Source organism: Podarcis liolepis (assembly GCF_965112155.1).
Source record: "Podarcis liolepis genome assembly, chromosome: 17".
Lineage (NCBI taxonomy): Eukaryota > Metazoa > Chordata > Lepidosauria > Squamata > Lacertidae > Podarcis > Podarcis liolepis.
Genome location: NC_139571.1, coordinates 43,773,416 through 43,844,212, shown reverse-complemented (window position 1 = coordinate 43,844,212; position 70,797 = coordinate 43,773,416). Strand labels below are relative to the sequence as shown.

General features: G+C 45.1%; 2 protein-coding genes across 8 annotated transcripts; both read left to right on the top strand.

Annotated features, from left to right (window-relative positions):
* Positions 1-22,845: 22,845 nt before the first annotated feature.
* SLC22A15 (solute carrier family 22 member 15) lies at positions 22,846-49,574 on the top strand. Its single transcript, XM_083481830.1, has 12 exons — positions 22,846-23,067; positions 26,380-26,592; positions 28,641-28,773; positions 30,249-30,413; positions 31,137-31,266; positions 34,620-34,835; positions 36,326-36,466; positions 37,749-37,834; positions 38,411-38,531; positions 40,401-40,473; positions 42,903-43,091; positions 44,143-49,574. Exons 1-12 carry the CDS (start codon positions 22,981-22,983, stop codon positions 44,224-44,226), a joined length of 1,638 nt encoding a protein of 545 aa, XP_083337956.1. The 5' UTR covers positions 22,846-22,980; the 3' UTR covers positions 44,227-49,574.
* Positions 49,575-54,125: 4,551 nt separating this feature from the next.
* Positions 54,126-70,278, top strand: MAB21L3 (mab-21 like 3). 7 transcript variants are annotated; one of them, XM_083481923.1, is made up of 8 exons: positions 54,126-54,591; positions 54,833-55,734; positions 57,974-58,114; positions 61,273-61,344; positions 62,580-62,871; positions 64,258-64,439; positions 66,408-66,602; positions 69,044-70,278. In XM_083481923.1, exons 2-8 carry the CDS (start codon positions 55,687-55,689, stop codon positions 69,275-69,277), a joined length of 1,164 nt encoding a protein of 387 aa, XP_083338049.1. In that variant the 5' UTR covers positions 54,126-54,591; positions 54,833-55,686; the 3' UTR covers positions 69,278-70,278. The 7 variants fall into 7 exon arrangements, with proteins under 7 accessions (XP_083338049.1, XP_083338044.1, XP_083338048.1 ...); XM_083481918.1 differs by lacking the exon at positions 61,273-61,344 and having other exon boundaries at positions 54,129-54,591; XM_083481922.1 differs by lacking the exons at positions 54,126-54,591; positions 61,273-61,344 and having other exon boundaries at positions 54,615-55,036; positions 55,553-55,734.
* Positions 70,279-70,797: the final 519 nt, after the last annotated feature.

Below are 70,797 nucleotides of genomic sequence, written 5' to 3'. Positions count from 1 at the left end.
ACTGAGCTCGCTTTTCACCTAACCAGCCCCATTTCTGAAGCCCCCTCTCTTCTATTCTTAGGCCACATTGCACCCGTTTTCACCCCCACCCTGTGTTCATGCCCCCCTCCTCCTTTTGTGCAATTCCCCCTTGCACACAAACACCCCCCATGGCAACTTGCTTCCTGCTCCCACGCAGTGCAAGTGCTCAGCGCTAGGGCTGGGCAAGACAGTATCTGGTTTTCAACATCGCAATAACTTCCCGATGTCTGAAACAAGGTTGGAGCTCTGTGGCGTCATGGTTTTTCCTGAATTGTGATTTTTGCATAGCACACACACATCATGATTCGCAATATATTGCCAGGTGACAAATTATGAAACCTATATCACAAAATGGACTTCAAAGTGATTTCGGACAATATATCAATATATTGCCCAGCCCCAGGGCCAGATTTATTTATTTTTTTTTATAAAATTTTTATTTGGTTTTCTGCTTTTATAAGGACAAAACATACACAAAGAAAAGACAAAAGACAAAAACATGTATAAAATCAGCAAATCCCCGTTTCATAACCTTGTTCCCTGACTTCCCCCCACCTCCCCTCGTGCATCCCAGTTTCAAGATTATATCAGCAAGTTGGTATTTCTCCTCTTAACAACCTTATTCATCTCATTACCTTGTTTTATAATAAAAATTGATTTTCATAAGTTGGACTTAAGTTCTCTTCCATCGATTTTCATTTTATCTTAATTAAGAGTCATCTTAACCAAACCTAGAAGTCTTAAGAGTTTTTAAGAATCTCTTCTTCCCTCCCTCCCATCCCCGGTTTTTGTCCCTTCCCAATAAAAGTCCAAATTCGAGATTCTCAGCCTGGGTTCCTCACGTCCGAGGCTTTCAAATCTCTTTCAGTCCCTCTCCGCCTGTCCTGTTGGTAGTCCTTCATGTCAGTCGTCGGGTCTGGGAAAAGTTCTTTCACCATCAAAGTGTATCCTCTTCCCACAAGAAGATTCAAAAGTAACTGCTGAGGAATTTCCAGAAAGTCTATCTCTTCAAAGTCTAAGTCCAAACGGAGGCCCCAATCATATTTCTTTATTTTAAATTCCTGTATTCCATTTTGTCTTGGGACCTCCTCCTTCTTCTTCTGTGTCTTTCGCAGACTTGTGGTGGATATGTTCCCAGCGGCTCCTTGCTTGTATTCCACAGATGTCAACTTTTGGTTGTTGCTTCCCAGGATTACTTCTTCTTTTACTTGTTGTTTAGTCTCTTCCAGCTCTGTAGGTATTGTTTCCCAATCAGCTGTGGATTCTTTCTCATTGAGGTCCTCAATACAAAGAGCAGAGTTGCCTGTTCCCAAGGTCATAGTCTCAAGTTGTTTATTCATGGCCAAGCTCTGCTCTTGTAAGATTCCCACCAATTGAAACATCCTTTCGATTTCCACTAGTAACTTTCCTTCCACAGCCATTGTATCCATTGTAGTTTCACAGAATTCCCCCTAGGGGGAATCTGGTTACTTATTTGCCTTTTCACCAACAATCCTTTAACTGATTATTATTACTTTGTTTCCAACAGTTTCAGCTCAATTATAACTCGTCCTAGTCCATAGGAATCTTAAATGACAGTTTCTCACTTTAAACCACCCGTTTGGCAGCTTTGACAGCTGTCAAACTCCGCAGCTCTAACACAGGCACAAAGGCAGGACGTTCCCGAGCTCGGGAGGGGGGGTTGTTTAAAACAAAAGGAGGATTTCCAAAACTCCACTCTCCAGCCCAAAATTTCCTTTAGTTAAATCTTGGAAGTTAATGTCCTTTTTAACTCACCCCGCCAAGGGTAGGCTCTCCAGCTTAGCTCTTGTGTCGTTGCTTAGATCGTCTGCAAGGGGGGGTGCGGACTTCCTTTTAGCACACCCCCCGGTTGTCTCCAATTTAAGGTAAAATTTTTAAAGTCCCAATCCGTCTTACTCACGGGTGATTCTTTCAGTCCAAATTTTCAAGGAAGGAAGTCAGCGCTCTCTGGTCATGGCTCGCGGCTTCGCTCTACCAAGGTAGCGATCGACTCTCAGTGCCACGCCACCCCCGTATCCCCTCCGCAGCCTTTAAAAAGGCTCTTTGCGAATCAGGGGGGGCGCTTAAGGCACCCGCCGAGTCTTCAGTCCGCAGGCTTCCGCGCCTGCGGTTTTTAAGGGTCCCCGCGTCGCCGGCGCGGCAAAGACCCATCCTCGGTAGAGCCGATTCCCTCCGGAGCTCGGAGGGAATCCGCCATTTCCAGATCGCGTCAACCCGGAAGTCCTCCCCAGGGCCAGATTTAGGGTGGATGAGGCCTTAAGCTACTGAAGGTAATGGGGCCCTTTTTATGTCCAGCTGTCCTTTGTCAACAACAAATTGTCACTGTTTTTTGTGTTGAATATATGCTAGAAGGTAATTTATGGACCTAATAGGTATCGAAAGCCCTTTGCCCATGTTGCCCTGCAACCAGTCCATGCAGAATGTAGGCACCCTATATATAGAAATTAGCAAACCAGTGATATTTTAGGGAGCAGGCTAGCAGGCTGGCCCATGACTTACATCATAGGAACCAACACAACACAAAACACTGTTGCTGTATGTAGGTTTTATTCTATTTGCTTTTTATCTTATATTTAGGAAATGTACATCGCAAGGTGGTTAGATTGGGCTCAGCTAGGGCCAGGGCCTTTTCAGTACTGGCCCTGACTTGGTGGAATGTTCTGTCCCAAGAGACCAGGGCCCTGCGGGACTTGACATCTTTCCGCAGGGCCTGCAAGACAGAGCTGTTCCGCCTGGCCTTTGGTTTGGACTCAGTCTGACCCTTATGTTTCCCTCCCCTTATGGTTTTGATCTATGGTGCTGCATTTTAAATTATATTTTAACCTGTATTTTAAATTGGGTTTTTTAAAAAAATTGTAATTTTACTGGTGTTAGCCACCCTGAGCCCGGCTCTGGCCAGGGAGGGAGGGGTATAAATAAAAAATTATTATTATTATTATTATTATTATTATTATTATTCCTTTAAATTTTGGGGGCCCCCACGAGATTGGGGCCCTAAGCTAGAGCTTGTTTAGCTTATACATAAATCCAGCATTTCCCAGCCCTCGTCAGCACCCTTTTCACCTTTTGCCCAACTATTCTTCAGATCCTTTCAGGCCCCTGCTTTCATCTTCACCCTCATTCCCATGCCTCCTACTCTCTCCATCTTTGCAGCCTCATTTGCACCCCCATTTTCATCTCGCTCCTTTCCCCCAGCTTCCTTACTTTTCTCCACCCTCCCTTGTACACAGACAGTATTGGGGGACTGCCAAGGAGGGGACGGGTGCAGCCTCCAGGGAGAATGCTGCAGCTGTCAATGGTACCACTACAGCAGGGCGATGAGGCTTCCCTTGGAAGCCAGATCTGCTGCCCCTGCGGATCCTGCCACCTGAGACACTTGCCTCAGCTTGCCTCATGGGTGAGCCGGCCCTGCTTCTGGACCACCTTTTTTCCCCAACTATGTTTTTTCTCCCTGTGCTTTTGATATGGGATTCTGAGCAATATATATTTTTATTTAAATTGAAATCTTAAGGCTATGTCAGATCTTGGAAGCCTAGATCCTTCTCGATAATCCATACCTCCTGACATGTCTTACCTTTCTATTTTGGGTCCTGTTGTTTATTCTGACTTAGGAAAGGCAGCCTATGAACCTGTTAAACAAACAAATAATAAATGAGAGGAATCATGAGAAGAATTACTTTTGCCCAAAGAAAATGACCCAAATGATCACAAGTCTCATGGCAGCAATCCGGCTTGTTTTGGAAATGCTACTGATTGGACCCTCTTGAACAAAGTTCTGAATTGCTGTAACTGAAAATCCACTTGAAATGGAGTAAAATAATTACATTAAGAATTAAAAACGTGCTGGAAGGAAAAGGAACAGCTGTTTTATGCCATAATGACATCTGCATTCCAGATGTTCTTCCCAAGCACCGGTGTTTGCAAGTATCCATCGTATCCCTGCTTAGCCCACTCCTCTCTTGCTCTTGCCACCATTCTCCTGTTGCCTGCTGCCCACCGTACTTTTCCAGGTGCCTCTCTTGGCTTTATAAACTTGGGACTGGCAGCCAAGAGAGCCACCAGCCACTCTTCTTTCCAGCTGGGAAACAATGCACAGTTGTAGCTCTGCATGCATCCTCTTCCTCTTGCCCGTGGGAAATACTCGCTGTGTTTATCAGCGGATGAATACCAATGTATATAATCTGAGCAGTGGGACTCCTGTGCAAGTGCACACACCTCATTTGGCCAGTTGCACAACATTCTCTTCAGGTTGGTTTGGGCTCTGGGGAAATTGGTTCCAGCATCGACGTGATGTCAGGAAGCTGCCTCTCTCTTCCCTCCCTGAGCAAGTTGTCCACTCAGGAAGTGTTATGACGACAACATGTGTCGCTTGCATGCAAGCCTGGCATTCTCACATGCAATTCCCAGACACTCTTCTGGGGAACTTTTGATGCCGAGAGCTGGGTGCACTCCAGAAGTCCCCCCCCCCCCCCCAGGATCAACATACCCAGAGATCCAGAAAATTTATTATATCGAAAAGGGAGCTAGCTTACGTATTAAATATCTTGAACAGAATCTGTAAAGGAGTTTAACAGAGCAAAGGGTTTAAAACCAATTATTCGAAACGTTCCTTGGAAGACAGGAAAACAAGTAGGTGATCAGGGAAAGGGTGTTTGTGAATGTGCTGTTGGCTGAATGAGGAGAAGGAGATGGAGCCAGAGATCTCCTTATGCTTACATTATCCGGTTTAGCATCATGTACATTTATGCTTCTATATGAGTAAAAAATAAAAGACATAGTACTCTATGGTATAATAATAATAATAATAATAATAATAATAATAATAATAATAATAATAATGGCTGCCAACTGAGTAAAGAAATCTTACTACTAATTGTATCAGTTTTCGTTAATAAATAGATGGCATCTGCATGCATGTTCTTTTGAATACAAAAGTTCTAAAGCGAGAAAAAACATTATTTCATCTGTTGTAAATATGATAGCAAGCACCACCTTAGAACAGGCATTCCCCACTAGGGGCAAGAGAAGGAGCGATGCCTCTTCCACGATTTCACCTGTTTCCTACAGGATTTGTAATTAGTTTAATAGAAAATCATTTGTCTGCTGTCTGATTAATTGGGGTACCTTTGAAAATGTTAAATCTAAATACTGTCGTTTTTAACCAAGTAACCAAAAATTAATGGAACATTGCTGCCATTAGTATTGTTATGCACCTAAACTGAACCCAGCAGGTGTTTTAGAAAGAAAATAATAAAACAGAAAAAGTATCCTGCATGCATTTAAAAAACTGTATAGAAATATTCTTTTTCCGAAATGATTTGTGCCTCAAAGGGAGGGGAGTTAACCTGAATTCTGCAAAACTGTCAAGTTTCATTAGGCATTTTGCTTGTAACCCCATGAAGCATGAGGATCTTGAGATGTGGGGTGGCGAGTTGTTTTCTTCCTCTGGACACAGCTGGACATGACACTACTCACACAATTAGTATTTGTGTTTTTAAAAAGTATTATTAGAGTACATAGCAGGCATGGAAACTCGGAGAGGAGTAGTGGAGAATTATTTGGCATCTACAGCCATCTTGATTCAGATCGCAGGAGGGTGGGGGTGGGGTCACATCTGTTATCTGCAATGGAAAGAAAGATGATGTCTACTTTGTGTTTTTTAAAAAAATAATTTTTATTTGTAAAATTATAACAATACAACCATACACATCCATATTTAAAGATTCCTCCGAATCTCTGGACTTCCCACCTTCCTTTCCATGGGTCCTATTATTAACCTTTTCAACTGCATATTATTCAATAGTCCATATTTCATGTCACTCCATTTTCTCCATAATATTTGGTACATTACAAGTGTTACTGCAATCCTGCTAATGTTTTCATCTGCTTACAGTGGTCTCCAAGATAAGTTATAAATCTTTCCCATTCTTTGTTAAAGTTTTGTTCTTCTTGGTTCCCGAGCTTTCCGTTCAGTTTTGCCATTTCAGCATAGTCCAACAGTTTAATTTGCCATTCTTCTCTGGTAGGGACTTTGTCTTCTTTCCATCTCTGGGCTAATAGCATCCGTGAGGCTGTCGTCACATACATCAAAAGTATTTTCTGCTCCCTTGGAATAGCCACACCTAGAATTCCTAACAGAAAAGCCTCGAGATGATGTCCACTTTGGCCCCCAAATGAAAGAAAGCTCACTAAGAGTGAAGGCACACATTCCAGATGTGGTGGAAGTGGTTCAAACACGTGCTCTCTACTGAAATCAGATGTATCAGAATGCAGTGAATGTGTCTCCAGAGCACTTCTGCCACGCTTCACGACATTTAAGCGCTCCTCTCATGATGGGATGGATAGGGCGCTGCTCACAGGCCCTCCTCTCTCTCCACCACATGCTCCGATGACTCTGTGACAGTGGGCTGCAGGGTTCTAAATGACTTGGGGTGATAGGTGTACTTTCAGATCTCCCTCCTATACCAGTCTCATGTGGATGGTGGTGACCAGGAGTGGCAGGGGACGGGCAACGGGGATGGGGAGGGAGCGAGGAGGACAGTTGCCATTCCCATAGCCGCCTGATTCCTAGGTTTTCTTTAAAAGCAAAGGGTGTTTGTTGTATTTGGAGATATGAGGTAATAATAATAATAATAATAATAATAATAATAATAATAATAATAATTTATTTATACCCCGCCCATCTGGCTGAGTTTAAATATTAAAAACTCCCCTAAAGAGGGCTGCCTTCAGATGCCTTCTAAAAGTAAGATAGTTGTTTATTTCCTTAATATCTGATGGGAGGGCCTTCCACAGGGTGGGCGCCACCACCGAGAAGGCCCTCTGCCTGGTTCCCTGTAACCTCACTTCTCGCAAGGAGGGAACCGCCAAAAGGCCCTTGGAGCTGGGCCTCAGTGTCCGGGAAGAATGATGGGTGTGGAGATGCTCCTTCAGGTCTACTGGACCGAGGCCGTTTAGGGCTATAAAGGTCAGCACCAACACTTTGAATTGTGCTCGGAAACATACTGGGAGCCAACTCAGATCTCTCAGGACCGGTGTTATGTGGTTGCGCCCTCTTCCCGCCACCCTTCAGCTGACATCACCCAGTGATGCCAGCTGATTGACAGGTGGGCGTGGTTGTGTGTGGATAAACCAGCTGTGCAGGCCAAACTGGGCACCCTGGCAGACCAAGGCTGGCCTGAGACCCAGATGCTCTTCTATCCTAATCTTCCTTTGTGCTTGTTTCTTCTCCCTCCCCTCCACCCTTCTCTTTGTTTGTTCTCTGCTCCTTCCTCCTTCTCCTCCTCTCCCCTTCTCCCTGCCACAGGCTCACGATCTTTGCTTCTCCCCATCTCCCCCTCCCTCCTCCGTCTCTGGAGATGGGCCTAGTGGCCTGGCTGCCATCTGCTGCCTGTTTTGTGTGTGCATGTGGCTTGTCTTGGTTTTTTTTACGAGGCCGAGATCAGATGGCATCTAATCGATCGTCATGGTCTCCATGGTTACCAGGGTGACAGAGTAGTTGGGAAGAGAGACACATGCTCAGGCCTGGGGCTGTCAGGCGGTTCCTGGGAGGAATGAAGAGAAATCAAACCTCTGCCATCACATTTTTACCCATTAATGTCTTCCTCAAAATCACAGGCGTGGAGCTGTGACAATGGCCAAAGGTTTGAAACGCAGGCTTCTACCGATGTTCCACATCCATTGCCATTGTCGTGGCTCCAGGAGATGTACGAAAATGGAGACACAAGGGACACAGAGCCCTCAGGACAAGAGAATAATCTACCGTATTTTCCTGACCTGGTGGAAGGTTTTTGCAGTAATCATTTTCATGCCTCCATATTAAGAGAGCAGAATCCTAGAATGATTAGACATTAGAGGGAAATTATCAACATTGGGAAGGGAGGGGGAAAACCTAGCACTTCCTATTGCCCTTCATTAACTACTAGCGAATTGTCCATGGGACAGATCAGAGGAAGGGGGCCATTTTTCAACACTGTCCCCACCCCACCCCCACCACCCAACCCCAGCTTCTCAGGTGGGAGCCTGAAGGCAAGAGAATGACTAGACCACACAATGAAAGGATTCCTCTGCTAATTTGTGCGCTCTGACATCTGTACAACAGCAGCTTGACAAGATTGCAACTGCAATTGCATCTCTTAGGAAAGCTCACTGCTTGACCCGACGTTTCAAAGATTTCGCTTCCTTGTGCTTTTCAGGAGAAGGAATTAAATCTCAAGATGAGAAGCTAGAAGCCAACGGGGGCAGTCTTGTTTTCCTCTCGGCCTTCTTGCTTATGCCAGTGCTCAAAATCACCCACCTTTCCCAGCAAAAGTTCTCATTGCATTAGGTATATTTTTGCTGGAGGAAAGAGGAGCAGACCTCGATAAAGAATAAAATATATTGAGAATGTTAAGGGGGAAAGAGCAATGTTCTTGCACTGGATGCAAGTGAGTAAGAGATATTTGGACTGGATCTAGACACAGCAAAGAAGCGTTTCAGTTTAAAGCGCTGTAAATTTTAACAGAGGAAAACGGGACTCCTTGTCGCCATCTGAATCATAGAATCATAGAATCATAGAGTTGGAAGAGACCACAAGGGCCATCGAGTCCAACCTCCTGCCAAGCAGGAAACACCATCAGAGCACTCCTGACATATGGTTGTCAAGCCTCTGCTTAAAGACCTCCAAAAAAGGAGACTCCACCACACTCCTTGGCAGCAAATTCCACTGTCAAACAGCTCTTACTGTCAGGAAGTTCTTCCTAATGTTTAGGTGGAATCTTCTTTCTTGTAGTTTGGATCCATTGCTCCGTGTCCGCTTCTCCGGAGCAGCAGAAAACAACCTTTCTCCCTCCTCTATGTGACATCCTTTTATATATTTGAACATGGCTATCATATCACCCCTTAACCTCCTCTTCTCCAGGCTAAACATGCCCAGCTCCCTTAGCCGTTCCTCATAAGGCATCGTTTCCAGGCCTCTGACCATTTTGATCTGGTGGCACAATGATATAGAACACATGCAATGCATATCAGGCATAGGCAAACTTGGCCTTCCAGGTGTTTTGGGACTACAACTCCCATCATCCCTAGCTAACAGGACCAGTATTCAGGGATGAGGGGAGTTGTAGTCCCAAAACACCTGAAGGGGCGAGTTTGCCTAGGCCTGATATAAATAACTTTTTCTTTATTATTCTAGCTGAGTCCTTGCTCTCTGACACCAAGCGCAGCCCTTTTCTTCAACAGGCACTTACTGAGCTCCCAATCTCTAAACCTTCCTTCCACTGTTTTCTAGGTGTGTAGATGGTGACAGCAGTCACAAAATTAAAAGACACCTGCTTCTTGGGAGAAAAATGATGACAAACCTAGACAGCATCTTCAAAAGCAGAGACATCACCTTGCCAACAAAGGTCCGTACAGTTAAAGCTATGGTTTTCCCAGCAGTGACGTATGGAAGTGAGAGCTGGACCATAAAGAAGGCTGATCGCCGAAGAATGGATGCTTTTGAATTCTGGTGCTGGAGGAGACTCTTGAGAGTCCCATGGACTGCAAGAAGATCCAACCTCTCCATTCTGAAGGAAATCAGCCCTGAGTGCTCCCTGGAAGGACAGATCCTGAAGCTGAGGCTCCAAGACTTTGGCCACCTCATGAGAAGAGAAGACTCCCTGGAAAAGACCCTGATGTTGGGAAAGATGGAGGGCACAAGGAGAAGGGGGCGACAGAGGATGAGATGGTGGGACAGTGTTCTGGAAGCTACCAGCATGAGGGAGGCAGTGGAAGACAGGAGTGCCTGGCATGCTCTGGTCCAGGGGGACACGAAGAGGCGGACACGACTGAACGACTAAACAACAAATATGTTCAAAAACAAATCATCTGTCTAACTTGGGAGCTAAGTACAAGGTGTTATCAAAAATGCCTGATGACGACCAGCCTGCGTTCTACCTGACGGCACCTCCATCCATCTCCCTGGTAAAAGAAACACATGACCCAAAGTCATGGCGTGCTCTGTTTATCTGCTCTCTCAAAGGAGTTGCCAAATAAATTGGAGCAGTTTCAGAGGAAACACCAAATGCAATGATATCATGTTATGCACTGCCTTTTATGTCGCTGGGGAAATGGAGACACAGGTCAGCAGGGCCGGCACACACATGAGGTAAGTTGAGGCAACCGCCTCGGGCGGCAGGGTCCACCCAGGGCAGCAGATCCCTATGTCAGTGTTTCTTCTCTCTCCACCACCTTATTCCTGATGTAAATATTCCCTGAGGCCTTCTTCCCTGACTTGTGACTAGTGAAAATGGGGGTGGGCCTGTATTTTGCACAAACTCCTGGCATCAGTGCCTGGGGGCAAAGGGCTGGTTTGCCCCCTCGACTCTGTCCCAGGTTGCAGCCCATTCACCTTCTCCAATACAATGGAAACCATCCGGAACAAACTCTGCCTCTTTCTGCAGAGCTTTCCCCCCTTCAACTACAAAGCCTCACCTTGGGTTCTATTTCCTTGGACATAAAAGAGTGTGGCAAAGTGAAGGAGCTGGGAGCTACCGTATTTATAAAAGCAATAAAAGGGACATTTTACTCCTTGCTGAGGTCTAGAGATGAACGAATGATTCTGCTGAAGCCAGTGAATTGTACAGAAAGAGTAGAAAAGGGATCAGAGGAGGAAAATTTTCTTCAGTGTCACTTTGTTCAGCAGATACTAGAACATTCTCTTTTTTAAAATTATATTCTGTTTGGAAATATGTTGTGTGGGGAAACCAGCCTCATATAAACAAAAGGCTTAAATCTAATTAATTAATGAAGAGGTTAATACCATAGATCAGGCACCCCCAAACTCAGCCCTCCAGTTGTTTTGGGACTGCAACTCCCATCATCCCTAGCTAGCAGGACCAGTGGTCAAGGATGATGGGAATTGTAGTCCCAAAACAGCTCGAGGCCCGAGTTTGGGGATGCCTGCCATAGAGTATGATGTTCTGCCAGGCTGAGCTTTGTCCACTTTACCTCACCTTTGGAGGAACGAGGTAATCTGTCCTATTGTTCTTTCCCAGACCACCTGAGCTCAAGGTGTGAAGAGGCTTGAGCTGATTGCTCCAGCTCAGACCGCAAGCCATCCTGTACCAAAGTTTTACTGTCTGTGCAACTTTTTGTGAATGCTGTATGGAAAAGTGCATGAATCTGACCTTTGAAGAGTTTGTAAGTAAACCATTTTTAGCTTACTAAATGTGTGGTCATTTTCTATGCAGGGGAAGAGGGAAACTTTGGAAGGAACTTGGAAGAGCATATTTCAAAGGTCTTTTTCCATGCTATACTTTGCTGCATATTTTGTGACTTTAAATCTCTACTGGGGTTCTCTCACCAAAGAGTACTTGCTCCACACTTGGACCTTGGCATCTAGGAATGCTCTTTTTTCCCCTTGAACCAACATATTGCTCATTGTATTCATTCACACTTTTTTGGGGGGTGAACATGTGGCATTACATGAAAATCAGGCTAATTTCCTCCTCAGTCTTCTTTCAGTCATGTAGCAGGTGTGTTAACCCAAGGTACATGAACCCAAAGCGATTTGTCCGTGTCACAGCCCTGGACCAACTGCAGCAGCTCATTGTGCTCATTGTGCCTCTTGCAAATTGAGTTTGTCAGTGCTCAGCCACAGAGACAGACAAAATGCTACATGATGCTTTTGCCTCTCCTGGGAGCAGCACACTAGCAAGCCACCTCATAATGGGATCAAGAAACAAAGGAGCGTGAATGAAGAGCTAATTGCATTCATAAAGACATTAACAAAGGAAAGGAAGGCGCTTCTGGCCTCCCTCTCGCTAGATTTATATGAATAAGCAAAACTATATTAAGAATCGTTGAAGGTTAAACATTGTCAGGGCAGCTTTGTGGCCATCCTTTGCATGGACCCTGAGAGACAAAAGGTTTCTCCTTCTGGGATTCTAGCTTCGTATTATTTACTCTTCAGAAGAATGAGGACAAAGGAGGTCAGGTTTATGGTTTAGATGTGTAGACTCACCAGGATTGTTAACCGGTAAAAGCTGCAGTTTGGTACGCAGAGTCCGAGGCACACAAACCTCTTTAGGTATGGCATATGAAGTCTGCTTCACAGTAGCAGCCAGTAAGCTAAGACACACATCTAGTAGAAAATGCAGGATTGTGGCTCTTCCACCTTTACATACCTCAACAGATGAGCAAAGGGATCATGGGCAATGCGTTGAGGAGATAGAAGCAGAGGAAGGGGGAAAGGGCCATTTTCTGCTGAGGAGAGGACTGAATTGCTGAAAAAATTAATCTATTAGTTGGTTGATTCAGTTACAGCAGAAGAGTTAATCTACTCAGTAAACTCAAATACATTTGATAATTCAGCTGCTCTCATTTCACCTTCCAAGCTTACATCCCTGCGTTTCAGCCGTCCTCCCTTCACCCCATCAGGAGAATGAGATAGGCAATTTATTTGAAGGAAGCAAACAGGCGCTGCTGTCAATGTCATCGTATTGAGCCTGAACGTGGCAAGTTTGGGAAGGCCCAGCTCGAGCGCGGATTCTCATTGAATAAAATGTGCGTCTTCCATGTCACGAGCTGACGGAGAGAAGCCCCAGCCAGTCAGGAGGGAAAGAGAGCAGGTGCTGCTAAACCCATTTCCATTTTCCAGTCTTGCAACCTTAGGAACCTCTTTAATTCCAGTCATGTGTCATTGGCAGCAAATAGCAGCTTTGTGGGGGGATCTTCCACAGGAAAATGGCCACACGTTCCCTTTTCTCTCCAGGCCTGTTATGAACTGACACCCTCCACATACACACACACACACACACTATCTATCTATCTCTCTCTCTCTGTGTGTGTGTGTGTGTGTGTGTGTGTGTGTGTGTGTGTGTGTGACAGGGATTCAAAGATGCATTTGAAGCAATGTCTAATTTGGCCTTCACTTGAAATCATTTCTACATATATTTAGGTTTCTGGGTTTTTTAATGTGCCGAAATATATTTAAGAGCTTTCATGCTCTCTGCGTTGGTAGTATGAAGTGAGCAGTTTGGGTACAGTGGTACCTCGGGTTACATACACTTCAGGTTACAGATGCTTCAGGTTACAGACTCTGCTAACCCAGAAATAGTACCTTGGGTTAAGAACTTTGCTTCAGAATGAGAACAGAAATCGCGTGGCGGAGGCAGCATCGGCAGTGGGAGACCCCATTAGCTAAAGTGGTACCTCAGGTTAAGAACAGTTTCAGGTTAAGAACGGACCTCCAGAACAAATTATGTTCTTAACCCGAGGTACCACTGTATACATGTTTTTGTGTTTACATGGAACTCTTGGAACTGCACCCCCACCTAAGATGAGACTGTATCATAATTCTCAATAAACTGCAGCATAGATATATATAGGATGTAACATCACTGAAGCAGTCAAATACAACATTCCCTGTTTGCTCAGAGTGGACACACAGGGGAATGTTGCTCCAGCCAGGAGGGCTTCCTGTCACACCTGGTCTGGAGCATTCTCCCCCTGCATGTGACCAGGTAGATGGGCGTGACCCTGCCAACCCTATAAAGGGGCTGGTCATGCTGCCATCTTCTTCTTACTCTTGATTTTCTTGATAGTCGCTTGATGCTCTTATGCTGCTCTCTTGATGCCTTCTCTACATTTTGCCTTTTGCTGTCTGCTGGCTCTCAGCCAGCAGCACATGGGATCATCCCTCACAGAGGATGAACCCACACTTATCTCTGTAACAATAACAACAAGATAAAGCCTGCCTTCAGGACCACACTGTGAACTGAATGTAAGTAAACTTTACCATTACTTTTAAAAGAAAACTGTTTTTAAGAGGGAACTAAAGGGGATTTACCAGGAACAATCCAATCTGGTCAAGCCAGACTGAATGGCTTAACTCAAATGATTCTCACGACTCCATCAACTAGCTTCTGCAATGTACAAGGAAATCTGCTCTGCTACGTGACTCCCTAGCGTGAGTGAGGAAGGATAATATTTAATCAATATATCCTCTCCTACTATCTTCAACCTTCCCACAATATGAACTGTGGCTAATGTCATGTGTAAACAGCTTCTAACACCAGCAGTAGGAAGCACACTGCTGTCAGAGTAACTCCTAATGTGTGTGCAGCCTAAGCCTTTGTTACCCACTGATCTGGCTTGTTTATTGTATAATTGTCTCTAGAAATGGGCAACAAGGCCTGCTGCCAGGTTCAGCCCAGTGTCCTGTAAGGTTGGTGCTCAAGTCTTCTCAGATCTGCGTCTTTTCTGTCCCACAGTTGGTAGCCTGCTATCAAGGTGAGTGTGCAATTTCCACGACCTCCATGGACCTTGAGTACTCCAAAGAGCTTCTCCGTCTGTCACCTGCCACCCTCTTCCCTTTCAAGGTCACCTTCCATTCAACAAGGAGATCCCTTCTGCTGGCATCCATTGTTCTCGGGAGACAAGGGAGGAGTGTGCCTTTGGGGGCGAAGCCAAACCATTGGAGAGTACCCTCCACAAACAGAAAGACTAATTTTGCTTTTGCAGCCACGTCTTCTGGCTGGGCTCCTCTCTTCTTGTTAAGAGCTCAGGTGGTTCTGGGCTCCAGCAGCATCTCCCTGCCAATCTCCATAACGAACACCTGCTTGGCACAGAGTGCTGTTCTTCACTTAGCCCACCAGCTGGCCTGTTCCAGGCCCAAGCCTTTATAGGAGGCCAAGAGCATCTTTGCACTCACTCCGCAGAGTCTGATGGGCACTAGGCTACTGGGAGAACCTTTCCGTGCTAACTTTCCATCTGTCCTCCCTTTCCATGTCCAAAATCCCAGGTCACAGCTTGCCTGGTGGATTTGGGATTTAGCTTCTCTCTTCTCAGCCCCATGCATCTGCTTTCACTGCACTATGCCAGGTTGTTAATATTTTGAGAAGATGGATCGGTTTGTAATTAAACTCCTTGCAAAGAAAACAAGAATACTCCTGCTGACACAAGACAGGCTCCCAGTCACCTACCCACATGCACACAAAACAAAATGCCACACAATTTTGCACAGAATTATTAATATCAGGGACTACAGAACTCAAGCCAAGAGTCTCGTGGTCCCAAGCTTGGCAAACTACCTGGGACCGCGCATGCTGAAGCCTTCAGCTGCATATGTGCATAGGTTGCACAACATCAGCTGCTGAGAGATGACCTGGTGGTATGAGACCAGGCCTGGTATGACTAATAGGAGCCTGGCCTTCTCAGTCAGCAGGCAGAAGAGCAGTCCCTCCTCTTGCAGAAGACAGGACCGGCAGGGAATATCTCAGTACTACATCCCTCTGATGATGGGAACTTGTTTTATTCATGCCTAATGAAACTCAAGATTACAAGTGTCATAAGAAATGGAGCAAGAATGTTGGCACTATTGTGAGCAAAAGGGAGGCAGGTCCATCCTTCTTTGAATGGGCTGTGCCCAGTGACATAGCATGGAGGGGTCCAAAGGGGCAGTTGTCCCGGGTGCAAAATTGTTAGGGGCACAAAATTTCAGCACCAGGTGCTGCTTCAATACAGTTGGGAGCTTCCATCACTGGACTCTGTAGAAAACAGCTTCTCCATATGAACCAGGAAGTGACCTCTCCGGACAACGGAACAACTCTTTTTTTCCTTATCTCTGTGGCTGCCATCTCCTGGGTGACATGGATGCCATTAGGAAGTTGAATGCGCATGCGTGCTCTGTCCGTTTCCCTCCCTCCCCCTCCACGTGGTCCCGGGCACTGGCAACCCACGTTACGCCACTGGCTGTGCCTGCCTTGATTCTGTTCAGAAACTCTCTCTTACCACTTGCTACTGAGAAGGTGCTGCCCATATCACTCTGCAGGCCCCCAAGACAAGTCACCTTCCCACTTGTGGATGGCAGTCCTCAGATATTTTAAGGGCTGTCACGTGCAGAAGATTGAGTTGACTTGTTCTGTGTTGGTCCCAGGGACAAGGCAAGAGCCAACAGCAGGAATGCCAGGGAAGCAGATTTCATCGAAGTATTAGGAGAAACTTCCTAACAGTAAGAGCTCTCTGATAGTGGAGCAGGATGTCTCAGGAAGTAGTGGGCTCTTAAAACAGAGACTGGGCAATCATTTCTGAGGGATGCTGCTGTTGCAGATATTGCACTGAGAAGAGATTGGAAGTAATCTTATTTGTCGACTCACAAGTCAGTCCCACGGAGGTCAATGGGGCTCACTCCCAGGTAAGCACGGGTAAGATTGCAGCCTTAATATTCATAATTGCACAACACTAAAACAATACTTTGTTTATTTGTATGTCACCTTTGCACATGCCTCAAGTCAAGGCAATGTACAGAATGCAATTAAAACAAAAAAGGATACTCCAGTTCGTTCTTTCCCAGAAAAGCAGTCTTTAATATATTGCTAAGGGCCATGAATTCAGTTCAAGATATAATATGTGCACTCTTTAATATATTTGTAGGAACATTCAGACATCATTTTAAATAACTGTTCTAAGTAATATGATGAAATTAAAGAATGAATGTTTAAAACTCTGGTTTTAATCCCCCCCAAATGTATTAAATATTTATTCATGCTGCAATGAACACCAGCAAAGCTACATTAATCATTTCGCAGATATCCTATATCAGAAAAATTTATTGGAAGTGATAGTGGGTGGGTATTTAAACAGGCAAGTGAGAAGAACAGAGCTGTGGGCCTGGTTACACCTTGGGCAAAGTTCCTTCACTTCCTCGTTCCTCTGTTGTATTTTCCCCTAGCAGTCCACATGTATAGCTGACTTTATGCAATGCAATATAAGAACGCCCCCATACCAAAAGTTATTTTGGAAAGGGTCTTTAAAGCTCAAATTATAATTATTCCAATTAAAGCAATTTCCTTTGACTAAACTAATATTCCTGTTTCTGCCTTACTGTCCCCAAAGAGTTCTGTAACTGTTGTTCGACTTTGTTTACAGATAATTGGAAAGCAAAACTCGCTTAATTTGGGACAGCAATTAGAACACCAAAGCAGTGAACAACCAAGGAGTGCTTATTTCTGCTATTCATGTCATGTGAGAAACATATACAAGTGGCCTAGTGACATTCTTGCCAAGTACTAGCAAAAAATGGAGCTGGAGAGATGTCCGTAATTCTTCTCTTCCAAAGACTTTCTGTTCTCATGTAATGAGAAAGATTCTCTTTTACTCCATATTAATTATGTTAAACTTCAGAAATTGAATTGGAGAGAGGGTGTCTTTTTCAGAATGTTGCTTTGTGTGACATGCCTGAAAATTGCATCCTGTCAGTGGCTCCCAGCTGGTTGCCCAGGAAATAATAAAGGCAAGGAAAAGTTTATTGCAGTCCTTTTTCATTTCAAACTTTACAGAGAGAGGCTCTAGAACCCAGCCTCTTGGATAATGGCGCCGTCCCGAGTGAATCTCCACCCCTCCTTTCTCCCTCTCCCTCCTCCCTGGAAGGGTCCGGTTGGGGAGGCGTCTCCCCCACTCCCCCTGTACCCAGCCCGGACCTCAGCCCCCTCTCCAGGGTCCTCCTCCTCTGGCCAGTCCCTGACATATCCAGGCGTGGAAGCAGAAGACTCCTTGGGCGCTGGACCAGTCGGGCTACCCTCCCCACCCCACCCAGTCTTATGTTTAGTTCTTCACATTTTCACATCAGCTTGCAATGTGGTTTTAAATTTTAAAAAAACTCATGAAAATTCACAAGCATTTTAGTACAAATTTGTCCTAATAAACACACATTTACGTATGCAATTTTGCTCAATGTACACTTTCTTTTGCAAAGTGATTCTTGCTGATATAATGTATTCTGTGTGTGATTTTTGCTGGTGCAGTTTTGTACGCATTACCCGGTTGGGGAATTGCACTGCAAAATTCAAAGAGTGAATCTGAAAGGGTGGCTGTGTTTTGGTTTGCATATTGTTTTGTAAAGTATGGATTAGGTAAGTTTGCCTTTAAGTGTGAATTGAACGTATCCCTCATCCATAGCTGGCCAGCTGGTGCAACCAGCAGCAGTACTGGGGTTGAAGGGAAGAGCTACCACACGATTACCCAGGGAAATGTGGTAACATAACCGTACCTCCTTTTATGTGGATAAAATATGTACTAGAACTTGTGCTAAGTGAAGGAAATTTACATGGTTTTAGCCGGCTCTCTTTTTTTCGTCTTACCTGCCCATACACTATCACTTCCAATAAATTCTTCCGATATAGCAGCTGCTTTGAAGACTTCTTTGACCCTACTGAATATAGTGGTACCTCTGGTTAAGAACTTAATTTGTTCTGGAGGTCCATTCTTAACCTGAAACTGTTCTTAACCTGAGGTACCACTTTAGCTAATGGGGCCTCCCGCTGCTGCCATGCGATTTCTGTTCTCATCCTGAAGCAAAGTTCTTAACCTAAGGTACTACTTCCGGGTTAGCGCAGTCTGTAACCTGAAGCACCTGTAACCTGAAGCGTCTGTAACCCGAGGTACCACTGTACTAGTAAAGGTAAACGTAAAGGACCCCTGGACAGTTAAGTCCAGTCAAAGGCAACTATGGGGTTGCGGCGCTCATCTCACTTTCATGCCAAGGGAGCCAGCGTTTGTCCACAGACAGCTTTCCGGGTCATGTGACCAGCAGGACTAAACTGCTTCTGGTGCAACGGGACACTATGACGGAAACCAGAGAGCACAGAAACGCTGTTTACCTTCTCGCCACAGCGGTACCTGTTTATCTACTTGCACTGGCGTGCTTTCAAACTGCTAGGTTGGCATGAGCTGGGACAGAACAATGGGAGCTCACCCCGTCGCGGGGATTCGAACCACCAACCTTCCAATCAGCAAGCCCAAGAGGCTCAGTGGTTTAGACCACAGCGTCACCCGCGTCCCTAGTAGTAGGGTCCCCAGCCAGCAAATGAATAAATAGTTTTATTTCTCTTCCCCTACCCTCACTCACTAAAAACCTCCCAATTGTGGGGTGCTTTTCCCACAAAAGGATGCCTCCCCATCCAGGAATCCATAGGGAGAGACCATTTATCAGTGCTGCAGTACTGCAGACAACTTCAGCCTTTCATGCAACATTAAACTCCCCCTCCGAAGGTTCATCCAGCTGTGTCCAGTTGTGTTCACTAACCTCAATTAATTCCAGGGCCTTGATTTTTGATCCATTGTAACCTTCGCACCCCTGAGCGGCAGCCCTGCCCTGCGCTTGTGAGAGTATACGAGACACATTCTCAAAACTAGTGGGGGCCGTAGTGATGGTGGAGTTATTTTTATAAGAGCATGGTAGGACCACAGCAATGGCCCTGGGGAATGTTCATAGCCATGCAAGCCTCAATCATTACCCTTTTGTCACTCTGAGAATTATTTTTGCCCGTCTTGCCCCTGCAATCACCCAAAGGCCACGCTGCATGTGTTAGTTACCAGGAGGCTCAGGGGAACTCAGCTGCATCTCTTCACACCTCTGCTTCCCTCATCTCTCCTAAAGCATCTTTTGCCTCATCAACACAATTCAGTCTAATAAATACAATCGTTAAAGGCATGGGAGATGCACTCTCTGAAACTCCTGCTTTCGCCGAGCCTCAGGTGCCGAGCCCAATGAACCAGTTACAAATGCCAAATCCTTTTAGAATGTCAGGCGCTGAATTTATATCCTACAGCAAATTTATGACATAGTCAGGAGTAGGGCATGTTAATATTATTGAAGCATGCAGGTTTACTTCGCTCATGAAACTCGACTTGATGGCTGTTCTGTGCCCCACATTAAATCAGTGGATTGTCCTAAACTAGTGTCTAGGAGCCGGTGTGCGGAATGCTGTTCATCACATAAAACACTCTACGTTTGAAGGTGAGCCTGATGAATTTAGAAAGCAAAAAAGCAAAGCATCCCTAATATGAGGTATGGTCTTACAGTGGAGGAGAAAGAGGGGTGGCGTATTAAGTATTTGTCTGGGGGCAGGTGGAGTCTGAAAAAGCAACCCCCACTGGCCATATGGAAATGAGCTATCAGTACAATCCAAACCTCCAATATGCTGGAGATTTGCATAGAAGAAGAAGTTTAAACCCATCTGCTAGCCCAAGGACTGCCTGGTGGTTAGACGTCACATCAGCAATCAGTCTGCCTGGCAGAAGGACCCCAAAGAGGACAGAGACAAGGGTTGGAACCAGAGATGCCAAGAGGATAATCAGCCTGGATAGCTCCATTGGTTGTGGTGCTGATAACGTCAAGGTTGCAGATTTCATCCCCATATGGGACAGCTGCCTATTCCTCCCTTGCAGGGGTTAGACTAGATGATTCCCAACTCTACAATTCTATGATCCTAGGATTTCCTGGGGCTGGTTCACTGAATATGGATTGGGCTCCCTGCATCCCCCCCAACCCCCACAATCTATTGACAAGAACTGCTGTCTATGTACATATATTAACTTAAACCTAGCCTACCATACTGGAAGCGCCATTTGTAGTAGGCCAGGACCCTTGAAAATGTCACGATCGCTACCTGCGAATGATGTGATAAGAAATGAATTCAAAATGCATTTTGTTGTACTAATAGCTGGCCTGCGCCTCAACAAGAGATATTGTAGAACCGGAAAAGGTTCAGAAAAGGACAGCCAAAATGGTCAAGGGACTGGAGCAAATCTCCTTTGAGGAAAGGTTACATTTGGGGCTTTTTAGTTTAGAAAAAAAAAGGTGAGTAAGAGGAGACATGTTAAACAATTGTGCAAAGTGTGGATAAAGTGTCAAGAGAGAGGTAGTAGAAGTCCCAGTAAAGAAAGAATGGATACAAAAACTTATGGAATATGCAGATATGGCAAAACTTACCAGAAGAATAAGAAATCAAGATAACTATTTTTTATATATAAAAGAATAGAAATGGTTTATTGACTATTTACACATAAATTGTAAACAGATAAAAAACATTGGCAGGATAATTGCAATAATCTTAAGTTTCATAAGAGTACATATTTAAAGAAGATGAATAAATGAGCAAATTAAATTGATTTGGATATGCAGAAAATATTAAAAATAAATTTAAGGAACTGCAGAAAGAGGGGAAAGGAAGTCAAGTTTTGAAATGTCAAAATGATTGTAAAATGGATAAACTTGAAAAGTATATACATTTTTTATTATTTTTTAAAAAAATAGGATGTTTCACTAGATGAGGCTTTGGTCTGATCCTTCTTATGCTGTTAATTCCAAGTGATGCTGCGTGCTATAACATCACCAAAAAGCCGCCACTTTCTAAGTTTTACAAATATGTAAAATTAGCTAAAAACACAGAGTCCCCACACAGAGCTACAGTTCCAAGCGCCCTTAAGAAACTAAGGATTATTTGGGGGAAGGACGCATTACAGTGGTACCTCGGGTTAAGAACTTAATTCGTTCTGGAGGTCCTTTCTTAACCTGAAGCACCACTTTAGCTAATGGGGCCTCCTGCTGCTGCTGCGCCGCCAGAGCACAATTTCTGTTTTCACCCTGAAGCAAAGTTCTTAACCTGAAGCACTATTTCTGGGTTAGCGGAGTCTGTAACCTGAAGCGTCTGTAACCCGAGGTACCACTGTACTGTCAAAATGGAGTGCATTACTTCAAATGTATCGTCTGAATGTGACCTGTAACTGTTTCCAGGTGGGGGCTTAGTGGGTCTTTCAGATACCACAAAAAGGTTATTGGTGGCAGGTGTCCACGCAGTATACCTTTAAAGCGCATTCCTTCCCCTCGTAAGAGGCTTTGTTGTCTGTGACGGTTACAGGGACGGTGTGTCTGCAAAGGGGAAACTACAGCACTCAGAAATCTTTGAGGAAAAGGATGCGCTTCTCATGCACTTTAAATGAACGTGCGCACAGTCGGGTTTTCCTGTAGAAAAAGTAAATCTGGATTTAGGGGATGCTGAGGAATACAGGCTGACATTTTGATGCCAGCACTGATCCCACAATGAACATTCATCTGAGGCGCTAAATCAGTCTGCTGAGATGAAAAACCAAGGCAAAACAAACCTATCCGGAATGGACCTGGGTGTGTGTGGGGGGGGGGAGACTGGAAGTCCACTTCAGTTCTAAAACAGAAAAGAGATTCGTAGTCTCAGAACGAGGTGAGAAATGAGCCCCCGTCTTGATTTCCAGCTGCAGGCCTCTTGCATCTGGCTCTGGCTGGCAGGAGCAACTTCTCTTGGGAGGTGCCAGGAAAACAGGATGTTGATCATCTGCCGGTCCTGAAGTCTTGCCCAGCCCGGGTCCAAATAAATCCAGCCAGTTACAAACTCCCTTCTTGGGGGCCACGTTGGCTGGTTTGAGGGCGAGGGAAACTCTGCTGCCCAACCCACAGCTACGCTGAAAGCATGAATGCCCATATCGATTTACAGTATTATTATTATTATTATTATTATTATTATTATTATTATTATTATTATTATTATTATTATTATTATATTAGAATGGTCAGCATTTTTAATGGTTTGCTTTTTAATGGTGAATGGAACCAGGAAGGAGACAAAAGGGATGAATTTGATCTCTGTGTCATTTTCTTGTCAGCCGCCTGGAGTCCCTCCCTGTCTGAGAAAAAGGCGGGCTGGAAACGAGTCTTTTATATATTATTTTTAAAAATGCAGACACAGACACACACATGTATATATATAATGATCGTGTATCTGGAGATGCGGAATTACAATGAGTCCGCAGGTTCGCTGCGAATTTTGCTGCCCGCCCGGTTTCGCCCGCCGCCTCTTCCGGGTCCAGTCAGAACTTCCGCTCCGCTCCGCCGGAAGAGAAGACGCCGCGACGCAGCCGGATTCTCGAGGGCGGGAGCACCTCGCGGCCTCGCCCAATCACAGCTCCGCCTTCAAGCCCCGGATGTCCAAGGGGGGGCGGCGCCGGCCGTAACCAGGAAGTCGGGTCTCCAGGCGGAGGGCGCGCTCCCCTCTTCGCGCATGCGCCCTCGGGCGGCGCTTCTCCTGTCAGCGCGGCGCCGGCCAGCGGGATGCGCCTCTCGCCGCCCGGAGACCCGACGCCTCGCCGCCCGGAGCCGCGGCCATGGACGTGGAGGAGGCCTTCGCTCAGGCGGGCCAGATGGGGCCCTTCCAGGTCTGGCTCTGCGTCTTGCTGGCCGCGCTGCTCCAGGTGAGGAAGCGGGACGGGGAGCCTCCGAGAAGGGAAAGGGACCTCCAGAGGCATCCAGTCCAACCCCCGGCCACGCAGCGAGGCGCCACGGTTGCAGCGTAGTAGTAGTAGTAATTATTATTATTATTATTATTATTATTATTATTATTATTATAACACGATAAAACACCAGACCTTAAAAGCTTCCCTCTGCAGGGCTGCCTTCAGGTGTCTTCTAAAAGTCAGAGAGTTGTTCATTTCCTCGACATCTTCTGGGAGGGCCTTCCACAGGGCGGGGGCCACCACCGAGAAGGCCCTCTGCCTGGTTCTCTGTAGCCTCACTTCCTGCAGGGAAGGAGCTGCCAGAAGGCCCTCGGAGCCGGACCTCCGTGTCTGGGCTGAAGGAGGATGGGGGTGCAGATGCTCCTCCAGGACCTGCCGCCTGCTTGGTGGCCCCCCCCCCACCCAATGCTTTCCCCAGGGAGGCTGACCTGACATCTTCCTTGCCTACCTTTAGGCACCAGGTGGAAATGTTTCTCTTCAACCAGACCTTGGACTGCTGTGGCCTTTTCAATGTGCCTCTGGGGTGATGGTGGTTAGTTTGTCTTGCTTTTGCCTGTGTTTTATTATGTGTCCTGTGTTTTTGTTTTGTCTTTTTATGTTGTGAACTGCCTTGTGATCTTTGGAGGAAGGGCGGTGTGCAAATTTAGCAAGGAATAACAACAACAACAATAACGCCCCCCTCTGCCGTGGCCTCATGGGGAAAAGGAGGTGCTGCTGGTCTCCTCCCACCCCTGAGCCTCAAATGGTCAGAGTGTTGGGCTATGATCTTGGAGACCCGAGTTCGAATCTCCTGTTCCGCCAAGACGCTCGCTGGGTGGCCTTGGGCCGGTCACCATGTCTCAGCCTAACTTCCCTCACAGGACTGTTTGTTGTGAGGGTGAAACAGGGAGGAGGAGAGCCATGGGCAGCACCTTGAGCTCCCTGGAGGAAAAGGTGATATATAAATGTAAGGAATAAATAAATAGTGGGGGCTGCTCTCTGGGGTGTCCTGGGCTTTGATTCAGCGCACCCCCTTCCAACAATGGCCTTTGATTCCCATTTCAGCCTTCAGGGGAGGTTGATTTGATCCCCCCTCTTTTTCTCTAATGTAGATTTTCACTCACCCCTTCTTCCTGGTGTGTGTGTGTGTGGGGGGGTGAGTCCTATTTTGTGGTTTGCCTGTGGTGCCAAAATGTATTAGGCTGGCCCCGCACCAAGTAGATGGGTAGCCCTAAGGGCAACAGGCGCTTGGACAGTATAGCCTCAAGGAGAGCCACTTTGGTGGTGGTGAGTGCAGTGGCAGAGCTTCATGCTCTGGCACCGGGGGGCGGGGCTGGCACGCGTCCTGGAGACATGGCACATCACCTGCGGGGGCATGGCACCCAGCATGGGGGGGGGGGCCAGCCACAATGGCACCCCACCGGTATCGCGCTGCCCCCACACTCCTCTTCCTCTGCCAACGGGTGAGTGTTCCTGTGTAGTTCGTGGCTGTCACACAAAGCCCAAAGGTGAATTGGAAACTGCCCTTCAAAACTTTAATTGGAAACAGACAGGCACCTCTATTTTTTTTGCTGGCCACGGCAAGCCTTTCTCCAACCTTGCAGACACACAATTGGGTTTGGCCAGCAGTGCAGAGATCCCTTCTCTCTCTCCTTTCTCCCTGCCTCCCCTTGGGTGAGGAAAGCTGAAGGTGCTGTGGCTATTGTAGGCTGAGCTTTGCCAAACCCAACAGCTGTACCCAGGAAGCCTCCATATACTGAGTGTGGAGCTAAGCTCTGCAGCTAAGCAGCCAAACCAATAAAAGACTGCCAGCTGTGCTGGCTCTGTAGCTGGGAAGTGAGGTGGTGGCTGCCGTAGGTGCCCTGGAGCAGCTCGGCCATTCGCGGCCATGTCAGCAAGCCTTCAACACCCTTCTCAGTCCTAAAGTGGGACCTGGAGATTTTTCCCTGAGGAGGAATCATTCTGCCAAGCACAGTTTTAGCCAGCCAAAAATTATGGATCCCTGGAAATTGTTCCACTCTGATCTTGGCTTTCTCCAAGACCACATGGATACTCATGACTGAGAAGGCCTAATTCGCGTTCAGGTTGTAAGTTTGTGTCTGGTCTGTACTATTTCAGTGTACTCACAAAAATCTTTGTTGACTAGAAACAAGTTTGTTTAGCTTATAACTCATCTCGACGAGTGTGTGTTTTTCTTGGAGAAAACTTATTTTGTATGAAAGAACTTTGAATTATGTTGTAGTCAAAATAAAAAATTCCTTCCAGTAGCACCTTAAAGACCAACTAAGTTAGTTCTTGGTATGAGCTTTCGTGTGCATGCACACTTCTTCAGATACACTGAAATAGAAGTTGCCAGATCCTTCTATATAGTGAGAAGGTGGGGAGGGGTGTTACTCAGAAGGATGGTGGGAATGGGAGATAGGCAGATAGCTGGGAGAGCCTGTTGACGACTCTTAACGACTGTAATAGGTCTTATGTTGTAGTGTTAGAGAAATTCTTATAAGCAAACGGGACTATTGGTTCTTCAGGTGGCATGATCTAAATTTCACAGATATGTGTACAGTGGCACAGAGGCTAAGATGCGGGGCTGTGAATAGGAAGCCCCTGTTTCATATCTCTACTGGACAGATTTCTGGGGGCAAGCGGAGCAATGCATTAATTACTCTGGCAAATGCGTATCTAGAGAAGAGGACTGGAATGTGTGCGCTTAACACTTTCTTCACCATAGTTTGCAATTGGGTTCATATCCGGACTTGTTTTGAAGCTGCTAACAATTGTTTCTTGGTTTGGATGAAACTGGGGGCCTACCCACATTTCTGTTCCATGATTTCAAGAGGTTCTTATTTTCCCCACTATTTCCCCCAGGAAAACCTGTTGTTTACTGTTGAATCGGAACCAGAATCAACTGGGTTTGTTCCAATTTAGCAGTAAAACAGCAGGTTTTCCTGAGAAAGGCAGCAGAACAAATAAAAACCCCTCTTGGCCCTGTGACTTGAAATCACAGGACAAATGGAAGTGTAGACGGACCCTGGAATTATGCTTATTGCAAAGGGGTTACATAGCCAAGCAAAAAGAGCATTCATAGGATTTCTGTGAATTGACAAGGTGGGAGAAACATTTCCAAAGCTGAAATATGTAAAGATAAACCTGAAATACTGACAATTCTCGTTCTAAAAAGCAAATAACCTCTGAGCTATTGTGTAGATATGATCAAGGATATTTGTTATTTAAATGTCAGGAAGTTGTTGTTTGTTCTGGCATTGATTTTGATTCTACTTCTCATTGTTTCAGCTCTATGTGGCCAGTGAAGCAATCCTCATTGCACTAGTGGGGGCCACACCTCCTTACCACTGGGACCTGGAAGGGACCTCTGCAAATAAAAGCCATAGCAATGAGTCGGCTAGCGAAGAAAGAACTTTTAGGAAGTGGCTCCTGACGGCCAATGGGAGTGAAGTTCAGAAACACATACACTTTAGCAGCAACTTTACATCAATAGCCTCTGAGGTAATTGAGCCAGGATTGTTGTGGAGATCTTGGCACTTAACCTTCTAAATTATTGCTACAAAATTGTAGGTGATCCATTAGAGAGAGAATATCCAAATTCTACAGTAATGTAAGATGCACCAAGTAAGCTGTCCAAAAACAGTGAACAAGCTTTTTTACAGCTCTCTTAATCAGGCTGAGCAACACGAGCAAAATGGGAAGGAAGAGGTCAGAGAATATGGGACAACCAAAATTCTGTCTTGCACCTGGTAAAGGTAAAGGGATCCCTGACCATTAGGACCAGTCGTGACTGACTCTGGGGTTGCGGCGCTCATCTTGCTTTATTGGCCGAGGGAGCCGGCGTACAGCTTCCGGGTCATGTGGCCAGCAGGACTAAGCCGCTTCTGGCGAACCAGAGCAGCGCACAGAAACGCCGTTTACCTTCCTGCTGGAGCGGTACCTATTTATCTACTTGCACTTTGAGGTGCTTTTGAACCGCTAGGTTGGCAGGAGCAGGGACCGAGCAACGGGAGCTCACCCCGTCACGGGGATTCGAACCACCGACCTGATCGGCAAGTCCTAGGCTCTGAGGTTTAACCCACAGCGCCACCCGCGTCCCTATAGTCTTGCACCTAGGAGAGACTAATTAAGTCTGTGAACCTGGGCTCAAATCCTACTTAGCCAAGTAGTAGGTTCCCTGGGTGACCTCACAGGGTAGTCGTGAGGATAAAATATGGGTGGATAGAGCTATGTATACAACACTGAGTTCTTTGGGAAAGGTGGGATATAAATGTGATAAACAAATGAATTTCCTGCATTCCCAAATTGAGATTGCTACAGACCACAGCCTTTTGGACTGCATTATTAATCTCTTCCTCTCCCACTACCCTGCCATTTTGCTTAGGGTCCAGGCAAAAGAAGAGTTAAACGTTTGCTCGCTATTTTTGTCACATTCTAGTTGGTTCAAAGTAAAGCCTTACCCAAATGTAGCTCTTATAATTTTTCAAAAATAAGTGTTATGATCCTTTCATAAACATTTTGTCTAGCTGTGATCAGATGAACATACCCAGTCCTGTGGATATTGGCATCTGAGACTTTTCTAAAAACCACCAGATTAATTCATTTGATGAAGTGGACTGGAGTCCATATAAGCTTATACCGTAATAAATGTGCTAGCCTTTAAGGTTGTTCCTACAAAAACACCTAGCATGACTACCTCTCTGGAAATTGTGTGTGTGTGTGTGTGTGCGTGTTGCTTAAAGGGGAGGAACTAGTTTATGACTCCATAAAGAAGAATAAGATCATTTCTTTACTGGGTTCATGAACAGTGCTATACTTGAATGGTAACTTGAGTGTAGCACAATCTACTTCCTCACCAAGTCTGTTTCACAACAAGCATTGCATAAGTTCATTCCATACTTCAAAGGATATGGTTTGTAGCATTTGTGAAGTATTAATTTCTAAGAAGAACTGTGGCTGAAACATACCACTGTTTCTGAGAAGATCAGCACTGAAGCTAAATTACGAAGTACATGTCTGTTTGCAGGTTTTGGCAATGGAGGTGCTAAACATACTCATTCTCAAAAGACGTGTCCTATTAACAAGATTGAGAAGCCCCCACCTTAATGGATTAAGTTCATACACTGGAATTGTCATATTAGCCAGTAACAAGTCAACAGAATATGAGTATGCCTTCAGGAAATGCTTTTGCCAACTACCCCAGAGTGCTGCCATTTATCCATTGTACAGAAATACACCTAATCTGTACTCCTGTGATCTTTTAAGAGATGCATTTTAAACTTGAAGCATCTCAATATTGGCCTTTCTTCGGAGGTTTTGCCACTCCTGTATAGCCTCTGTATGTGGTACATGGACAATAAATATGCAATGTTACCTATAGATATAAATCAGTAAGGAGAGAAAAGTACTTTTATTTACACTAGGAAATAACTTTTTGTCGGGTGCTAGTTGTTAGGTGCATGATAATGTTAAAGATAATTTATGGATTTCAAAAAGAAGCTCTTCCCTTCTGTTGGATTCTGCCTAACTCTGCTTTTTTCTCCCCCTAGTGGTTTTTAATTGGCAACACATCATACAAGATCAGTGCTGCCAGTTCATTTTTCTTCAGTGGTGTGTTTGTTGGAGTGATTACTTTTGGACAGCTCTCAGATCGTTTTGGACGGAAGAAAGTCTACCTTGTAGGTAAGCTAAAATAAAAAAATTCCTTCCTGTAGCACCTTAAAGACCAACTAAGTTAGTTCTTGGTATAAGCTTTTGTGTGCATGCATACTTCTTCAGATACACAGATGTTGTAGGTAAGCTGTCATCAGAAAAAGATGAAGGAAAAACCCTTCGTCTTTCTTAGCATAGTTGTATTCTCTGCTCTGTCCAGGTATTTTAAAGGAAAGCCGTGAATTTGAGTACTCTATAGACTACACTTCAGATATTGGGAATCTCATCGTAGCTTTCTCTTTCCACAATTTGTAGGGTTTGGTCACCTTCTGGGACATTGGAGACTGCTGTAGAGAGAGCAGGGAGTATGGGCTGATAATAAGAGTTTTTTCAATTTCGTGTGAAAAGAATCCATGAATGGGTTTTAATTGGGGCCCAATTGTCCCATTTGGATTTTGGGGGATTCTCCCTTGTGTCAAATTGGCTAGTGACCTTGTGGTGCTTTGCACTGTGCTGCTTTTCTCTTCCAGCAATGTGTGCTTCTTACTTCAAGAACTCCAGATAGTCGTGGTGATCTGCAGGATTTTGTTGCAGTTTCTTTTGTGGCTCAGTCTGATCTGCATTGTGAAGAGAAACTGCAAAGCTGTCCATATACTTGCAGCCCTATGATTCTAACCTACTTGTCGGAAGCAAATAAAACAGCTAAATTCCTGTTACACAAATATTCTGGATATTTATTTGTTATCTAAAATATTTGTGCCTTGCCTTCTTACTCACACATGGATCCAAGAAATTTAAACGATAACATGGGATTAGTTCATCCTCTCTAACTGAAGGCTCACAAACATAGTTACCAGTTCTCTTTTGGTATAACACACACCCTGGCACCAGGAACATCTAACAGCAGGTGACAGTTACAAGAGGCAAGCTGCTGATCTTAAGAGTTGCCTCAGCTGCTCCATCTTTCTCTCCTTAGCAGCCCCCAAGCAGCAAAAAGGACTGTGGGGACAAGATGGCAACATTCCTCACCCTGGCTCAGATATTTTGGCTGTTGCTGCCAGCTCCTAAAGCCCTGGCAAGCCCAAGGTAAATAATTGCCTTTAAAATGGCCACTAGGAAAGCCTGATAGCAGCTGGCTATTAAAATGGGATAATCATATGCACTATTCATTACAGAATTGGAATCCATTTAAATATATGGGACTGCTGATTTTCAAAAAGAGAGAGGATAATTGTAAAACATGATTCCCTCCATCAGGTGTGTCTTATCCATAAAGCGAACCAGACAGCGTATCCTATCATATGTAGAGAACTTTTGTGTAAGATACGGTCAGCTATATTTTTCATTAACAAACACTACATGTGCTTTCTTGAGCAACCAAGCAGAACTGCATTAAAATATTGCGCTGTGTCCACAGTGGATAACTTTGGGAAAAGGAGCAAAAACAACCACCACCATTTACTTCTTGGGAGATGTTCTGAAGGAAATTTTTGTTTGCCTTCCAGGTTTTGGCCTTGACATTTTGTTTGCTGTTGCTAATGGATTCTCCCCTTCGTACGAGTTCTTTGCAGTCTCTCGCTTCTTGGTGGGAGTAATGAATGGTGGGATGTCATTAGTGGCTTTTGTCCTCCTGAACGAATGTGTGGGCACTGCTTATTGGGCTTTGGCAGGTACAACATTTAATTACTGATCTTGATATTAAAAGCTTAAAAAAAATTCTGGCAGCAAATCCAAATTTTAATTCATGTTTGAGAACTGCTTTATACATTATGAGATTGACAGGCACATCCAGGTAATCTGTATGCATCCAGCCATTGATTAATTGATTGATTGATTACCATGTGCACACATGCTTTTGTTGGAAGCTGAGACTTGCTCTTGCTTCCATCAGTTTGTAGACAGGGTAAAAAAAAAAAATAGCTTGCATTTGATGGTCATGGTGTATCCTCCAACTGTAACGTGTGAAGTAGTTTATGTTCCCTGTATGCATACGATTGATCCTTCAGCCACAAAGCTCTGCAAATTTTCTGTTGCAAAATGCTAAGCATTCTGATTCTTACACATTTAAAATACTAGCACAAACTTTAGCCTCTGTAGGATGAGGATAACATACCTAATATATCACATGTCACACTGCCTAAAATTCTCAGTCCAGTTCTGCTCATGCCATTTCACCCGCAAAGTTGTTGACCTTTTTTGTTTTTGTTTTTAGGAAGACCTCACAAATAGTGATTTTAAGAACAGGTTGCAGCATAATTTGTCTTCTCTTTCCATCTTAAATTATCTTTATCTTTGCATCTTTCTTCAGGTAGCCTTCTTTGCCTGTCTGTTTTGTGTTAGCAAACATCATTAAATGGTCAATAACTCTTTTTTCCCTGTCTGCCTTATGTTAGGATCAGTTGGTGGCCTCTTCTTTGCTGTGGGAATTGCCCAGTATGCTTTGTTAGGATATCTCATTCGCTCCTGGAGAATACTAGCAGTTGTGGTTAACCTGGAGGGAACAGTAGTCTTCCTCCTGTCTCTGTAAGTTACCTACCTTAAAATTGTTCTGGTGATGTTCATGAAAAGGTGTGAAAATCACTTATCGCTGAATAGAAGTAGTAGTTATCTCTCTTTCTTGCACCCCTTTAAAGTATTTTAAGCTGTTTGATTTCTACTTTCCCTGAACCTACTTTCTCTAAGCCTGGACATAGACTTACCCTCTTCTCATAGGATATTTCTAAACTCTTTCATCTTAACAGTCCTTAGACTCCTCTTCAGTGTCTGTCTTGACGTGGGCTCCCCAGAACTGAACACACAGATTCAGGGTGTGGTTTTAGCAGTGCTAAAGGGAAAAGGAATACTACAGAATTGTGCCAGCACTGCTCCTGTTCACACAGCATAGGGTTGACCTTGGCCTTGTGCCACAGCATCACCTTTTGTCTTGTTAGTTTTATCCCCTCTGCTCCCTAAATCTGTCTCTGAAGTGTTGCTGCCTTGCCAGATTCCCACCATTTTAAGTGCCATTGTGTGGCTTTTTCCTGCTTGGTCTTCCTTCCTTTATGTTCTGATATACTTGGCAGAAAGTTCTGATCATCCAAGTTAGTTGCCACCTGTCCCAAGATTTCATAAGCTGTAAGCTTCAGACTTCTTTCCCCTAATGTCATCTGTAGCCGCTGCTTTAGAGGTAGGCTTTCAGTTACATAGAGGCAAACACCTGTTAGGTTGAAGACAGACGTAGGATTTGAAGAGCGTTTGCAAGAGGCATTATAAACTAGCATTGACAACTGTAATATACAGACACATACATTAAGTTGAGCATTGCATCAGCCTTCAGTCTTGCCTCTCTCATGCTTCTAGCAAGTTGCTTATTTCTTTCACCTTTTTTTTTTTTTGGATGATGCATATAAATTTGCTTATTCATTCAAATGAGGAGAAAAAGTTTGAAAATCAGTTGCAAAACTGCTCTAGAATTTTGGGTGGTAGGGAAGGTGCTTGATTGATGTAGGAAGTATATGTCCACCAAAACTGACTTTTCCTTGTTGAAAGTAAATTCCTTTTTTTTTTAGAGCTCAGTTGAAAGGGCACATGTGTGAGGGAGACAGAGAGTGAGTGACTGGATGTATTTAGCAAACGGTCTTGGTTGCATCGGTGTTACATATGAAATTACCTGACCAGGTGGGGAAGTTCCTCCATGGGCCCTGATGATGGATGTGGGAGGCTGATTCCAGTTGGGTTTGCATTTGACACCAAATTTAAAAGGCACAGGGAGTGCACTTGAAGGCCCCTCACTGTTCCTTTGCAAAGGCATCTTTACCTGTGGCTGCCCCACACCTGATGACATGTGGGCGTGGCTTGGGGGAAATGGCTTCGTGGGCCAAATTAGGACCTCCATCAGCCTAATTTGCCCTACGGGCTGGAAGTGTTTCCCATGCTTGTCTTGTACAAATTGAAAACTTCAAGCAGCAATGAAAAATGGATGATTTCAATAAGGCTCCAGTGACTTTATTTGGAGAAGCCCAAGTCTGTTTTTGGGGGGTGCTAGTGCACATCCGCCATTCAGTCACACGCTGGTGGCAGGATAGAGCATGGTCAAGCAATGCATAATCTTTGAGCGCAATGTGGTTCCTAGTACAAGACCCAGGTTTTACATTTGCCCATTGTGGTTTTCCTTTATTTTACATAGCATTATTTGGTGGATTGCAGGAGGCTTTAGGCAATTCATACCTGGTGAATTGAAGTTGCTCCCTTGCTTGTGATAGCACAGTGGATAGAAGTCCATAGGCACCTATAATCTTCAAAAAATAGCAGCAGTCTGATTGCTAAACACAAACAATGTGAAGGCCTTTCCCTAGATACATCTGTGCAATCCAGACTCTATCTGAAATGTCGTAATTTCTTCTTCAAAAATGTTTCTAGTCTCATTGGGTGCAGAGTAGCTTGACAAATTAAAGGTTCAGGGAGAATGTATTTCCCAAATAATTATGCGATTAATCATTTCGAAGACCATGCTACTAGTTTTAAGGATTTCAATACAGTGCAATTTTGTACACACTTACTCAGAAATAAGTTCTACTATGTTCAACAGGGTTTCCTCCAAGGTAAGTGTGCAGAGGGTTGCAGACTGAATTAAATAATAGAATTGTAGAGTTGGAAGGGGCAATGGGGGTCATCTAGTCCAACCCCCTGCAGTGCAGGAATCTCTCACCCAATGCGGGGCTCGAACCCGTGACCCTGGGATTAAAGAGGCTCAGGCTCTACTGCAGATAGAAGTAATTACAAGCATAGTTTAATTCGTAGCTACTTTAAGTAGGTCGAAATATTCATAATAGGTTATGAAATAAAGAAATACTTGAAAAAGGAAAGAAGTAATCTCTTTTAAATCTAAAGGTATAATAAAATAATAATCGTTTTACAATAATGTAAATAAATTGTACATATGCATATTCTACTGAAACTTGTTGTAAAACACAATCACCATTACCTAGCACTCTAAAAATATATATATAGTGTTGCCTCTCTTATGTAGTATGCTGACAGATAACACCAAAACATCCCAGATATTTTTGACACATTCTGAAATGGAAGGAACTGAGCCCCCCCCCCTGACTTTTGCAATATTTGTCTTTGCTGCAAATAATACATTTACTGTTACTTCCATATTGTCTTCAAGAATTACATCCTTTAAATAACTTACCTAATAATCCAAAAACTTTATTGTTATCTGATATTCTAATACTTCTGAAATGACATTAAAATTGTGTTCCAATATACCTGAATTGTTGTGCAACTCCAAAATATATGAAAAATCCACTTGTGACACACTATATCTCCAACTCTTGTCCTGAACTGAAGGATATATTTTGTTCAGTCTATCTATGGCCAAATACCACTGATAATAAAAGGGAAGCAAGGAATCTTAGCATCTGACTGAGAATGTTGATATATGTGATCTACAATTTTAAAATAAAAATACATGTTCATTACAGAATGTTATGACGATGATAATTTATTATTTGTATTGTTATTACAAAATATGCATATTTTGAATAATAGGGAGATGAACTGTGTCAGTGTCAAGTGCTATTCTCAGTACTTTTCCATACCACTGCTTTCACACTGCTTTTTCAAGTTCTGTATTAAGTTTACCTTTGCACATTCAGAATTTTCCTAAATCAGCTTGACATGGCTGCATTCAGTGCATAGTTGTGAGCTGCAGTCCTACAAAACTGGTCTTGTTTATCCCTGTGCAAAGCAGCAAAGATTGAAGTCTATTTGCCGTATAAAACTTGTTAATGAATGTCCTTTTTTCCTTTTTACCAGAAATGCCAATATTGAGTAGTAAAACGACTCTAACGCCATCTGCGGAATGTTTTCTCTCTTTTTGTTCTTTGTAGATTCATTCCTGAATCCCCTCGTTGGTTGTATTCCCAAGGACGGCTGAGCGAAGCGGAAGATTCCCTCTACCTCATTGCAAAGAGGAACCGCAAACCAAAGTGCACTTTTTCACTTAAGCTCCCTACTGAACGGAGTTATAAAGAGACCAGTAGCATCCTGGACCTGTTCCGGTACAAGATCCTTTTGGGACGTACTCTGATCATGATGTTCATCTGGTACTTACGCTATCTTTTGATCTGATTTTGAAATTGCTACTACTGTACTGTTCAAATACAACAAGATAGGCATGTTCTGTCTTTCTGGGAGAAAATATGTTACAGCCCCAAACTCTTTTTTTTAAAAAACAGGCTGCAAAACCCATTTGGAGTTTTATGCTTTTAAATATTTTTTACAAGAACAAAAAAAACTAGAATATCGAAGATCGGAGCCTGTGGGATTATTTTAGTACATAATTACACAAAGACCAAGTGGTCCTTGAATGGTAGAGTAAAAATCATTTTGTAAGCACATTTTCCATGTGGCTTGACATTTTAATACGAATCTTACAAGACAGTTTGAGTAATGTCTCTTTGTTAAATAGCTGGAAGACCACTGACATGTACAAATGTGGTTTATGTTGTCTGGATCAAAGCAGAACCTTTTTTGGTTTTGTTTAATGAAAGAAATAAGACATGGAGGTTCAGTGATCTGAATGGAAAGGTTGGCTTTAGGTGCTTGTAAAGAAAGCAGTTTCCCCCATGGAAGGCAACTGGAGAAGACCGAAGGAGGCAGGTGCCAGGGTGTGTGCTTTTTCTGGACTTTTAGCTGCACTGGTCTGCTATTTTCAAGCCTGTCATTTAGACTAGCAGGGATCGCTCAAGGGTCCCTGGGTGCTGATTCAGTGGACCTGATAATCTAAAAAAAAAATAAAATACCCTGCCTGGAAATGCTTTATATACCCAATGCCAAAATGTAATTCATATTTATATTGCCCTGATCATGCATTTGTTATGCTGATATTATGCTTGACCTTTAAAGCCCTTTGCGGCCTAGGACTCTCGTACCTACGGGACTGCCTCTCCTGGTATGCCCCACGGAGGACCTTAAGGTCCATAAATAGCAACACCATAGAGGTCCCAGGCCCTGAGGAAGTCAGATGAGCCTCAACCAGAGCCAGGGCCTTTTCAACACTGGCCCCGGCCTGGTGGAACTCTCTGTCTCATGAGACCAGGGCCCTGCGGGATCTGATTTCTTTCTGCAGGGCCTGTAAGACAGAGTTGTTCCACCTGGCCTTGGCTTGGAACCAGCCTCATACCCTCCCCCTCTTTCCTTTTCCTTCTGGGGACTTCCCTGGCTTTTCTGGCCCATGTAGGACCAGTCTGGATAGTTGGCCTTGGTGAAGATTTGATGTTTCCTCCCCCAAACAGTTTTTGATCTGGGCTTCTACTGAAATGAGGCTGCATTTTAAGTAGTATTTTAATCTTGTTTTTAAGTTGTATTTTAATCAATTGTTTTCATACCTGATGTTAGCCTCCCTGAGCCCGGTCTTGGCCGGGAAGGGCAGGGTATAAATAAAAATAAATAAATATTGAGAAGCCCCAGTCAATAAGTTCCATACCTAAAGCATAACATCCTTCTCTGAGTTCAAGGTTACAGCTACTCTATAGGCAGAAAACTAGAAGAAGCAACTTTGCATTTTACATCTCTTTCTTTTTCCTTGCTACAGGTTCGTATGCAGCTTGGTTTATTACGGCCTTACTCTCAATGTGGGGGACCTGGGTGGCAGTGTCTATGCCAACCTGGCTCTTTCGGGGCTAGTAGAGATTCCAGCATACCCTCTCTGCATCTACTTGATTGGCAAAAAATGGTGAGTGTTGGAATGCTAGATAAATTTCTTTTTTACCTCTTTCTTTCTTTCTTTTGAGTGGCAGCAGCAGTGGGTGAGGTTGTGGATACTTCCTGGTGAGAAGGGGGAAAGGAGAGAATTAGAAAAAGCAGGTGGCAGGAAGAGATCTCGAAAGATCCTGTCCCGTCCAGAGGAAGGGGGAGGCAAGGAATCGTCTCAAGAGATTCCCTCTTCTGCGGGTCTGCGCACGTATGCCCCTTCTCCTAGGTAGACGTTATTCATGTAATCAGCCCTCTAGCCTGGTCATCTTTCTCATGATTATCAGTTTCATTGCTGTGTGTGCTGCTTAGCCTGAATCGGTTCTTCTGCAGGAAGCAATGCTATACTATTTTCCTCTAGTGTGGGAGGTGCTTGTATTTCTTCATTTGAAAATAATTGAGATTGATCCCCAAGGAAAGGTGAATAAGAAGATACTGGCATAAAAGATACTGGGCATAAAAAATTAAACCAATACATGTGGGAATGCAACGTGCATGAAAAACTTTTTTTGTCAAGCTCCGGAAGTGTAGCCTTGTTAGTCCATTGCAGGAAACACTACAAAGAGTTTTGTAGCACTTTAAAGACTGAAATATTGTGAATGTGGCATGCATATATCTCTTGAGGTGGTGGTGTGGTGTGTCTCGTCACATGAGGTATATTGCAAGACCTGGCATCACGATGAATCTCACGATGTGACATGACATGGTGTTTCACATCACTTGGCATTATGTGGCACATGATGTGATAACCTGACATGATGGTGCATGAAGTAGTGTATCTCATGAAGCGTTCATGCACAGGTACAGAGGAATTACGATAAATGGGCCCCAAAGGGAATGGAATCTAGGAGATCTAGTAGGTTTATGATGACTCCCAACAATAGTAATTGGTGACAGCACAAGTCTTCCTCGGTTTGCTCTCCTAATTTAACACCCGTAGTGTGTGTTTCAAGTTAAGACCTAAACAAAACAAAACCTAATAAGAAAACCTAGTTCAATTTTCTTTCCTGGTGACTCCTTTTAAAGTTTTTGTTGTTGATGATGATGGTGACAAGTGGTAATTAGGAATTTGGGTAGTAGGTGCCTGAGATGATTTTGACATTCTAAGAGATATTTGTTTTTATCTCTGCTTCTCTTCAAAAATCTGGAATAACTTTGTTGACTGAAGAGTAATAGGCTTCCTGCACTGAAGCCCTGGATGTAAAGGGAGCTTGTTTTCAACTTGCTGTGCATTTTCATTGTTCTCTGTCTTTCCGGTTCTTCAGGTTTGGCCGTAAACGGACGCTTGCAGCCTTTTTGTTCCTGGGAGGACTGGCCTCTCTTATTGTCATGTTTCTTCCAGAAAAGAAAGGTAAAAGTGTTGTTCTTTTAACTATGGAGCAGACTGCGGGAGGCCAACATCTTGCAGTGAAGCCTTTCTCAAATCTGTAGGGGAGCAGCAATCTCCAGCTGCTCATATGGAGAGTTTTGCCTTGGGCAGCTGGAACCAGACACACAATAAATAACTGACCTTAGAAGCTTGAGAAGTAGTTAAAAATGTAACCCATCTAATTCCCAAGTCCAGCCTCTCTAAGAGTGTCTCCTTTTGAGCCCGCAGCAGAAGACTTGGTCATGTTCACTGGGTCTCTTCTCTTCATGGTGTCATAGTTGGACACCATGAAGGGAACCGTTCCCCTTCTGTGAACACAACATTAAATGGCGCTTCTCTTAGTTCCCCAGTACAAGGCCAGGTGGCCGTTTGACCAGAGTGAGCCTTCTGTCAAACAAGCTCCCTGAAACTCCTCCTTCTTTGATAAAATGGGAACAGGCTGGTTTTCCTGTTGCCTAGCAGGGGGGCGGAGGGGGGGGTCAACTTTCAGCCTAAAGCCAAAAGGCCATCCTTGCTTACTACAGCATCTTTACAAGCTTTGCCTTTCTCCCCCAACAGCTACAGGAGTGTTTGCCATTGTAAACAGCCGCTCGTTGTCTTTACTGGGAAAACTGACAATCAGTGCAGCATTTAACATTGTCTACATCTACACATCAGAACTTTATCCTACAGTGATCAGGTAAGACAGGTTCAGTTTGGTGGCTTCTGTGGTCTGTATGAGACCACCTGACTTTCCTTCTTCTTGGGAGGCACCGTTCAGTTGAAATTCATAGGTCCTTCTTTTTAGGGTGGGTTGCAGTATCTCTCTATAACTGCAGGTCCTTTCCCTGAGGGGCTTGCAGGTGAGAATTCGACTATTCCCCATTCCCAAATGCAAAATTTAAATGTGAACTTCCCTGTTTAGCTAAAGAAATCCACTTGAATGAGAGTTTCCTTTTGTGGGAATGTTGAGGAAAGTAGGAGAGGATATACTGATTGAATATTATCCCTCCTCACTCATGCTAGTGAGCAAGGAGCAGCGCACCTTCCCTTGCACATTGCTGGAAGCAAGTTGATGGATTCGTTATAATCATTTAAGTTAAGCAATCCAGTCTGGCTTGTCCAGTCTGGATTGTTCCTGGTAAAGGTAAAGGTACCCCTGACCATTAGGTCCAGTCGTGACCGACTCTGGGGTTGCGGCGCTCATCTCGCTTTATTGGCCGAGTCCAATATTTAGTCCAAGGAGTCCATACAGAAATAGTAAAGGAGTTTGTTGTTTCTCTGGGATTAAGAAGGCATTCAGAACGTAATGTGTTAAGCCCTTCTGCTACCCAGGAAGGCAAAGAAACATGTGACCAACTCTCTGTGCTGTATCCTGCCCTCTAGGCTTCTCCCAAGGATGTTCCTTTGCCTTTGCCTGGGACTGAGCTTCTGTTCCACCTCTCTTAGAACTCAGTTTCCCCCCTCATTTTAACATTGGCTGTTCTTCCTTAAAAAGTGACAAACTACTTTCTCCTCCTGTTTTACTGCCTTCTCCTTTTTTAAGAAAATGGCTTCTTTTTTGCTTGTGGCTCAGTTGGTCACACAAGAAGCAGGAGCTGTTAAAAAAAGAGGAGGAGGACACAGCGTGTCCCACGGGTCAAACAGCCTTAAGCAAAAAAGCCGCCTTCCAGTTCTGTGGCTGAGCCGTCCACCGGCAGCTTCCACTGCAAACTCATTCATTCTGCTCCAGGCCAGGCGGAGCTGCTTCAGCTTCCACTGTACTGGGAAGCCAATTCCTGCTGCCATCAGGGGTGTATCTCTTATCAAGTCTACTTTTGAGTCCTTCCATGCCCGGGAACGTGCAGAACTCATGCAAAACTTCTGGAGAGCTCAGCAGCATTCAAAGGAGAATGATGCTTATCTCCCATATGTGGAGACTTGGGAGTAACTGATGTGGAAGGGGGAGGCATTCTGCGCACCATTTTCTGTGCTAGGCACCGTCTTCAGAGGCAAAGGATTCAGGCAGAGCAGAATTTCTCTGCCAGGAGGTTGAACAGATTTTTCATTAGAAAACAGGCAGCATTCTACCCCTGCACAAAATAATTCATTCTATTTCTCCTCCAGCCTCCCTTGAATCCACCTCAGTCAATAATATATATATTTATTTAGGTGATTTATAGCCCAGTCTTCATTAAAATTATCCCAGAGCAGGATGTAAAAATTGGTAATACATAATAATACAATATAAAAAAACTAAACCACAGCAATAAATCAAAAGTACATCATAGCACCACAAGAGTGACAGACCATTGCCTCCAGTCAGTTAAGCAAATGCTTGACTAAGTAATGTCTTTACAAGTTGCCTAAAGCACTCACCATTGAAATGTACCACAATAATAGGGGTGAGGAGGGCTATGTAGCCTCATAGAGAACCACCTAAGGCCACATTGCTGAGCATTGTCAGGCTTATTAAATAGATATTTTCAGCAACCTGCAGGTACTCTTCAGGACTTGAAAGCTTAGTCCTAAGCCTACATTACTTAAGGAAAAATGCTTCCTGTAAATGTAACTCTTTTATTTCCCGCAGGAATGTTGGAATGGGAGCCTGCTCCATGTTCTCCCGAATTGGTGGGATCATCGCTCCTTTTGTTCCGTCTTTGGTTTGTACCAATTTTTCCTTCTCTTACCCACGCCTTCCCCCAACTGGACAGTAGCAAAATGCAAAGTACATTTTGCGTGGGTTCAATTTGGCTTTGACTCTAATGTTCAGAATTCTTGAAAATTGCCAGGTGTGTGGGACAGTTGGCTTTGGGGTAGACACGACTTTTGCTGGCTGATGCAACTTTGAAGAGTCCTAGATTCCCCTTGCACATGATAAAGCTGTAGTGATACCGTATTTTTCGCCCCATAAGACGCACTTTTTCCTCTCCAAAAATGAAGAGGAAATCGGGGGTGCGTCTTATGGGGCGAATGCCTGCAAGCCTCGCGCCCTCGGCAGGAGGTCCCACCGGGTGCGCGAGGCTTGGGGCGGCAGCGGACTGCTTGCGCGCACCTAGAAGCTAGCAGTCCGCTGCCGCCCCAAGCCTGGCGCACCCGCAGGAGGTCCCACCGGGTGCGCCAGGCTTGGGGCGGCAGCGGACTGCTAGCTTCTAGGTGCGCGCAAGCAGTCCGATGCCGCCCCAAGCCTGGCGCACCTGGCAGGGGGTGCGCGAGGCTTGGGGCGGCAGCGGACTGCTTGCGCGCACCTAGAAGCTAGCAGTCCGCTGCCGCCCCAAGCCTGGCGCACCCGGCAGGAGGTCCCACCGGGTGCGCCAGGCTTGGGGCGGCAGCGGACTGCTAGCTTCTAGGTGCGCGCAAGCAGTCCGCTGCCGCCCCAAGCCTCGCGCACCCGGTGGGACCTCCTGCCGGGTGCGCCAGGCTTGGGGCGGCAGCGGACTGCTTGCGCGCACCTAGAAGCTTGGGGCGCACTGAGCTCAGCACGCCCCAAGCTCCTGGTATAGCGCAGCGATCCGCTAGCCCTGGGAGAGCCCCGCGGCTCTCCCAGGGCTAGCGGACTGCTTGGCGGCACGCAGAAGCTTGGGGCGCGCTGACCTCAGCTTGCCCCAAGCTTCTGGATTAGCGCAGGAGTCCGCTAGCCCTGGGAGAGGCGCCCGGCTCTCCCACGCTAGCGGAGACCTTGCCGGCACGCAGAAGCTTGGGGCGCGCTGACCTCCGCACGCCCCAAGCTCCTGGTGTAGCGCAGCGCACCTGGGGGGGAAATAAAATTTTTTTCCTTTATTCCCCCCCCCCCAAATCTAGGTGCGTCTTATGGGCCGGTGCGTCTTATGGGGCGAAAAATACGGTAGTTTCCTGTGAATAAAGAGGTGTGTGAGAGAAAGGGATGGGGGAGGGAAAAGGCAATGCAGAGGTGCCTAAGCATTCAGGTGGGCCAGCTGCAGCTGGTGGACCTGTTGAAAATAGATGAACGAAGCCACCTTGTGAAGGCTCAGTCCATCGGCCTATTTAGTCAAGTTCTCCCTGCTGTGCTTGCCAGCAGCTCTTCAAGAATGTTGCCATCTGAGATCTTTTAAAACCGGAAATATTGGTGAGAGTGTGTGCTCTCTCAGTGGAGCCCTGCACCCTCCCCAATGTGGCTGCTTCATTGACTGTTCTACTGCCTCTCGTTGGCAGCTCTCCCTGTTCATATTTGTGAGAGGAGAGTGGAAGCCAGAGCTCCTTCAGTGAGTTTTTGTAATAGTCTGTCATGAGAGTTGTTCTGTTCCTTCCACCCTTGACCCTGACAGGTGTGGCTAGGGCATAGATGTCTGGGTCTGGTTCTTCTGTCTCCCCTCTCTTCCATACTATCCCTCTCTCCAGACTGTTTTTGTAACTGTGCTCTTGCACTACCCAATTTTTGTGGTCTCTGCATGCATAATTTGGGGTCAGTTCACATGACCAATAGGGACGCAGGTGGCGCTGTGGTCTAAACCACTGAGCCTTTTGGGCTTGCCGATCAGAAGGTCGGTGGTTTGAATCCCCGCGACAGGGTGAGCTCCCGTTGCTCTGTCCCAACTCCTGTTAACCTAGCAGTTCGAAAGCACACCCAAAAATGCAAGTAGATAAATAGGTACTGCTCCGGCGGGAAGGTAAATGGTGTTTCTGTGCGCTGCTCTGGTGTCGGTGCTCCATTGCACCAGAAGCGGCTTAGTCATGCTGACCACATGACCCGGAAAAATTGTCTGCGGACAAACGCCAGCTCCCTCGGCCTGTAAAGCGAGATGAGCGCTGCAACCCCAGAGTCGTCTGCGACTGGACTTAACTGTCAGGGGTCCTTCACCTTTTTCACATGACCAGTAGATGTGTTGAAGATGTGACTCCTCTAGTGGGTCGCTGCAAATTCTCATCCTGTTGTGTGTGGTTGTTTCGCTGCAGTTGCAGCCTGTAACTGGCCCAACGTGTGCTTTGCCAGTGCAGAACAGCTGAAAGAAGATTGAATAGCTGTTATGTCCTTGCACCATCATTTCATGATTAACATGAACATATTTGAGCCCTAGCTACTACTGCTGCTGTTTGTTATCTTTCTTCTTTCTTTTCTTTTCTTTTTTTACAGAAATCTGTGCAAGGGTCTCTGCCATATATTGTGTTTGGCGTGGCGGGCTTGTTCGCTGGTCTTCTGAGTCTGTTATTGCCAGAAACCCTAAATAGCCCCCTGCTGGAGACAATATCTGATCTACAGGTTTGCTCATATCGGCGGCTAGGAGATGAAGCTGTTTCGCTGCAAACAATGGAAAGCTCACGGGTATGAATCTTTGCCAGTTCCCCTCCTGTTACAAAAGCTGTCAAGTTGAATAGGAAGTCCCAGCTTCTTTAGGGTAATGTAGTGTCTGCCACTGCAGATGGGCTCTAAGGAGAAGATATTAAATATTTAGTTGTGCCTTTTAGATATGTTAACTGCTAGGCAAATGACTACATCCCAGACAAATAGCCACTTTCTCTCTGGCGGCCAGCTTTAGATCAGAGCCTGCTTCCTCCTTTATTTCAAAGGATCGCAACTGTTACCTATTCATTCTTCTCATCGGCCCCCACAAAAGAATATTGAGTTGGAGAGAAACAACAGGAGGCCTTCATGCTGTTGAACATGTGAAGACAGCATTTCCTAGAGGAAGGGGAACAGCCACCATGTAGGAACAGTATTCTGGCATGCTTATTGTGTCTACAAATGTCCTGTCCTACTCAGCAACAAGAAACAGAAAGGTCGAGCCCAAAGCCCTCTGTCAGCGATGAAGGAAGCAAAATTGACTGGCAGCAGGGTTTGGCTGTCATGTTATTGTCGATCATAGCTGTGGAAGTTTTGGAAGGGGAAATCAGTGGTGCCAGATAGGTTGAGCACCTCTCTCCCTTGACTTAAGAGTACAAAGTGATAGCCAGTTCGGGAAGAAATGCAGTCACTTGCCTGCTCTGTGCTTTGTAAAAGTCAGTGACTTCTTATTCTTGATTATAAGAGGCGAGCCTCAAAGGTGCCATAATCGTGTTGCCCAGGTTGTCCTGTTTGCAGCGATAGTAATGACATTTTAATGTTCTTTATAGAGTTTTGAAAACACTCACTATGCTTTATTTCTTTATTTCGTAAGATTTATACACGCCTTGATTGGGGGTGGGGGACTTTAGTATTATCCACTTTAGTATTATCCCATATGGAGGTTTGGGTTGAAGCTGGGTTATAAAGGCCTGGTGGAAACTGAAAATGACCTAGTGAATAGTCTTGCAAGACTGAGATTAATCATCTGAAACATTTTACTCGAAACTTGGTGAAGGATACCTCTGATATCAGAATCTTATTTTCCTTCTAGTCTGACCACGATAGTTCAGCTGGGAGTGGAAGTGAAGATGAAGAGTTCTATGATGCTGATGAAGAGACTCAAATGATCAAGTGATGGATAAAACACTTCTGTTAAATGCTGTGTCCTTTATGAATTATCCAGCCATCTTTATCTGAACAAACCTAAAAGCCAGGAGCAATCAGTGAGCAGAAGAACCATACTATTGTGTCTGCTTTTAGGAGAAAAGTAGGACACCGTTGACAGCTCTTGCAAATAGGATGACTGCTTGTCAGTGACAGCTCTGGCAGATGTAGACTGCTCCTGATTTATAGACAAGGCATTTGCAGAATATGCATTGTCTGACAGCACTTGTGAATCCTCAGCCCCAACGTTTAGCCAGCTCTCTTCTGCATCTATTGCAGGTTTTTCCCTTGACTTCTTGGAAGTGGTCTGTTTGTTAAGCTTGGATTTTATGCTACCCTGGTGAAACTTGATTGTGGAGAGGCATTGTTAACTATTTAGTGGGGGAAATGTGAAGTACTGCAAGATGTGGCAATTTTGCTGTCAATGCAATTCCTGGTGGTTCTGCATTGTGTGTGATTTTAATCTTGGGGTAATGCAGAAAGGGGATCAGGCATGGTTCTATATAACAGAGCAAGACTGCAGAGACCTGTAATACAGACCAACTGATTTAAAAGGCGACCGAATCACAGTAGTGGTGGATTCACAACTTCATTTTTAAAGTTTTTATTTTAACTTGCCTTTGTTGACCTGTTATGTTGCCTCTTTTGGATATTCCAGTGCCATTTGTCATGTATACCTTTGGTGAAGGAGTCATCAAGGTGAGATAACTCATTCTGCTTTGGGCTTACCCTTGCCTTACAAAACAGTAGGAGCAATTGCTTCTTGCTGGTTAAATGGAAGGGAAGTCTAGCAGGTGTTGCTAATTTGGATTCAATCTGTGTTTGGTTTCTACTTGTCAAGGGACTACAGCTCCGTGTTTACAAGGAAGCTTTTCCTTTTTCAGAAGTGTGCGGCTGTGTGTAGCGCTAGACATTTCTTCCTCCCCTTTAGAAAGGAGCAACTTCAGCTGCACAATAATCCACTCAGTGCCATTTCCTTCGTGCTTCAAGCATATTGATACACCGGCTCCCTTTCCCCTCCTGTATTTAAATGGGAGAGAAGAGACTTGAGATGGGAGCTCCTGAAAGCTTTTCCAGTCACCACCTGTGACTGCAAGACAAGGGCGGTTGTGGCTCCATGGAAAGGTTTCCTGCTGCTCCTGCAGTCATCGTGTTCAGTGGGTTCAGTCTTAACGGATTCAAGATTGCACCTAGATACGAAGCAGGTATCGCTGCCTCTCTCAACTTGGGGAAGATCTGAGAGCTTCCGTTTTGAACCGAGCTCCACATTTGAAACAGATCTGTGCCTAACACTAACTAGGTAACAATGGTCAATGGCCTCTGGGCCAGCAGTTCTTGGTGCTTTAGATACTTCTTTGGCTTCCTGTCTTGAGGCAGAAAACTGGAAGACATGGTCTAGGTTAGGAGATCTTTTCCAACCACGGTAGTTGCTCCAAATTGTTTTTACCAAAACTAAGACAGCAGTAGGAGGCCTACCTGTGCTGGCAGGTTTGTCCAAGACTAACTGAAGCTCATGCTCCACTTTATAAAGGGACTAGTCTTCACAGGATCAACTTCTTTTTAATCAATCCAGACTCACAGACTAGAAGGCATTTTTCTACTACATTTTGTGTCTAAAATATTCATGTTCCTGGGCAGGGACTTGATGTTTGGTTGTTTCACTTTTGACTCAAGTCGCAGGAGATCTGATAGCATTTTGTTTTTCCCAGGTAGCCTTTTGGTTTCGGGAGAAGCACATTTTCCTGGCGTCTGTTGAGAAAGCAGTGCTCTTGCTTAGGACTTAGCTCCAGTTACGAAGGCCAGGCTGAGCTTGTATGTGTTTCATGGGCACCTATTGACAAGTGAACAGCAGCAACGCATTCCACTTTCCTTTTGCTCAAAATATTTGATACATTAGCGTTTTTCATCATAGTTTCCTTTTAGTGGGGAGGTCTATTTCCGAGCTTTATATTCCTCCCAATATGCAAACACACTGTAAGGACAGGGAGAAGTAGCAGGCAGTGAGCACAACACAGCTCTCCTCCCTCCCACCCCTTCTGTAGCTGATGGGCTTCGGTTCGTTCAAAGCCATTTGCTCCTAACAAATGCAGGAGGGCAGGGGAGACGGGGGGGGGGGAATGTTGTTGGAGAAGTAGAAAGGCTTATGAAAGTTGTCCCTGTTTTTCAGGGTCAGAAGCTCAGTCAGAGCAAGAAACTGCTATGAGGTTGTAGTGTCTTTCAGAAAATCCCTCCTCCTGAAATTGAAAAGTGGTGCTATCCTGCTTCGAAGGCCCCAAGTGCTTGGAAACTTTTGTCTTTTCATTAAGACAAGCTGCATTAAGAGTGCAGTGAGTGCTAGGGTCAGACTACACCAGAAAGGAGAGAACTTGGAAGCCTGCATGCTTACTAGGGGTAAAAATTAGAGGGACACACCTTGGTAAGTGTGCGTAGAATTGCACTGTAAGGGGAAATGCTTTTGCAGGTTCAAATAAAAATCTGGATTTGTAGGTTTTCCTTCTTGTGTGCAGGTCCTCTTTTAACTGGTTTGTCCTTTGACCTTTCCTCATCAGTTCAAACAGACAGTCTGCTTAAAGAAGTTAGTGGGAGCCTAAAACAGGTCCAGTATATAAAAACCCTTTAAAATGGGTAAATCATGAACAGTGATGCAGTGACGCTACTATTGAGCACTTTGAAATCCTCAAATGATCGTTTTCTTTGCTTCATTTAGTAGTTGAAGATAATGCTTGTGTTGCCATATAATACACCTTTAAATACTAAATTCACGTGTGTGTGTGTACGCACACACACACACCTGGATTAGTAAATGATCTGGCACAGTGGAAATGGAATGCCTTGCCTGGAAGCCAGGAAGGAATGTCTTGACGGAAGAAGGCAGGCCACTTGCAGGTGGGTAGTTTTCTGTTAGTTTTTCAAAGCCCAGGAAGGAAAGCCTTAGTAGAAAGGAGCACGCTCAGGCCAAACAAGAGTATGTGCTCCCTTTCCTCGCTTTGAGTGTCTTGAGAGGAGCACTTTTGGATGACATTAAACCTTTTCATTGGAGGCATTGTTACAAAGCAATAAAGTACTGTATATGAGAAACTTACTGGAACACAGCTGCTTTCATCATCTGAATGGGAGGACCACTTCCGAAGCCTATTCACCTGTGTCTTCTCCTAGCCTAACTATTTTTAGACGGCTGTTCCAATTCATTAAATCTAACATAAGAAAATGAACTTTGATTTCTCTTGCTTAAAAAATGAAACTGTACACAATGTTTAGGACTTCATAAGCCCTGATACAGGTAAACTGTTGTAGAGTCCCATTGAATGGAGTTCTGATGACTGCAGTCCCACTGTATATATGAACCAGTCCTCAAGGTGAGAAATCTCTGGGAGGAATGAGAAGGTTTGTTTTTTCTCATAAGCACTTTAATGTCTCTGGAAGGATTTATTACTTTGCAGATAGCACCTAGCCAAAGAAATAAATGTCGAGATCTCGAAAAAGGTACATTTTTATTGTGTGGATATCTAATATAGGCACGGCTTGATGTTAGCCAAATCTGGAGCAGGATAGTTGACTGGAAGAGCAAGGTGCAGAGCTGGCTCTTGAGGCGAAGCTCAAACTGGTTACAGCCAAATCAATCCCTGGAATGTCCGCTTTAATCGGTCACTGATAAATTTGCTCCTTTGGGGGCATGTTCAGTACGTGGCTAAAGGGCAAAGTCATTTAGGAGCGCATAGCTTCTTCAAGTTACCCCAAATGTATATATATTTTAGGGACCAATTTAAGGAACTTGATGCATTAAATGCTATCAGTTGCTGTTTTGTCACACAAATGGTACTGCACTTAAAAAACAAAACAAGACGCCTTGCCAACAGATGAAAGGGCTTGACTGGGTAGGATCAGATTGACTGGTGGGATCAGATTCAGTCTGCAGCTACTGTACTTCGCCGGAGCTTGCCATTCTTAACCCTAAATGATAAGCTATTTAGAGATTTTAATTGTTTTTAAAAAATGTTTTATTAGTTTTTTTATACAAAATTTGACATTGTTCAGTTCACATTCAATATAATAATTTCTTACGTTTTGACTTCCCATCCTTACGTCCGTGTTGCTCCTATTGTAATCCTTTATCTGCTGCCATATCTACCATTTATTTTCCGTTATATTGTAACTTGCATTACAATAATTTATTTCTTCTCCTTCCCTTGCCTGGAATTCAAATCCTGCTCGCAATTTCATTTGACTGTAATTTTTCTTAAATAGTCCAAAAAGAATCACCACTCTGTGACAAAAATTTCATCTTTTTGATCTCTTTATTTTTGCTGTCAACTTCACCATCTCGGCATAGTCCAATAACTTTCAAATCCATTCTTCTTTTGTTGGAACTTCTCCTTCTTTCCACTTCAGAAATGTTAATTGTAACTCATTCAAAGATGTCTGTGGAGCCAGTGCAGAGATTTTATCCTGAAGGTGCTTTTATGAACGGTAAATGCTGTTATGTTTCGTAACACAGAATTTGGGGCACTGAATACAGGAAATATATGGGCATGTACACTTCTTAACACATGTGAAAAGAGACTCTTGCTATCAAATGTATTTTGTGTGTTGCTAAAATCATTGTCTTGTTCTATAATGGTAAAGGTGTAACTTCCTAGGTACTGCATTCCTATACATGCTAGTCCTGTCCTTTTAAATATGTTTGTGTCGCAGTTGAGTATGCTCTTGGTTCAGATGTGTTTTTGTTTTGTTTCGCCATCTCCCCATGCTCACATTTGCCAGATTAATTGCTGAATTTTAAAGACTAAGAGGCAGGGTGTAGACAAAGTTTAAGAAAGTTGAATGCAATCTATGAGAGCTTTGTTTCCAAAGAACCTTACATACATTATTCCATTGCATTCAACAGGTTTTTGACCCAGAGACAAAAATTAACACCATGAGCAGCAATCCCGTTTTCAAGTCAGCTTCTGATCTCTCAGAAAGGCGACACTCTTGCCTGAAAATATTTATTCGCATCATTTGGCTTCAGCCCCATATAATAACAGTATATAGTAGAATTAAAACAGAAATTCACTAGGGAAACCTTTGCCCCACTGGAAATGTTAATGATCTTTGAAAACTGTGTGATTATAATTTTACATACCTATGTAAACTCCTTAGGACAATTTTACTTGTGTAGGATTTGGCTTGTAGCCTGAGGGTTTAAGATATTTTCCTGTATTGGAAAGCTGTAAAACTGCCTTTGATTTGCACAAACTGTGTAACGTGTGTTTGACTTACTTTGTGCCTTTTCCCTCTTTTCCCACTTCCAAAACCTCAATAAAATAAGGCCATCTGCAATATTGCCTACCCAGTTTTATGTTGATTTATCCACCTGCCTGCTGCTAGCACAAGGAGTGATTTCTTTGAGACCAGATATTTATACCCATCCCTGCAAGGAATGACAAGGTAGAAAGCAGTTCCATTTAGAGTGACACCATCCCAGAGGACTTGGGAAGCTAGAACTGTCAGTGTGAATCAATACCTTCCCCTTGATATGCTGCAAACTGCTGCTTGCAACAGGCTGGAGCCACTGAAATGAGAAGATTGGCTTAGCATCACAGCTGGAGTGAGGATGAGCAGGGCTAGAACTACAGCTAGGAACTTGCTGGTATACTTTAGAATTTAGATATTATAGGGAGAAGATGGAGCTTGACTGCAGGATTAAAAATGTACTAAAACTCTGAAATCGTAAGAATCTTAATGTGGCTAATGTTAACTGATTGTCAGGTAAGGCACAAGTTCTGCCATAAGCAGAATAGGGATTGATAAGGGGGGAATCAATACTAACAGACAAAATAAAAACCAACAAATTGCCACCTGAGAGTTCTGAAAGAACTCCAATGTGAAATTGCTGAGCTTGTGTGTCAGATCAGCCTCCATACCTGTGGACTGGAGAGTCACCAATGTAACACAGTTTTTTCAAATGGGATCTGCCTGAGAGGATCCTGTATATGATAGGCTGGTTAGTTTAACTTCTGTCCTAGGAAAGCAGGTGGAGAGTATTGTTAAAGATAAAACAACTAAGCATATAGAAGAATAAGCCTGACTGAAGCTGTGCTCGCCCATGTCTATCTTTGTCTTTCGCAGGATCTGACACTGTTTTGATGACCCAAAAGCTCTGAGAGCCCCCTTTGTTGTCTCATGGTAGTTTGCAAGACCACCTCTGGCAGCCATGTGTCCTGCAATGACAACATCCTTACAATTTTATTGTATGTATGTGTGTATTATTTTCTCCCAAAGCAGTTCCCATCAGTGGAAGAGAAGCCCTGCCATCAGACACACAAGGAAAGAATAGTTCTCAAAAAGCAAGTTACACTTATATGGGAAAGGAAGGAGATCAGTTCTTCAAGGCCAGTACACAAGAGCCAGGTTATAGGAGAGCATTTATATTTGGTTCAGGCCAGTCTGCCCTGTCCTTGTTTACATGGCAGCTTATAGCTCTTGTTCCTTTGGCCAGTGGATGAGTCCAGGGCGTTCCTTCCCGTTGCTTATGGAGTTGCTTATTTCTCAGATGGGTGAGACCAGATGAGTCTCCTTGTCTTAAAGTTATTTAAGTACTTAAGTACTTATGCGGTGATGGTAAGATGCGGCTGGTACGAATGTCTCTATAATAAAAGACACTGGGAAGCACATTCTCTGTTGCTTCTACTTGTCCAGAGTCCCAGGGGCATTGCCTCTCCAGATAGGCAATCTTCCTGTATCGGCCTTCAAGGACAGGGCGAGGGGAGGGCATGACATCGAGCCCAAGTCCTCTGGTGCTTAGCCACTTCGAGTTTAGCTAGATATGCCATTGGGGAGGCAAGAGTGTCGAGGATTCATTGGCAATAAAAGTTGGGGTCCTGGCTAGATCCAACTGGCGCTCAGGGATTCCTGAACAACCTCTCTGCTGCAATAATTCATGCACAGCAAGTTGCACTTGCAGACCCTTGCAAAGTGGTGTGGTCTCTTGCAAACATTTTCCATAGTGTGGCCATTGCATGAGTTCATGAAAGCAGCCGGGTTTATTGCACAATTTTCTGCTTTCTCCCAGCTCTTGCCCTGTTGCATTTGTGTGCCTCCATCCGGAGCTTGGTAAGTTTTTGTTTGGTTTTTGCATTGTCTTGTGAGCTGGTGCTTAAAGAATTCCTTGGGTTTCTATTGGGTAATATTTGCATACTGCTGTGTAATATTTGCATACTCTGCTCTGTTGACTCAGCTGTTTTGAAAATTCCAAGGACCTTTTCCAAGGTGAGCTCACAATCTTCTAGCAAACTTCTCTTGATGCTGTTGTCTTTGATTCCAAATACTAGCTGGTCATCTAGGGTTGCCATATTACCAAAAACTTTTGGGGGAACATCTCCCCCAAAACCAAGTTGTTGGCCCACTGATGAGGGCATCTTGTCAAAAGACCCTCCCAGACTGGGAGATGCCCTTCTGATGAAGGCAAGCCATTTCCCTCCAAGCCTCCAAGGTGGACCTGAGGACAATCTTTAAAAATGAATCTAACCATGATATGGTTCCCCATGTTTCTAAATTTTGAGGGATAGCAAAAGAAGCAGAATGGTTTTCCTGGACAAACCAGAAACCAATAATCTTCCCGGGCGCAATTTTCCTGCCCAATTCCCGGACGTGTCCAAGAAAACCAGACTTATGGCAGCCCTATGCAGGACTCCGTTAACTCTCCTTAATGACATGTCTTGCTTAGTGGCCTGAGATCAGTCACAAAACTCTAAAGAAGTTCTCTCCCTGCAATAGCATTCTGAACATGCGGCATTCGAATGTTCAAATTCTATGTCCTTTTCAAGGTGCTTCTGAGAGGAAGTTATTTGTTTGTTTTGGTTTGTTCTTGTTTTTATTATGTATTTTGTGCTTTTATGCTGTGGAATGCCCTGAGATCTTCTGATGAAGGGCAATATACAAATTTAATAAATAACAAGAGACCATATAACACCGGTCTTGAAAGACCTACAGTGGCTCCCAGGACGTTTCTGAGCACAATTCAAAGTGTTGGTGCTGACCTTGAAAGCCCTAAACGGCCTGGGTCCAGTATACCTGAAGGAGCGTCTCCACCCCATCATTCTGCCCGGACACTGAGGTCCAGCGCCGAGGGCCTTCTGGCGGTTCCCTCGCTGCAAGAAGCCAAGTTACAGGGAACCAGGCAGAGGGCCTTTTCGGTGGTGGCGCCCTCCCTGTGGAACGCCCTCCCACCAGATGTCAAGGAAATAGAATACATCTGAAGGCAGCCCTGTTTAGGGAAGCTTTTAATGTTTGGTCGTGTTTTTAATATTCTGTTGGAAGCCGCCCAGAGTGGCTAGGGAAACCCAGCCAGATGGGTGGGGTATAAGTAATAAATTATTATTATTATTATTATTATTATTATTATTATTATTATTATTATTAACAACAGCAACAACACTCCAGTTCTAGTTTCATTTGTCTACATCTCGGTGGCAAGAAATCATGCTCGCTCTCTGAATACAGATTTAGGATGAACTCATTTTATTTTATATCTAAGCTCGCTTTCCCATTTAGCTTTATTGCTCTGCCCGAAGATAAATTTTGCAACCTCCAAAATCTTTGCAGGGCTCCCAGGAGAAGTCTTACTCCAAAGAAGAAATCACCTTTTTACAGTGGTTGAGACTGACATAGCAGTAACAATCTATAGGGCAGATTTAGGTGTGTTGTTTAAACAAACAAACAAACAAACAAAAAAGCACTGGAGGCCCAGTTGATGGAGCTGACAAATATTGATCTACCGTCGTCCGCAGCAACGAAGAAGGCCTTGGTACATGACTTTGCTGCTGTCACAACGAATTAGCGACAACATGGTAAAGCTCTCTCTGTTTGCAAGCCTCCATCCCGTGACTCATCCAATCATTAAAAAGAAAAAATGATGTGCGGAACATCCTCAAAATAGCCAGGTCAAACATGCTCCTTTGCTTTTTATAGAATGAATTGCATACTCCGTGACGGAAGACTGCACAGTGTAGTAAAACTGAAGAACAGGACCTTCGGTTACAGAACTCAGACGTTGGTAAGGTGTGGGCAGAGCTCCAAAATTCAAGTTATTAAAATAGCCTGTGAGGCTTTAAAATTCAGTCCCCTAACAATTAAAAGAAGCTAAGTAGTACAGTGGGGGTGAGAATGGGGGTGATAAGTGTTCCAATATGGTTCTGTTGTCAGGAACACGTCTCACTTTGGGGGGGGGGATAAAAAAAAAATAAAAACAGGGTGGTTTTTGACATCTATTCTGTCTCCAGCCTACCCTGAATAGTTGTGAGAATGCTATATCTATGCTGGAGAGAGGGCAAAATACCACCATGCTAAGAGCTTGACTTACAGAAATCCCTTCCTTACATTTTCTTATGTTTTAAAGCCAAAGTAGACGCAACATCAGTGAACAGAATCTACTGGGGTTTTGTTTTGTTTTAAGTGTTAATGGCAACAATAGCTGTATGTTTTGTCCAGCTTGGGGGGGGGGGCGATAGCTTGAGGAAGACGCTTTAATAAGGAAAGCAGCATGAAAGAATTAACACCCCCCCCCCGACCCATGCTAAGATCCCAATGCAAGTCCCCCCTCTATACACAGGTGCTATTGACACTTTACAGTTTAGCAAATCGTGGTGATCCTGTTCTTAGATCTCTGGCATCAAAGGGGCCTTGAAAGTAATCCAAATGTTATCTTTTCAAAGTTGCAGGAAATGGTAGTACGCCTGGGCTTTCGTGGTATTCCATAACAGTCCATACATTTCCCCCCTTTGTTGCACATTTTTGCCAGGTATACTGTCTTTTCCAAAGGTAAAGGTAAAGGACCTCTGGAAGGTTAAGTCCAGTCAAAGGCGACTCTGGGGTCACAACGCTCATCTCACTTTCAGGCCGAGGGAGCCAGCGTTTGTCCACAGACAGCTTTCCAGGTCATGTGGCCAGCATGACCAAGCCGCTTCTGGCGCAACGGGACACTATGACGGAAACCAGAGCACACAGAAACGCCGTTTACCTTCCTGCCGCAGCAGTACCTATTTATCTACTCGTACTGGGCTGCTTTTGAACTGCTAGGTTGGCAGGAGCTGGGACAGAGCAACAGGAGCTCACTCTGTTGCAGGGATTCAAACAGCCAACCTTCTGATCAGCAAGCCCAAGAGGCTCAGTGGTTTGGACCACAGTGCCATCGGCGTCCCTTTTCCATAGGAAGCACCCCTATACCAAGTCAGATCATTGAGCCATCTAGCTCAATATTGTCGACACTGGTTGGCAGTGTATCTTTAGAAATGTATCTTGTCCGGACAGGCAAAGGTTTGGGTGTGTGGCTTTCAGCAGTGGGAGGAAAAGACCACAGGTGAGGCAAAAGGACTTTGTCTTAGAGACTGGAAAGATAGGCATCTGACTTTCAGCCCTAAGGTGGATTCTCTACATATCACTCTTCCTCTAGTCTTGCAACCCACATCAATCTGTCTCGTGACCAAAACATCAGAAGTGAGCTAGGGACAAGAACGGCCAACTCCAGTCCAAATGTCTTGGGTGGTTGAGGCATGGAAGCTGCAGGAACCCCCTGGGTGCTAATACTTTTTTATTTGCAGATGTTTGGGTCTTCCCAATCCCTTGTGACCCTGCAAGAATATCCAGTGAAGAGACTGCAAGCTGCCAAGCCAAGCCCAACTGTTCGGAGTGAATCTCTGGCCTTGTGCACCACACGCCTCTGACGCAAGCTTTTGCAAAAACAAACAACCGCTTCGATTGATAAAGAGCCCGATCAATTGTTTTCCCTTCCTGAGCAATTTGTGGTGGGTGTGCTTCTCTTCGTTTGGGGCGCTGGCAGCTAACGAGAGGCGGCTTAGTCTGTGTTTACAGTCAAGAAAGGCGAGTGGCTGGCAGGCAAGGCCCAAGTGGTGTGGCATTTACAGTCAATACTCGCAGGAGGCAGAAAGGAGAGATAAGGAGCAGAGGCCTTGCACTGCAACGCCCAAGCCTAGAAAACCAAGGGCTCCGTTGCAGGGGGGGGGGGGGAGGTGGAAGATGATTTATTTTGCAAACGATATGGGCAAGAGAGCTTGACTGAGCAAGGAAGTGTCTTGTGGCAGTCAGCAATGGCTGAGAAAGTGCGCTGCTTTCTCATAAAAGATTAGCCTTTTCTGAAACTCTGCACATGTTAAGATTGTTTGCATTTTTAAAAATGGAAACAATCGAACCCGTTTTCTTTTTGGAGGGGGTCGGACTGGGAATGTCCTTAAGTGCTAAGCTGCGCATGGGTGCTGTAATGCGGGACAAAAAGAAGATTTGCTTTCCTTCTCCATATGCAGGAAAAACAAGGTTTCTAATGAAATAGAAAAAGCGCATGTGAAAACCCCGGGATTGTGGCCCCGCGTCAGTGTCAAGAAAGCCCTGCAGGCACAAAGGAATTTCCTTGGAGATCCGTTGGAGACAAGTCCTTGCCATGAAACCCCTCGCAGAAGAAGCTGTAGAGCAATACATTCAGAATAAGGTAAGGGACATTGTGTGTTATGTAGTGAAGTTCTCACCCTGTGGCTCTTCTGTCTGGAGAGGTTCAGAATTCTGTTTTCATGTTTATGAGGCACAACCAGTGTGGTTTTTTCAGCGGGGGAGCGCAGGGGGTCACACACCCCTCAACATTTTATGAATCTAGGTTTGGCCTCATTGAGGGGCAGTATTTCAATATGAGTAGGAAAAGGAGAGGACCCCTAAACATTTTTAATAGGGAAAAAAGCACTGGGTAGAACTCTCCAGGTAAAGTACCAACTGAATGAAATTTTGGGAAGGCTCAACAAAATCTAACTTGGGAATGTCTCCTGCTCTGAAGTACCCAATCTTGGATCCACAGTAAAACCATTATGAACAAATGCAAGAGGATCCGTGGTAGTTTTTACTCTGTCTGCTGGAGCCAAACAGGGCAGATGCTCTCTATGGAGAGATACGAATGGCTAGAGTAATTTGGCGGGGGGCAGGGGGGGGGTTCCTTCAAATTCTCTTAACTGTGGGAAGCCTTTCTTCCTTAACTCGTCTGCAGAGGCAGGATCTTAATGCGGAAAAAGGCAGAGTGAAAAGGGTTCAGCCCCTTCCAGAAGCGCTGCAGATTCAAGACACCTTCTGTCCACAGATGCACTTACATTTTCAAAACACGTGGGAAATATTGTGCTGTCGTGTCTAATTTGGCCCTGATTTTCTCAGTAGCTACTCAAACTGGGCATTAACAGAAGGACGCTTTGGCCTTGCCCATGTTTGGGCATTATGTAGCTGTTAATCCACTTTGCCCCATCAAATTGGACACTCTACATCCACACGTATTTGAGTCTGTATATGAGAAGCAGCTTCATTCTTCCTCGTGTTTTCATTTGTGTTTTCCCCCACCTTCGGATTTCTTGATTTCTTGATGCACACCTCGTTCTTCTTGTTTTTTATATAGTCGCACAAGAAATCTAATTGACTTTGACCCTGCCCATGATATAATTAAGTATAGTCAACACAATGTAATAAGGGATTATCAACAAACAAAACTTTGCCCCAGTGAGAAGACACCTCTTGAGAAGGAAGGAACACTGTTCTTGTTGGGTTTTTTTTACAAAAATCCCCACCCTGAATTGGAGGGCAGCAGCCAACTAGAGTATATTAAAAACAGGTCTGAAAAGCATGGATTCTCATACAGTTCATAGATGCCAGAAATTTGATATATAGGGCAATAAAGATGAGTTCTGAAGCATCTTAATGCCTAAAAATTGTAAATTTTATGATGTGAACTGCCGTGAGATCTACAGATGATGGGTGGTATATAAATTCAAAATAATAATAATAATAATAATAATAATAATAATAATAATAATATCATTGCAGCTGACACTTTCATGGGCAAAAGTCTGCTTTGTCAGGTGCATGAAGCGTAACCTAAGTGTATAAACCTTGAGGGGAAAGGGAGGGGATCAATTTTTTGTTTCGTTTTTACAAAAGGCCAAGCAATTCAAGTGATCGCTTTAGATGCTTCACAATACAATGAAGAACACAAACGAATTCAAAGATCCAGCCGAGAAAATGTAAGATCCAGTAAATTTGGGTGTAACTACTCATAATTGAAGACAGGAGCGCCTGGTGTGCTCTGGTCCAGGGGGTCACAAAGAGTCGGACACGACTAAACAACAACTCAGAATTAAGCATAGGAAGCTCTGCCGTGTAAATAATACCTAAAAGGGGACAACCCTTTAGATATTTCCCCAACCCAAAAGATTTGGGGAGGGGAGGGAAGTTCCGTTCTACAAACAGAATCCTTCCACTAGCAGAACTACTGAACTGGACAGCGCCCTCCGAACTGGAATTCCCATGCCATTTGCGCCCAGACTCACATACATGTGTACATGTGCACACAGCAAGGTTCACCTAAATAATATGCCTTCCAGAAGGTCTGTGGTTCAGGAGCTTTGTTTGGTTAAGCTGTGGACTAGATGCCCCTTGGGGGTCTCTTCCGGCAGTCGCGGAGGAAGGGGCTTTGGTACCTGGGGGCGTCCCAATGGAGTGGCGCCCGCCCAAGCGATCACCCCAAGAGGGAGGCGCCTGACCGCAGCGATGTCAACCCCCCCCCCCCCAGGCTGGCACCTGAAGCAGACTGCCCTCCCCACCCCCTTCCTCCACCACTCCCTTCTGGGTCTACCATTCTCTGATTCTATATAGTCTGGGGTCCGAAACAATATAGTAGAAATGTTGGGTTTTGTCTGCAGGTGGACCTGAGGCACCGAGCAGTGGCCAAAACCGTGGATGAAGTGCAAAAAATCATACAACGGCTTACCAACGAAATTAGCAACAAGGATTCTCGTTTCCAGGCAATTTCTAACTCTGGGATTCATAACGAAAACATGAAGGTAAGCGTGCATGGGGTCTTTGGCTTGAACCAGGCCTTCTCGGTTGGGGCGCCCGCCCTGTGGAACGCCCTCCCATCAGATGCCAAGGAAATAAACAACTATCTGACTTTTAGAAGACATCTGAAGGCAGCCCTGTTTAGGGAAGTTTTTAATGACTGTTGTTTTAATGTGTGTTTTTTCATATTTTGTTGGAAGCCACCCAGAGTGGTTGGGGAAACCCAGCCAAATGGGTGGGGTATAAATATATTGTTGTTGTTATTATTATTATTATTATGTGTGCACTGAGTCCACGAGCGATTCTGGACCCTCCTCCTCATGGGAGCACCACCTGTCCATTATAGACTGCAACCTTTAAAGGAACAGTGGGAGGTCTGGGTTGTGTGGGGAGCAGTTTGTGGGCAACCTGGAGTCGTGGAATGAAGGCGTAATTCAGAACCAAAGGGCAAGCCAGAAGCCAGGACTGATGCACAACCAAAAGATGCAGGAAGAGGCTGGAACTCAGGATGAGTTCATTGTTTCCGGTTCATATCCTCAATACCCCTGAATGGGCTTCTATTACCACTCGTATTCAGCCTTCAGTTACAATCAGAGGCATACTTCCTTGCAATTATTAAAACTGGAGCTGGATCTCCGCAGACCTTTTTAACCTTATTAGAACGACATTAGATAGATCGTTCTAAAACGTCACAGGGCAGACTGGTAAATTTCAGACGTTCCTTCCCTTGTTTTCCCTGTCAAATTCAGTTTCCCTGCTGCCAGTTCCTGGTTGCTCTGCAGCGCCCTCTGGTGTCACCTTTCAATGGCGCATTATTAACGTTACAAGCAAAAGGTAACATGCCCATCTATCTACGTTAGGAAAACCATTCCTTAACCCTTCCTTAATGTTATAACCCGTGAGCGTAGATCTGCCCTGGGTGTACCATAATGCCAGTGGAAATTGATTGAAGAGAATGGATGATACCACTGGTGATACACGGATGCCTTTGGCCATAGAGATGTTCTACTGTGTACCAGAGAAAGTATGAGCTTCTGAAAAGAGCGAAGGAGATAGACTACAGGTGATGGCAACTTAGGTCTGAGGCTGCAGTCCTTCTTAGCTGAGTGTGTGAATTCAGTAAGACGGAGCAGATAAGGTCAGTAGGAGCAGATATGGTCAGGAGTCTGCTGCTCACAACAGATGCGATCTGGTAGCCTCTTTGCATGGTGGTTATTTGCTGCCCAGACCCTTCCAGGTCTCCCTATTTCAGAGGCTGTAATAAAATACGACCTCCCCCATCTCCCATGTCCAGATGCTGTGGACTGCACAAAAACATCCATGTTTTGTCAGTTTCTGCCACTGCATAGCAATGATGCGATTATAGGCTGGTCATTTTCTTCTAAGAGACGTTGTGGGGCCTGGCAAGCTTTTGTGCAAGGTCGGGAGATGTGGAGAGGGTGGTCTTCAACATTCCTTCTACCTTGGCAATTCCATGATTTGATAAAGGTTCTCATTCTATTTAGTAAGTAAAACCCCTAAAACATCAACCCTTTGTAAAGGAAGTTTTTTAATAACTCTTGCAAGCATCTTGAGAAAGGCACAGTTTCATATTTAATGGTTGGAAGGCAGGCTGCAGGGAGAAAATGTTTCATTTCTGCAAATCAGCAACGGTTCTTGTCAACTGACTAAATAGCTACAGCTGAAGAGCTAAACTTTTTTTGAGAGAAACTTGCCTTCGTATCTTTTTTAATTTAATGTATTTGAATCCCACTTTCCTCCCAAAGAGCTCAAAGCGGTGTACATAGTTCTTACCATTAGTAACCTTAGGTAAAGGGTAAAGGGACCCCTGACCATTAGGTCCAGTCGTGACCAACTCTGGGATTGCGGCGCTCATCTCGCTTTACTGGCAGAGGGAGCCGGCGTACAGCTTCTGGGTCATGTGGCCAGCAGGACTAAGCCGCTTCTGGCGAAACAGAGCAGCGCACGGAAACGCCGTTTACCTTCCCGCCGGAGCGGTACCTATTTATCTACTTTCACTTTGACGTGCTTTCGAACTGCTAGGTTGGCAGGAGCAGGGACAGAGCAGCGGGAGATCACCCTGTCGTGGGGATTCGAACCGCCGACCTTCTGATTGGCAAGTCCTAGGCTCTGGTTTAACCCACGTCCCTTGGTAACCTTACAGCTAAGTTAACTCCAGGTGAATGCTTAGAGGGAGGGTGCAGCAAATGGTGATATCCAGGTAACACTTTAATTTACATGCATCCGTGAGAAGGGGCTGAACCTGCAGACTCGGAATGGTGGGGGTTCTGAACAGAGGGCTTATTTAGGCATCAGGCAGGCTGGTTCAGACTACCGAAACACTAGCAACATGTGAGTACAGATGATCATCATTCCCAGCCCCAGGGAACAATATGGGTAGCCGAAAATCCCAGGGACCAGAGTTCTCCTTTGAAGTGCCCTTTCTACATTCCTGGCTTGGGGCGAGGCTAGTTTGACATTAACCAGCAGCCTCAGAGGTCGCTGGCAGGGTCGCCCTTGAGATGACTGATGGAAATTGGGAAACCCATCAGGTCTAGGTGGCAAGCTGTGGGGCGGGGGGAGGGGGAACGAAATGTCCCCACAAGTCTCCAGACCTTGTGGCAAGGTGAGGGGGGAGCCAACAAATGGTGGCACCATTTCTCCCTTCTCCCTCACTTTTTCCTCACTTCAGTTCTTGGAGGTTGATACCCGTTTTCAGAAACGGCCCTTGCAGCAAAGGGACACCGCATTTTAGTAGACTGGAGAAGGTTGTGAGGCTGCCACCAGAAGCTGTTTTTCAGCATTGCCAAGCCTGCGGAGATGACTGCGGTTCCTGCTCTCTCGCTCTCTCTGCCCTGGGTCCCCCACTCACCTCTCTTGCAGGCAGATAAGGTAGAAAGAGACTGAACTGACAGAGCAAGCAGAGACCACGCAAGGGAAGAAAGTAGCTCAATGCCGTGTTTTCCTTGTTTCCCGAAGGATTGGACAAGGTGTGCTTCAGAGTGTTTTGAAGAAGTTCCATCTCCAGGCTGCAAAGCGGGCATCTCTCTGGATTTCACCCCGCCTAGTGATTTGCACTAACACCAGCCTGCGTCTTTGGTTAGCCAACTAACCGCCTTTTACTGCCTCTCTCCTGTCTGCTTCTTTCCTTGCTGCCTCTCAGGATCAGCCAGCCTTACTGGCCAAGTGGTCAGCTCTGCTTCAGGGGAAGAGCACCTTCCACCCGTCTATCCAGGTACAAACACCTTGCATAGGTTCCCTCCAGGTCCCCTCATGTCTGCTTCCTCCCTTGATCACCGCCACGCTCACTCCACCAACTACCCTAACTCACCTCTGCCCTAGCCAAGCCCTCCCAAAATGTATGAAAGCACAAAGTCATGCTTTTAAGTCACCTGCTGCCTGAGAAGTCTCACCTGAAGAAGGGGGCTTCACATTTTGCTGGACATATTCTAGTCCCTGGGCTTTACGTACCACGGAATTTGTCATCCCCACTAAAGCCACGTGGGACTTCTTTGCAATGGCACATGAACAATAAATTCCATCTGTACTTATGCCTTGTAATTCCTTTCTGAGGAATCCCATCCTTGTTTTATTCAGACCTCTGCTGTTGTTTAAAATGGCCACTTTGCTTGCTTTTCAGTGTCCCTCCCTTTTCACTGTGCTCAAACTTCCCCAAGGATGTTAAGCCCTCAAATATTCCATAGTACTTTCCTCAAACACCTGCTGTTGTTTCAAACCACCATTTCTGTTATGTACTGAGGTTCTCACCCTGGGCCAGCAGGGGGATACTGTAGATAGTTTTCACTCAGATCCACATATGCAAATAAGGGATTGAAAGTGACTTTCAGTGATTGGATAGTTACAGGAAGTGGTTACTGTTGCGTTGTAGTGGAGCTCTATATAAGCAGGCTGGCTGAACCCTTCAGCTCAGTTCTGTTGTGGCCTGTGAATAAACAAGAGGTGTTTGGAGAATCGCTGTGTCGTCTGATATGTTCACCCACAACTTAACAATTTCCCTCTCAGTTCACTCAATCCCTGCTTTAATTAAAACTCTTCTGTTGTTTTCAACTGCCTCTTTTCCCCTCTCAGTCTTGCCTGCTCCTCACTCCTCTGCCGGGGCCATTGCTGTTGTGCAACCTGCCTTCACTTTTGCTTCCCTATCCCAACCTGACTTCATGCAAATCCAGGATAGTGATACGGCACTACCAATCTTCCAGTGAGGATTGCTTGATGGCATTCTTACATTATTATTATAGAGAGAGATAGATCATTTCCTCACTGTTAGCAGATGTAGTGAAGTAACCAAGGCTCCAGTACTTAACATATATACTTCTGAGTAAGCATGCTTAGGGTTGCATTCAGCTGTGAATCAGGAAGCCGACCCATGGAAGTGTGGACAAGCCCAAAGTCTGTTCTAGTTTCCTGGCCATCCTAGCCATTTCCTGTTCCAACCTTTCTGAATCTGTCTAGGTCTTAGCACCCGGCCTGTTCCTCATCACCGTCCCCTTGCTTGGCCTGTCTGGGTACAAAGAAGGCCAAGTACGGCATTGGCGCTACTACACGACGCACGGAGCCAAGCTCCTGTCCCCTGCCAGGGACCCGGAGGAGCTGCAGCAGTGGCTGGAAGTGGAGCAGTTCTCCAAGAGCCTCCAGCAGTGGCACGAGGCAGACGTGAACATCGAGGGCGACCTCGTGCCCGCCAAAGTCCTGGCTGTCTTCCGAGAACTTGTGGAGAAAGCGATCGCCTCTCACAATCTCACGGGTGAGTTCACTGGGGCAGGTGCGAGAGGAAGTGGCTCAGGGGTTTTTGGTAGCACTTTCCCACTCATGGCCTCCCCAAACCTCGTAACAGATACTTCTGCCAGGTCTACACCCCCACACCCCCCACACACACCAGCAGAGTGGTCCTGGCCCTCATGACAGACCACACCACAAATCATCATCATGATAACCTCCACCATCATCATCATCTGCATTGTGACTTGCAGTGATTTTTAATGATCATAGTTTAGATCATGTTTATTGTAATTAAGAGTGAATTTCTGTTTAATTATTATTTGCTGATGTTTTCAGAGTTAATTTTATTGCGTACTATTATATTCTAATAGGGACGCGGCTGGTGCTGTGGGTTAAACTACAGAGCCTAGCGCTTGCCGATCAGAAGGTCGGCGGTTCAAATCCCTGCGCCGGGGTGAGCTCCCGTTGCTCGGTCCCTGCTCCTGCCAACCTAGCAGTTCGAAAGCACGTTAAAGTGCAAGTAGATAAATAAGTACCACTCCGGCGGGAAGGTAAACGGCGTTTCCATGCGCTGCTCAGGTTCGCCAGAAGCGGCTTAGTCCTGCTGGCCACATGGCCCAGAAGCTGTACGCCGGTTCCCTCGGCCAATAAAGGACTTGCCGATGAGAAGGTTGGCAGTTCGAATCCCCGCGATGGGTTGAGCTTCCGTTTCTCAGTCCCTGCTCCTGCCAACCTAACAGTTCAAAAGCACGTCAAAGTGCAAGTAGATAAATAGGTACCGCTCCGGCGGGAAGGTAAACGGCGTTTCCATGCGCTGCTCTGGTTCGCCAGAAGCAGCTTAGTCCTGCTGGCCACATGACCCGGAAGCTGTACGCCGGCTCCCTCGGCCAATAAAGCGAGATGAGCGCCGCAACCCCAGAGTCGGCCACGACTGGACCTAATGGTCAGGGGTCCCTTTACCTTTACCTTATTATATTCTAATATTAGTTGAGTATTAATTAATTGAATATTAATTTCTTTTATATAAGTCATTCTGTTTAAAAGTTATATTTTGTTATGCCTTTCTGTATTGGACCAGAATATTGAAAGGGGCGTGTTCTTAATTGTTTATTTTGTTGCTGTAAACCGCCTTGTGGAAGTAAATATAAAAAGGCGGTATACAAATTAAAAGTGAAATGAAATAAAACTGCTTTTGTGACTATAGATACAGACTGGCAGAAGCATACTGTCCTAAGGGATTTTTGGGGGGGGGGGTGAGCGCTGCTAAACGCAATAAATTAATGAATGTGAGAATCCAGCTAATATTGGGCATTGGAAGAGGAAATGCCAGCTGCAGAATTGTGCCAGGGGAGGAATCAGCTGCAGTCCGGTTTCTGCTGACAAATCCCCTTTGGATGCCCTTTCCCCCCAGAGCGAGTCAGCATTTTGGAAGGCTCCAGCCCGGTGGTCCATGTTGCTGTGGAGACATCCGACGTCCAGGTTGAGGTTGAGCTGGTTCCAGCGATTGAGATCCCAACTTGTTGGCCTCGGAAAATCAAGTGGCCCCGATGTTTCAAGCGCTGGCCTAGCCAGGAGAAAGTGCAGTGCGTCAAGGTACCAGGCCAGGATGCGACTGTGGTTTTAGCCCCAAGCCGATCTTGCAAAGAGGGGCATGTGGAGGGGTAAGAGAGCAGGAGTTAGGCCAGGGGTGTTCCCAGAGTGCGGTGCGCCCACACGGGTGTGACAGGAGAGGATGTATTTCTTATCACTAAAATAGTCGGTGTGGCAGGAGCAAATTTTTATTCTGAAAGTGTGGCCCACAATAAAATAAAATAAATGAGAACCAATGATTTAGGCCATAATGATTTGAACTAATATTCTGCTCTGGGGTTCAGAAGTAATGCTGCCCCAGCCGTGGAGACGGAGCGTAGTCACTATGGCCAGAAGCCTTTGATAGCCCCCTCCTTCATGAAATATATCTAGGTTGGCAGACCCTCCAAGGGTCCCTATTTTCCAGGGCCATCCCTGATTTAGAGAAGCCCTGGTTTCTGATTTGATCCCGGAATGTCCCGCTTTTCCTGAGGATGTCCCTATTTTCACTGGAGAAATGTTGGAGGGTATGGAGTTATCCAGCCCTCAAGGTGTCTGAAGGTAATCCTGTATAGGGAAGGGTTAAAAAAAAATAACGTTTTCTTATGCTTTTATATATGTTGGAAGCTGCCAGGAGTGGCTGGGGCAACACAACAAGATGTGTGGGGTATAAATAGTAAAATTATCCTTATGGAATGGGACGTCCCTATTTTCATCAGATAAATGTTGGAGGCTATGGGTTGCTGGCCATCGCTACTATGGAGTGAGTTCCATAGTTTAACTCTGCGCTGTGTGAAGAAGTGTTTTCTCTTATTTGTCCCGAACCCTTGAACTTCCCACTTCACTGGATGCCCACAAGCCCTCGTGTTAAGATGGGGGGGGGGCGGACTTTTCTCTGTCCTCTTTCTGTGTGCCATGCCTGGAGACAGGAGTCTGGAGCCAACTGGCAGTGGAGACTTGCAGCACATCCCTGTAAGCAAGGGAAGACAAACAGGAGTCATTTTCAAATCCTCTGCTTGCCAGGGAGAGGTGGCCAATGTACACAACCCACAACAGTATGAAGAGGGACCATTTCTATTTAATGCTACTAGGTTGGGGGAAGAGTGTAACTTCCAGATTCCTCTTGACCAATTGCTTTTAAGACCCTCTACACTAGATCACGGTTTCCCAAACTTGTGTCGTCAGCTGTTTTTTGGACTACAACTCCCATCACCCCTAGCTGGCAGGACCAGTGGTCAGGGATGATGGGAATTGTAGTCCAAAAACAGCTGGAGGCCCAAGTTTGGGAAACACCAGTCTAGACAGTGTCTTCTCCCATATTTTCCCTTTCAACTGCTAAAATATGCCTCATGTTTTCTTAATCTGGACCAGTTAAAAACTATGGTGGCACGTGAAAGGCCGTTTACGTTCTCTTCTCCGCCTATGCATCCAGCCTCCTGTCGCTGGAGAGTCCCCAAAGCCCAAGCCTTAACACAGCTTCTAGATATCCTGTTAATAATAATAATAATAATAATAATAATAACAACAACAATAATAAATTTATTTCTACCCCACCCTCCCCGACCAGAGCCAGGCTCAGGGCAGCTTACACCAGTAAAATTACAATAAAAACATAATGGGGGGGGGGGGACCAATTTAAAATACAGGTTAAAATGCAATTTAAAATGCAGCCTCATTTTAATAGTAGCCCATAAAAGTAGCCCGTAGATAGGTATCTCATTGAAGGCAATGGGAGAAGCATGTAAATGTTGCTTTTAATTTAGCATATTTTAATATGTTTTATTTGCATAATTCTGTGCCTTTCAATCTGTTTCAGAGTATTAGTAAGCACCCTGGACCCTTGGGATAAGTTGATGGATTGAAAAAATAGGAGCAGCAAAGGCTGCTCCTATGGAGATGCTCAACCAATCTCTCAGCTGTGGGGGGGGGGCGCCCTCTGCCTTCTTCCCCCCGTCTTTTCCTTCTCCAACTTGCTCTGCTTCTTTTCTGCAGTCTTTTGGCTTTGACCTCTTGGCCTCTTCCAACTACCACTGGTACCTGAGCTTCGCGAGAGCTGAGCACATCCTGATGCAGGGACTCGACGAGGACGGCGGCTGCCGCATGATGTGCTTCCGGGTTATGAGGCAGATGAAGGAAGATGTCTGGTGTGCGGGAAACAAGCCAGTCCTCACAGCCTTCCACCTGCAGGTGTGTGCGCAGCCAGTGAGGCATTGGGAAGGGGGGAGAGATCTGTACCCCAAAACAAGAGGAGATGTTTGGGAGGACTGGCTCCTTAACGCTTCTTCATTGCCTGTGGTTTGCTAAGGGCGGAAGGCAGCTGACTCTCTCTTCTCCACACCACAGGATCCTACTGGGTGGGGAAGGAGGTGAGGAAATGGGTAGAGTCTGCCATTTTCTGCTCTGGCTCCATCCACCATCAACCTCTGACAGAGTAATCCCAACAGAATCTGACACTTGACAGAAAAACATAGCTGTCAACTGTCCCTTATTTGGTGGGAAAGTCCCTTATCCCAGTGCTGTGTCCCGCTGCTGTCCCTTATTGATGATGTCCCTTAAATTTCCCGGGTTTCAAAGGAAGCAGCTCCTCTCCCTCCTGGCCAGGGAGGAGGGAGGCTCCAACTGTGTTGCTTGCCTGCGTTGCTCACCCAATAAGGAGTCTAAGAACGACTGGGGGGTGGAGCTTGCATGCCTTGTGCCAATCAAATCAGCCACGTTGCCTGCGGACTCGCCTTTGCTCAGCGCTTCCCAGCGGAGAGGTGACGGTGGTTTCCCTTGCTGCATCCCCTTTGCCGGGTTGCTGCGCTGTGGGAACCACCGCTTGAGGCTTCGTTTGGATGCTGGTTGACTAAAATCCCTTCTTTTGGCTGCTGATCCCTTATTTTCGAGCCTGCTGGTCCCTTATTTTCAAATCTGTAAGTTGGCAGCTATGCAGAAAAAGGGTTTTCCACCCTTGATCCGGGTCATTACTCGGACCGGATGCCATTATTAAGAAGGCCATCTAATTCACTTGTGCTAGCAAGCCCCCATGTTCTCTCTTCTAGATGGGACACTTTTTGCAGACCCACACAGGGCCAAACATTACACAATAGGCTTGTGTGATGGAGACACCAGCTGTGGTGTTTCTAAACGTTCTGGTATGTTTCTAGGCTTTCAGTTATGGAAACAACTCCATATAAACATGAAGATATACTATGTAGGCCAGACACTAGCACTTGCCAGAGACGTGCTAGTGAGCTGCAGGGACATCATTTTTGGCCCAGATTTTGTGTTTGTGATATTTGGGGGGTGGAAGATGGTCTTGCCCAGGCTTCCTCATCCTCGGCCCTCCAGATGTTTTGAGACTACAATTCCCATCATCCCTGACCACTGGTCCTGCTGGCTAGGGATCATGGGAGGTGTAGGTCAAAAACATTTGGAGGGCCGAGCTTGAGGAAGCCTGGTCTTGCCCTTTGTTTTTCTGGCAACCAGGCCCAAGCCAACCCCCCCCCCCCGACTGTTGTCTGTCGTCCCCGTCCCCCCCGGTATACCGGAAACCCCAAATTCTCCTGGGTATCAGGGGTTCCAACTTCAGCAACAAATGCATCAGGCAGAAGAAGATGCAGCTGGCCCCTTACTTTTCACGCCAGAGCAACAGGGAGCTTCACTAAGAAAGCTGTAGCATTTCTAAACTACAGTGGCACCTTGGTTCTCAAACTTAATCCATTCCGGAAGTCCGTTCCAAAACCAAAGCGTTCCAAAACCAAGATGCGCTTTCCCACAGAAAGAAATGCAAAATGGATTCATCCATTCCAGACTTTTAAAAACAACCCCTAAAGCAGCAACTTAACATGAATTTTCCTATTTAACAAGACCATTGATCCATAAAATGAAAGCAATAAATAAGTAGTGCAGCCACACAATCAGTCAATCACTAGCTGAACCGGGTTCCACACACTCACAAAAGCAAAACAAAAAGAGCCGCAAAATCAAAAATGCAAAATAAATAGCAAAAACAGACAGACCTCAGCGTAACACTCAAAACGGAAGTGTGGCACTCAAAAGCATTCGCAAAGCGGAACACTTACTTCCGGGTTTGCAGTGTTTGGGTTCCAAGTTGTTTGAGTACCAAGGCGTTTGAGAACCAAAGTACCACTGTATTTACTTTTTAAAAAATATTTATTTATTTATTTATTATTAATGTTGCAATACATATATGAAATATTTACATAGTGATACATATACATTATATTTGTAAATTCGCATTTTCACATTTCATTATGTACCAACATTTATCCATTTCTTTTTTTGCTACTTATTTCTTGCCTATGTCTATTTCTTGCCTGTGCATGACTTCCTTGTTATTATTTTGTAACTTTATCATGGAGATTGTATTTCTGTATCTTAATAATTAAGCATTTATTCTTATATATCTTGCTTGACTTAACTTAACTTTGTACCACTGTATTGACTTCAAGGTTGGGAGCCATCCCATGTAGACTGTATGATGTGAGGGCGATCTGGCTGCGACATCTGTCACCCCATTGATCGCCAGGGTTGATTCGGCAGACTGTATCCCACCCCCCACCCCCCACCCCCATACTTCCTGCCTTGTTGAATTCAATGTGTCTTCTCATTTGTGTCTTCTGCAGATGGTGCTTTTCTGGACGTGCGAGAAGTACCCTCGCTCCAAGGACTGGTCCTGCTTCCGCAAAGGCTTCCTGCGGATGGTGCGCAAGTTGCACAAATGTGTGAGCCAGCACTTCCTGAAGCATTACTTCATCAAGGGCACCAACCTGCTGAAGTATGCCAACACCAACGACCTGGACATGGTAGCGGGCAAGCTGGCCGTCTTCTTGGAGAACCCTACGCTTCCTCTGGACTGAGAGAGATGGACACGCAGACTCCTGAACCAGGTTTTGCCCTCTTCCTTAGTTCCTCCGTGTGGTGAGTAGTGAGGATAGAGGCAAACGGACAGGCCTCTGGGAGCAAACTCTTCTGTCTTCTGCCTCTCCGCGATCAGTTTGCTTAAGTCTCACCTTTTGGATCCGGAGCCAGCCAGCCTCTTTGGCAGAAACTCAGCCTGTGGAGAGTGGATGCCCTCTTCTGTTTTGTACCTTCTCTAGGTGGGCTAAGCTGGAAAGCAGTTTGCCATATTTGGATCCAGAGTTTGCTTCTCCTGGTCAGCAAAATTGGGGTGAAAGATAAAGGACTGTTGTGCATTTATCAATGCGCTAAAAAGTTGGGGAGCATCTTGAAGAATCTGATGGGGTGGGTGGGTGTGTCTCAGAGTCCTAGATCTGTTGGTGAATGAACCTTACTTGATGGTTGCTAAATACCTCCATTGCTTCTTTCGGTTTTCCTTCCTTCTTGCCCCCAAAGGTTACCTTCTCTTGTTTTTAGGAATAGCCAATGTCTGACTGCATGGACAGCAAGAAATATATATAAATGAAAGGAGCACCATCATAAATGCAGCTGGGCAATGCATGCAACTGGATCCAAGTCAGAAAGCCTGCCAGTTATGATCTTGTCTGGAAGCTAGCAGCATGCGTTGCTCGTTTGAGTTTGTGTTCGCAAAGAGCGCAATATCTGCCAGATGTAACATGGGATGGAGCCCTCAGGTGTGTGAATGAGAAGACAGGCTTCCCATGTTTGGTGCTGCCTTTGTTTCTGACACGTTACCAGCCTTCCTGCAGCGGCATTCAGAAGTGGTCCTGACTGCAAAGGGATACTTATTTTTCTGTGCAATGTTCAGGGGTTTTTTAACCAGAGACCCTTTAATGGTTCAATAGAGCGCATTCTAGAATAAAATGTTTTTACCTCAATTAGTTACACTTGTGGACAGCCAATGGCATGAATAAACAATGGTCAAGGTTTTGAAAAAATATACAGGACTCTCAACAGCTCAGGCTTTTTCTTACAGCCGGCGTCCATCCATCCCCAACACTCTCCCACTGTCCCCACTGCATGAAGCTGTAGTCCGGCCAATCACTGAACTGCTTCCAATAGCAAAAAAAAATTTAAGTTACATGGTAAACTATCACATGGGAAGGGTAGTTGAAAGCTGCATCTAGACATAGTGCTTACATGTCTTCCAGGTGATTCGGTGCCAATGTAAATCTCTTCCACGTGCACAAGACTCTTAAATGCAATTTTTGAATTTTGCTTAGAGTGCAAAAGGACACAAAAGTGGGCCTGAAATTAGAGTCAGAGGTGCTCAGGTTTTTTGTGAGGGGCATAGGAAAGTTTCTCTAGGTGAGTTTAAATGGTGGGGGGGGGGATGTTACCTGGGTGGGTTTCTGTGGGTCAGCACGGTTTTTGGGGAAGGTTTGTGTGGGTGGGTTTGGGTTATGGGAAAATGAGTCGTATCTCAAATCTTGAAATGGCTGGCGACTGCTCTGCTAGA

Excerpts from the sequence above, each read along its gene's own strand:
- SLC22A15 (XM_083481830.1), top strand. The coding sequence starts at position 22,981 with ATGGACGTGGAGGAGGCCTTCGCTCAGGCGGGCCAGATGGGGCCCTTC. Across the intron at positions 34,836-36,325 it reads CTGATCATGATGTTCATCTG|GTTCGTATGCAGCTTGGTTT; the intron begins GTACTTACGCTA and ends TCCTTGCTACAG. Across the intron at positions 43,092-44,142 it reads AAACAATGGAAAGCTCACGG|TCTGACCACGATAGTTCAGC; the intron begins GTATGAATCTTT and ends TTTTCCTTCTAG.
- MAB21L3 (XM_083481923.1), top strand. The coding sequence starts at position 55,687 with ATGAAACCCCTCGCAGAAGAAGCTGTAGAGCAATACATTCAGAATAAG. Across the intron at positions 55,735-57,973 it reads AGCAATACATTCAGAATAAG|GTGGACCTGAGGCACCGAGC; the intron begins GTAAGGGACATT and ends TTTTGTCTGCAG. Across the intron at positions 61,345-62,579 it reads CCTTCCACCCGTCTATCCAG|GTCTTAGCACCCGGCCTGTT; the intron begins GTACAAACACCT and ends GAATCTGTCTAG.